Source organism: Suncus etruscus, chromosome 3 (genome assembly GCF_024139225.1).
Source record: "Suncus etruscus isolate mSunEtr1 chromosome 3, mSunEtr1.pri.cur, whole genome shotgun sequence".
In the NCBI taxonomy this organism is placed as follows: domain Eukaryota; kingdom Metazoa; phylum Chordata; class Mammalia; order Eulipotyphla; family Soricidae; genus Suncus; species Suncus etruscus.
In genome coordinates, this window is record NC_064850.1 from 8,236,559 (window position 1) to 8,308,647 (window position 72,089).

General features: G+C 42.2%; 4 non-coding genes across 4 annotated transcripts; 1 reads left to right on the forward strand and 3 right to left on the reverse strand.

Annotated features, from left to right (window-relative positions):
- The first annotated feature begins 13,791 nt into the window (after nt 1-13,791).
- LOC126004675 (U6 spliceosomal RNA) lies at nt 13,792-13,898 on the forward strand. Its single transcript, XR_007493940.1, has one exon. It is a non-coding gene; the product is annotated as a U6 spliceosomal RNA (small nuclear RNA).
- A 7,070-nt stretch (nt 13,899-20,968) lies between these two features.
- LOC126005309 (small nucleolar RNA SNORA40) lies at nt 20,969-21,093 on the reverse strand. The gene has a single exon (XR_007494449.1). It is a non-coding gene; the product is annotated as a small nucleolar RNA SNORA40 (small nucleolar RNA).
- Nucleotides 21,094-24,868: 3,775 nt separating this feature from the next.
- On the reverse strand, nt 24,869-24,975 carry LOC126005751 (U6 spliceosomal RNA). The gene has a single exon (XR_007494787.1). It is a non-coding gene; the product is annotated as a U6 spliceosomal RNA (small nuclear RNA).
- A 19,278-nt stretch (nt 24,976-44,253) lies between these two features.
- Nucleotides 44,254-44,360, reverse strand: LOC126005646 (U6 spliceosomal RNA). Its single transcript, XR_007494689.1, has one exon. It is a non-coding gene; the product is annotated as a U6 spliceosomal RNA (small nuclear RNA).
- Between the last annotated feature and the right edge of the window lie 27,729 nt (nt 44,361-72,089).

Consider the following 72,089-nt stretch of genomic DNA (forward strand, 5'->3'; position numbering starts at 1 on the left):
TTTAGCCATTCGTTTGTTGAAGGGCATCTTGGTTGTTTCCAAATTCTTAGGGGACAAGTGATAAAGGAAAGGGTAAGGGGCCAGAGCAGTGGTACAGGCGGCAGGGCCTTTGCTTTGCACGTGCTAGCCTAGGATGGACCTGGGTGCCAGGGGTGATTTCTGAGTGCATAGCCAGGAGTACCCCTGAGCGTCACCAGGTGTAGCCCAAAAACAAACAAACAAAAAAAAAACCAAAAAACAAAAAACAAATAAAAGGAAAGGGTAAAAAATACAAACATTTATAGGAGGTGGAGAGATAGTAAGAGCTTGCCTTGCATGTAGCCAAGAGAGGTGAAGGTCTCAGCAGTCATGAGTCATGACCCCAACCATCACACAAAGCAAACAAATGGCTGTGAAGACCATTAGGAATACTGTTGTTTGTGAACTCTTGTGAACATTGTGACTAGTCTTCATAGTAGAAAACTATTAAATCTTTTTATTGATTTATTTCAGCATGCAATTTTATTTATTTATTTTGTTTTATTCTTTGGTTTTTGGGCCCCCCCTGGTGATGCTCAGGGGTTACTCCTGGCTATGTACTCAGAAATTGCGCCTGGCTCGGGGGACCATATGGGACTCTGGGGGATTGAATCATGGTCCTTCCTAGGTCAGCTGTGTGCAAGGCAAATTCCCTACTGCTGTGCCACAGCTCTGGCCTCAACATGCAATTTTAAATGTAAACATATAATCATTAAAGTAAATCTGATTTTTGCTGCACCCAGTGGTGTTCAGGGTTTATTCCTGGTTCTATGTTCATGTGGTAGAGTCTACCAGGACCACATGTGATGCTAGGGATCAAACCTTGGTCAACTGTATGCAAGGCAAGGCCTTATCTGCAGGACTATCTTTTGGGCCCTTATATATTTATTTTTAATGATAAGGTGTTGATTAGTGAACTTATAAACATTTTAGATTTTACTGTTTTTTTCTTGTTGTTTTTGTTTTGAGGCTACACCCAATAGTGCGTGGGGGTTACTCCCCATTCTGGGCTCTGGGGCGACCAACTGGTGCCAGAGTTTGGACTGAGGTCAGCAGCATGTGAGGCAGGCACTTTCATCCTTTTACTAACTCTTCAGTTACTGAACATTTTCGTGTAAGTTGCTGAGTATGTGAACAGGCAGGGAGCCAAGAGAGCAATCAGTTGATGAGACGAGGAAATATAATCAAACTTGAAATTATGTCTAGAGGTAATTTTAAGAACCTCATTCTTTTATAATTCTACGGTGATTTCTGTGATATAACCATACCTTAAATATAACTCAAATAGAATTAAGAAGTCACTGTTGATGATAAATGAATAACTCTTGAATTTGAGCTACATAAAAATCCAAGCTTGTTTTAAGTTTGTTTTTTGGTATTCTTCCTTAATTTTTTTTAAGTCTGGGCCCACACACCCAGCAATGCTCAGGGGTTACTCCTGGCTCTGTGCTCAGGAGTCACTCTGGTGGTGGTTGAGGGTCCATATGGGATGCTGGGACTTGAACCCGGTCAGTTATATGCCAGGCAAGCATCTTACCCACTGTAATTGCTCTCCAGCCCTGAAATTTGTTTTAACTTTGAAAATTATTTTGTGATGGGTTGGAAAGGCAGTGCAACACAGGTATTGTTTTTTTGTTTGTTTGTTTTTGTTTTTGGGCCACACCCATTTGACGCTCAGGGGTTACTCCTGGCTATGCGCTCAGAAATCTCTCTTGGCTTGGGGGACCATATGGGACACCGGGGGATCGAATCGTGGTCCGTCCTACACTAGCACTTGCAAGGCAGACACCTTACCTCTAGCGCCACCTTCCCGGCCCAGGTATTGTTTTTGTTTTGCATCTGACTGGCCTAAATTTGTTCCAAAACCCTGCCAAGACTGATCCCTGAGCACAACAGGATATAGTTTCCACAATCACAATGTCAAAAATTACTTTGTGGATCTGGCAAGATAGCACAGGGTCAAACCCCAGTACTCCACAGTACCATAGAGTATGGAGCTGGTGATGCCCGGTAGAAAAGGGGTCAGCAGTGAAACATTTTTTAGACACTAGCATTAGGCACGTAGCTCCAGAAGCCCTCCTGAACACTGCTCAGAAGATCTAAACATAAATGAGTCCACAAAAATAAACTCACTTGGGCCATAGAAATAGCATGGAAGTAGGGCATTTGCCTTGCATGCAGAAGGATGGTGGTTCGAATCCTGGCGTCCCATAGGGTTCCCCGAGCCTGTCAGGAGCAATTTCTGAGCACAAAGCCAGGAGTAACTCCTGAGTGCTGCCGGGTGTGACCCAAAAACCAAAAATAAATAAATAAATAAATAAATAAGTAAATAAATAAATAAATAAACTCACTTGTGTATAAAGACTTTTTAAATCTTCATGGGAAAAGGAAACAGACCTGATGTCAAGGAAAAGGACAGGATGCAGTTTTATTTATCTGTCCCTTGTTGGCTCCTCCCTGAGTACGTTCAGAGGCAGTTGCAAACAAAACAAAACAACTGCATGTATCTTGAGTAGCTTTGTTAAAGCAAAACCATGAAATACCAGCCACAGCCTAAAATTCTGTTAATATGTAATGGTTGAGTCAATTCTTGTTTTTTTCTTTTTTTATAATTATCTTTATTTAAACACCGTGATTACAAATATGATTATAGTTGTATGATAACAGTCATGTAAAGAGCTGAGCATCTACAAATTTAAAACTCAGAGCTGGGCTGAACTGGGCTGAAGGAAGGTCAAGAGTGTTGACAGAAGGAGATAAGAATTCCAGAGGAGCTTCAAGGCCATTATCAGAAATTCTGCAGAGAAGAGGACAGAAAAGGCAGCTGCTAAAGGACCAATGAAGGGAGAAGGAAGTGTGGGGTCATGGAAGGTGGAAAGAAGTGTTTCAGAAAAAGAAAAGGTGTCAATTGTGAGCAATATAGCTTATTGGGAAGGTGATAGGATGTCCTGGGATCTCACAAGTGGGAGTGCTGTTGCCCTTGATAAGAATGATTCAGTGATGGGGGAGGCACAAGATCAGACTGCCTTGGAGAAAGCTGGAAGACAAAACAAGGTTTCACCAAAAGAACCAACAAAGGAAGATGCAGAAAAGGCCCAAACCTAACAGTAACTTCAAAAAATATAAACAAGTCAGTTTTAGTGATGAAGAGAGACTCTGAGGTTGTATTAAAAACACAATCTGAATCAGTGCTTACTTGAGAAGAGACTTTAAATTTTTTTTTTTTTGGTTTTTGGGCCACACCCGGTGACGCTCGGGGGTTACTCCTGGCTATGCGCTCAGAAGTCGCTCCTGGCTTGGGGGACCATATGGGACGCCTGGGGATCGAACCGCCCGTCCGAGGCTAGGGCAGGCAAGGCAGGCACCTTACCTTTAGCGCCACCGCCCGGCCCCGAGACTTTAAATATTTTTACATAAAAATGTTTAGAGAGAAAGGACATTTTCTGTTGATACAAAGAATGATTAAGATTCAGGGGCCGGAGAGATAGCATGGAGGTAAGGCGTTTGCCTCTCATGCAGGAGGTCATCGGTTCGAATCCCGGCGTCCCATATATGGTCCTCCCGTGCCTGCCAGGAGCAATTTCTGAGCCTGGAGCCAGGAATAACCCCTGAGCACTGCCGGGTGTGACCCAAAAACCACAAAAAAAAAAAAAAAAAAAAAATAGATTCAAGGGCCCGGAGAGATAGCACAGCAGCGTTTGCCTTGCAAGCAGCCAATCCAGGACCAAAGGTGGCTGGTTCGAATCCCGGTGTCCCATATGGTCCTTCGTGCCTGCCAGGAGCTATTTCTGAGCAGACAGCCAGGAGTAACCCCTGAGCACCGCCAGGTGTGGCCCAAAAACCAAACCAAAACAAAACAAAACAAAAGATTCAAGATAATACGCCTCTCATACATTTAATAGCTGTACATTGACCCAACTGCATACCTTTTATATATGTAAAGAAAAAGACTAATAAGGTGAAAGAAAAATAAATAATTCCATAATCAGAATGTAAAAATCTAAGAAATATCATTAAAAATAGATATATCAGCTTCTTGAACGATCTCTCCTTCCTGGGAGCCGGGAGTCTAGCAGGAGGAGGTTTGGCAGGCCCCCGCCATGCCGGAGGCCTTCTTAACCAGGCCTAGTGGGGGTGCGGGACTTGGGTAACCCCAGCACCCCTCTACCGCCTTGCTCCAAATCTCCAGGGCTTCCCCGGGCCACATGCCTGGGCAAGCCAGTGAGTTGGGCCCCTTGGTGGAGCTTGAAGGTACCCTAGGCTTTCCCCCATTATCCATTCAGCTCCTTAGGGAGGGTGTGGGTGGGGCTCTGAACTTCTGGCCTCCCAGTTTCTTGAAGTTACTGGTAATCTCTGTCCAATCTATATTTTCAAAATTGGTAGAGGATTGCTTCCAGGTGATGTTATAGACAAACCTCACAATTAAGGGGCAATACAGCAAGCCCTGTCGAGTAAGCAGGTCATTGTTCTTGTTAAGTCTTCTCAGTGTTAAGGGAAGTCTCTTTTGAGTAGATCGATGTCAGAGCAGTGGTAGGGTCTTCCCTGGTAGAGGAAGACCCTACCACTGCTCTGACATCGTCCTACTCAAAAGAGACTTCCCTTAACACTGAGAAGACTTAACAACAACAACCTGCTTACAGGACAGGGCTTCCTGCATTGCCCTTTCATGGTGAGGTGAAACAAGAAGATGCTCCACATCATGACTTCAATGTAGGATAAGCAGATTCCAGAATCTTTAATACAGAAACATGATACCAACAATAGAGACTGTGAAAAGTGTGTTGGCACTACGGACAATGTCTTGGATCGGACGATAACTTGCCTGAAACCTAGAGCTGGTCTTATGCCAGGAAACTTCAGGGGTAGGATCTCTTTGTATTTAGGCCAAGGTTATTCCTTTCCATGCCTCTCATATTTTGGTGGGCCTATGCAAACAACAATTGCCACTCTAACACCATTTTTACTGTGCTCCTTTGACTCTAATCCTTAAAACACACCCACTTAAAATTTGAGGTTAACTTAAGCTAATATGCATGTACATGGAAATGTAAAAAATACTATGCCTCTAATGTTTAAGGAGTTACGTAAATTTTATGGCTTTAGATTGCCTTGTGTGCTGTTAAGAAATATTATAATGTGCTACAATCTGGGGACCTGAGGGACAAAGTAATTGCACATGGATTCTGTTTTATTTATCTTAAAGTTCTTTGGCTGAAAGTTCCAAGTTAAGATATCAGCAAGGGGACTTCTTCTGAGAATTATGTTATGGGTGATTGTCCTTCCACTGTAACTTTACTTTGTCCTCTTTCTTTTCATCTTTTGTTTTCATAATTCAAAATAAAAAAATTTAAAAAAAACTTCAAAAAAATAATCTTTAAAAAAATAGATATATCAACCAGACTCCATAGAGTCAATTTTTTCTCAAAAGGAATATAAGTCAAACCATGAAAAATCATGAGTACACAAGCCATGAAGATCAGCAGAAAGCTGGCAATCTCTGAAGAACTGGGTAGGCCAAGCCCTGCCCTACCAGAGCCATGCCTGCTACGTTATCACCCATAATTGTTTTTTCTATAGCCCTTCTTCACCACTCTTCTATGATTCTCCTTAGAGACACCAATTTGACCAAATTCCAGGTATGTTGTTTTTTGAGCTGATTTTCTAGTCTTACAGTCCAGCACCAGCCAGCCATAAAAGGGGTTCACCCCTTTAAATAAGATTCTACCCAAAAAAGAATTTTAAAAAAGGGGGGGGCGGAGAGTTAGCATGGAGGTAAAGCGTTTGCCTTGCATGCAGAAGGTCGTGGTTCAAATCTCGGCATCCCGTACGGTCCTGAGCCTGCCAGGAGCGATTTCTGAGCATAGAGTCAGGAGAAACCCCTGAGCCCAGGTGTGACCCAGAAACAAAACAACAAAAAAATAAATAAAAAATAAAAAGATTCTAATCGTGCCAACCCTCTGTAGGGTTGGCAGTTGGAAGCGACAGTTGGAGGAGTAGGAAGAGAGTTAGTTGGCAGTTAGAAAAGATTGGAAAAATAAGAGGAGAGTTTGTTGGCAGTTGGAAGAGAGTTGGATAGTCCCAAACCCACCTCTCTTTCCCTCTTCTCTCTCTCCTGGTCTAGGGATTTGTCATAGGCCCCGGGACTTGTCTAATGAATAAGACTGTGATATTTGTTGGATTCTTGTCTGCAAGGCCCCAGGACTTTTTCTTTTTTCTTTTTTTTTGGGGGGGGTCACACCCGCTGACACTCAGGGTCTCTTCCTGGCTCTGCGCTAAGAAATCGCTCCTGGCAGCTTCAGGGGACCATATGGGATGCCAGAATTGAACCGGGATCCATCCGGGGTTGGTTGCGTGCAAGGCAGATGCCCTACTGTGTGTCACTGCTCTGGTCCAATTCTCCACCTTCCTCCTCTATGACTGGGAGGGTTGTCTTTTGTTTGGGGACCACACCTGATGGCACTTGGGTTACTCCTGGCAGGCTCAGGGGGAACCTCTGGGATGCCAAGGATCAAACCCAGATTGGCTGCATGCAAGGCAAATTCCCTTCCCACTGGACTATTGCTCCTGCCTGGGATCTTTTTTTTTTCTTCTGGTTTTTAGTTTTTGGGTCACACCCAGTGGCGCCCAAGAGTTAATCCTGGCTCTGCACTCAGAACTTACTCCTGGTAGGCTCAGGAGACCATATGGAATGCCGGGTATTGAACCCAGGTCCATCCCTAGTCAACCACATGCAAGGCAAACAAACACCCTACCGCTGTGCTCTATAGCTAGGGCCTTATCTGAATCGAGTGCAGGCACCCTCCCTCACCCCACTCCACCTTCTCATACTTCCAGAAGACCTGGCAGTTGAAAACACATCCCACAAAAATTGCAGTATCAATAATAGTGTTTTGAGTTTCTGGACTGTGCAGTGCACTTGTGGCTACACAACAACTTCATTTGTTTAATATTGTCTTCCCCATAGGAACACACCAATTTAGATGTTAATCAATGTATATACCTGGAGACACTTAATGTTCAGAAACAAATGAAATAGCAATGGTCAGCTAGCAACTGGAAGGGCAGGCTCACAAAAAGGCCAAGCCTGGGGCGGGCGGGGGCAGAGATATAGCACAGTGGTAGGGCGTTTACCTTGTAAGCAGCCAACACAGGACTGACAGTAGATCGAATCCCAATATCCCAGAAGGTCCCACAAGCCAGGAGTGATTTTTTTTCTTTCTTTCTTTTTTTTTTTTTTGGTTTTTGGGTCACACCCGGTGGTGCTCAGGGGTTACTCCTGGCTGTCTGCTCAGAAATAGCTTCTGGCAGGCACGGGGGACTATATGGGACATCTGGATTCCAACTAACCACCTTTGGTCCTGGATCGGCTGCTTGCAAGGCAAACGCCGCTGTGCTATCTCTCCGGGCCTAGGAACGATTCTGACTGCAGAGCCAGGAGTAACCCCTGAGCGCTGCCGGGTGTGACCCAAAAAACAAACAACCAAAGAAAAAAAACCAAAAAGGCCAAGCCCGGCATAGGCCTAGCCTATATCCATACATTTTATGTCTCAATTCTCACATTTTTCCAGCAGAACAGGGAAATTGTTGGCTTTGCCATAGAGACAGAATGACTCCACATGACCTTGATCACTGCACGTCCTGTAGGTGGTAAACCTGATAAGAAACATGGGGTACCTTTGTAAGCAAGCTAGTATCTATAGCTGCCCTCCCACATCCGTGTATTCAGGAAGAGCCTTGTCAACTGCGGCCTTGTACCATTTTGAATTATATTGCTTGTGTTATTTGAATGATGTAACTCTTGTTATCTGCTTCCTGGGGCTGAATGTTCAGCCCTGACACATGAACAAACTGATGATGGATAGCTATATAAACTCTGAATCCCCTAGACTCAGGGTTGAACCCCAACCTTTTGCGACAGGAGTGGTTAGACCCCAGCATGCTGGCTCTTTGTGACTTTCATTGCCATGTGGTCTTTTTGTCTTATCACAGGGCTGCTAGCTCAGACCTATCACAAGAACTTTCTAAATCAGAAATTACTCCTGGCAAGCTTGGGGGACCATATGAAATGCCAGAGATTGAACCCAGGTTGGTTACATGCAAGGTAAATGCCCTACTCTCTGTGCTATCACTCTGGCCCCTTACTAAACCTTCTGACAATGACTGTTTTCTAAAAATTAAATTAAATTAAATTTTAAAAATTAAATTAAATTAAAAAACATCTAATCCCATCAAAAAATGGGGAGAAGAAATGAACAGACACTTTGACAAAGAAGAAATACAAATGGCCAAAAGACACATGAAAAAATGCTCCACATCACTAATCATCAGGGAGATGCAAATCAAAACAACGATGAGATACCACCTCACAACACAGAGACTGGCGCACATCACAAAGAATGAGAATAAACAGTGTTGGCAGGGATGTGGAGAGAAAGGAACTCTTATCCACTGCTGGTGGGAATGCCGTCTAATTCAACCTTTATGGAAAGTGATATGGAGAGTCCTCCAAAAACTGGAAATCGAGCTCCCATATGATCCAGCTATACCACTCCTAGGAATATACCCTAGGAACACAAAAATACAATACAAAAACCCCTTCCTTACACCTATATTCATTGCAGCACTATTTACCATAGCAAGACTCTGGAAACAACCAAGATGCCCTTCAACAGATGAGTGGCTAAAGAAACTGTGGTACATATACACAATGGAATATTATGCAGCTTTCAGGAGAGATGAAGTCATGAAATTTTCCTATACATGGATGTACATGGAATCTATTATGCTGAGTAAATAAGTCAGAGAGAGAGAGAAAAACACAGAATGGTCTCACTCATCTATGGGTTTTAAGAAAAATAAAAGACATTCTTGCAATAATAATTTTCAGACACAAAAGAGAAAAGAGCTGGAAGTTCCAGCTCACCTCAGGAAGCTCACCACAAAGAGTGATGAGTTTAGTTAGAGAAATAACTACATTTTGAACTGTCCTAATAATGAGAATGTATGAGGGAAACAGAAAGCCTGTCTAGAGTACAGGCGAGGGTCGGGTGGGGAGGAGGGAGATTTGGGACATTGGTGATGGGAATGTTGCACTGGTGATGGATGGTATTCTTTACATGACTGAAACCCAAACACAATCATGTATGTAATCAAGGTATTTAAATAAAATATTAAAAAATTAATATCTTTATTTAAACACCTTGATTACAAACATGTTTGTAGTTGGGTTTCAGTTATAAAAAAGGACACCCCCTTCGCCAGTACAATATTCCTATCACCAGTGCCCCCCATTTTGTGAAAATTATTGTATCTCCAAAGAGGTCATTAAGTCGTTATCAGACAATGGTAGTGAGTGAGAAAAATAGAATGCTTGTCTTCAATACAGGCAGGGTTTGGGGGAGGAGGGAAATGAGTTTAATTTTAATGAAGATGGGGAAAACCCCACATATGCACATCTTTGTTCATTGTAGTGCTTAGCACAATAATTAGAACACAATTAATTTCAGTGCTCAATGGTAGATGAGTGGATAATGAAGGTGTGGGATATACATGATGGAATACTATGCAGCTGCAAGGGTCAGTGAAATCATGCAATTCATTTGGATGGAATTTGGATGAGACTGGAGGATGGCATACTAAGTGAAGTCAGTCTGAAGAGCAAGTCTTACTCCTCTGTGGTGTATAGAATAACAGGATAAGGGAATGCATGGTATCAAAAAGCTGCCTCTGGTAACTTAGTGGAGGAAGTCTGGAGAATGCCCTCAGATTTCCTGAGAACCGGGCTTTTTATTAGCAAGAACTAGACCACCCCAGTATGGAGAACATATACTAAGTAAGGTGGAACCTAGTAATCCAATACCAGATCACACCCTGGGGGGGTAGGACCCACTTAATCCAACAAAAATCAAATAGCAGGTGCTGCAATGATTTCAAACCAGAACTAATAGTGAGAGAATGAGCTGGTTCGATTGCTTTGGAAAGCAAGTTGATATGGCAGCTAAAGTATGCATAATTTATTTATTTGGTTGGTTTATTTTTGGGAGACACAGCCGGCAGTGCTCAGGAGTTACTCCTGGCTCTGTGTTCAGAAATCGCTCCTGGCATATGGGATGCCAGGATTTGAACCACCATCTGTTCTGGGTCAGCTGCATATAAGGTAAATGCCCTACTGCTGTGACATCTCTCAGGCCCCAATGTGCATAATTTGTAACCCAAATTCTGTCTTGGTTGTAGTTCCATTAGAAACTCTCGTGGGGCCAGATCAATAATAATAATAATAATAATAATAATTAATAATAATGTACAGTGGATAAGGCTCTTACCTTACATACGGTCAACCTGAGTTTAACTCCTGGCATTCTATATGATCCCAGAGCCCATCACAAGTAATCCCTCAGTGAAGAGCCAGTAGTAAGCCCTGACTACCTCTGGGTGTGACCCCAAAATAAAACAAAATATAGAAATTGGTCCAAGGCACTTTTTTTTTTGTTTGTTTTTGGTTTTTGGGTCACACCTGGCGGCACTCAGATTACTCCTGGCTCTGCACTCAGAAATTGCTCCTGGCAGGCTTAGGGGACCATATGGGATGCCGGGATTCGAATCACCATCTGTCCTGGGTCAGCTGCGTGCAAGGCAAACACCCTATTGTTGTGCTATCCCTCTGGCCCCAACATTTTTTTTTCTTTTTTGGTTTTGGGTCACACCCGCCAGCGCTCAGGGGTTACTCCTGGCTCTATGCTCAGAAATCACTCCTGGCAGGTTCAGGGACCATATGGGATGCTGGGATTTGAACCACTATCCTTCAGCATGCAAGGCAAATGCCCTACCTCCATGGTATCTCTCCGGTCATAGCCCCAATATATTTTTTTTTTTTTTGGTTTTTGGGCCACACCTGGCAGTGCTCAGTGGTTACTCCTGGCTGTCTGCTCAGAAATACCTCCTAGCAGGCATGGGGGACCATATGGGACACCGGGATTCGAACCAACCACCTTTAGTCCTGGATCGGCAGCTTGCAAGGCAAACACCACTGTGCTATCTCTCCGGGCCCGCCGCAACATTTTTAACCTTTAAAATGTATTATACTCGGGGCCAGAGAGATAGCATGAAGGTAGGACATTTGCCTTTCATGCAGAAGGTCGGTGGGTTCGAATCCAGGCATCCTATATGGTGCCCTGTGCCTGCCAGGGGCAATTTCTGAGCATTGAACCAGGAGTAGTCCCTGAGCACTGCCAGGTGTGACCCCCCCCCCAAAATAAAAAAACCCAAAAATGTATTATACTCAGTTTTATAACATCATACTATTTAATACTAGAACATTCTCATCTTTCTTTAAGAAACTCCATACCCATGAGCAGTTATTACCTAAACCCTCTTTCTCTGCTTCTCAGGATCTATTGAGATTTACTGATTTTCATTTCCACAGTTGTGTTTATTCCAAACTTCCTATATAAACCACTAGGAATGGTATCTCATGCCTGCTTTCCTTCACTTGGCATAGTTTCAAGGTCCATCTGCTGTGTGGCCTGTATCACACTTAATCCACTTTATAGCAGAATTATATTCAATAATGTCAAGGATCCACACTTCGTGTTTCTATGTACTAATTGTCGTCATTTGGGTCATTTTCACTTCTTGGCAGTTTAAGTAATGTTTCTCCAAGCATGAGTCTACAATGAACATAAGGTTTCAATTTTCTTGGTAAAGACCTAGAAGTGAAAACTATAGGGCTAAATAACTTCACATTTTGAGGAAGTGTCAGTTTATTTTCTAAAGTGACTGCATTTTTTATTCCTTTTTTTTTTTTTTTATTGTTTTGGGTTTTTTTGGGCCACCCCGAAGCAGCTCTCAGGGGTTACTCCTGGCTCGGTGCTCAGAAATCACTCTTGGCAGGCTGGGGGACCATGAGAGATGCCGGGAATTGAACCGGGGTCCATTCTGGGTCGGCCGAATGCCAGGCAAATGCCCTACGGCTGTGCTGTCATTCCAGTCCCTTGCATTTTTTTTATTCATACTAACAAGATATAAGAACTCCAATTTTCCCTCAATTTCATCAACACTTGCTATTTTCCATTTTTTCATTAATAGTCATCCTAGTGTTTAAAGTGCTACCTCATTGTGGTTTTGATGTACAATTCCCTAATAACCAAAGACAGTGAGTATTTTTCATGGAATTATTGGTTAACTGTGTATATATATATGATTGTATATGTAGATATGTATATAATATAGTCACACAAATCCCTTGCATAAAGTTGGTTATTAATTATTTTGAGTTGCAGTGATTTTGAAACACATATTTTTGATATTAGATCTTTATCAGATAGATACAAGTACTGTTCTATCCAGTAAATTCTTTTCCCTGGCCCCTTTTATTTATTTGTTTTTGCTTCATTCAGCTGTGCTAAGGGGTTATTTCTGGATCTGTGCTCAGAAATCACCCCTGGCAGGCTCAGGATCTAACTATGATGCAAAGCATGTGATTCAGCCTGTTGAGCTATTTCTCTGGCCCTCTTCTCTTTTCTGATGGTGTCATTTCAAATACCAAAGATTTTTTTTTAGAACTGGAGAGATAACAACAGGAAGGATGCTGGCCTTTCACATGGCTGACACAGGATCTATCCTTGACTTCCTATATGATCTTCAGAGCAATGCCAGGAGTAATTTCTGAGTGCAGAACCAGAAATAACCCTGAGCATTGCCGGATATGCCCAAAAGAGTCCAAACAAAACAAAATTTTAAAATTTTGACATTTATTTTTATTTGTTTTGTGGTGCTGAAATTCACATATACAAGGCAAGTGCCTTACCACTGAGCTATAGACCCAGTTTATCAAGTATTTTTTATCTATCTATCTATCGATTTATCGATCTATCGATCTATCGATCTATCTATCTATCTATCTATCTATCTATCTATCTATCTATCCATCCATCCATCCATCCTTCTTTTGGTATTTCTATCTAGATGTCACATTATGAGAAATTATTGCGAAGACTCAGGGAGACAGTGGAAAGGGCGAAGTGCATGCTTTGTATGCAGGAGGCCTAGGTTTGATTCCTAGTACCACGTGGTCCCTCGAGCAGTGCCAGGAACTACCCCTGAACACAGAGCAGGGGAGTAATCCCTGAGCACTAATGGATGTAGCCCAAGACAAAAAACAAAAGCAAGGGGCCGGAGTGATAGGATAGGATGTTTGCCTTTCATGCGCCTGACCCGGGACGAACCCAAATTCGATCCCAAGCATTCCAGAATGTCCCCTGAGCCTGCCAGCAGCGATTTCTGAGTGCAGAACCAGGAGTAACTCCTGAGTCCTACAGAGTATGGCTCAAAAACAAGCTGAGTGAAATAAGTCAGAGAGAGAGAGAGAGAGAGAGAGAGAGAGAGAGACGCAGAATGGTCTCACTCATCTATGGGTTTTAAGAAAAATGGAAGACATTCTTGCAATAATAATTTCCAGAGACAAAAGAGAGGAGGGCTGGAAGTTACAGCTTACCTCATGAAGCTCACCACAAAGAGGGATGAGTTTAGTTAGAGAAATAACTACATTATTAAGTATCCTAAATAATGAGAATGTATGAGGGAAACAGAAAGCCTGTCTAGAGTACAGGTGGGGGTTGGGTGGGGAGGAGGGAGATTTGGGACATTGGTGATGGGAAGGTTGCACTGGTGATGGGTGGTGTTCTTTACATGACTGAAACCCAAACAAAATCATGTATATAATCAAGGTGTTTAAATAAAATATAAAAAAAGAAAAGAAAACAGAATTTAATTACCATGATCACTTTGGCAGCACATATACTAAAATTGGCACGATACAGAGAAGATTAGCATGGCCCCTGCGCAAGGATGACATGCAAATTCGTGAAGCGTTCCATATTAAAAAAAATAAGTTAATTACCACATAAAAATTATTCATAATATGGGCTGGAGTAATAACACAACAGGTAAGGCATTTGCCTTGCATAAAGCCAACCCAGGTTCAATACCTAGAATCCCATAATGGCCACCCAATGTTTTGTTTTGGTTTTTGGTTTTTGGGTCACACTAGACAGCGCTCAGGGGTTACTCCTGGTTCTGCGCTCAGAAATCGCTCCTGACAGGCACAGGGACCATATGGGATGTCAGGATTCGAATCACATCAGTCCTGGATCAGTTCCGAGCAAGTCAAACACCCCACCACTGTGCTATCTCTTCAGCCCCAATCCCCATAAAAGTTATACAAAATACTCATGGATACATTCGCATTGTTAAAAAAAGAAAGAGCTAGAGTTCAAGAAAAGCAGAAGGTGCCTTTCTTCTACTGCAATTATATTATCCTTCCAGAAGTAATACCTGTGTCCATCGGGGAGTATGTTTTCTCTCTGTGCATATGCATTTATTTATTTGCATATCTTGGAATACATAATTGTGATTTTAAAAGATTGGAGTGTCTGTTTTAAAAACAGAAACTGCATACACATTGCTCTACAAATCAACCTCCTCCTTTTTTTTTTCAAGTAGGGATATGTTGATGTTCATTTCCTTTCAGGAATAATAATTATATTATTTTTTTTCTTTTTTTTTTGGTTTTTGGGTCACACTTGGCAACACTCAGGGTTTACTCCTGGCTTTCCACTCAGAAATCGCTCCTGGCAGGCTCGAGGGACCATATGGGATGTTGGGATTCAAACCGCCTTCTGCATGCAAGGCAAACGCCTTACCTCCATGCTATCTCTCCGGCTCCACTACCCTACAATATTAAACATGTTCTACTTATATATCATTGTGAACACACACAAATGTGCTTCATCACCATCTTGTTCTCTATTTGAAAAATGTCTTCTGCCTCCTCTTTCCTCCTACTGTATTTTGTTGTTGTTGTTTGTTTGGGGACCTCAACTATCAGTGCTGGGCTTACTTTTGGCTCTGCACTGAGGGATCATTCCTGGAGCATTCTGGAGCACTTCCAGACCAAACCGGAACAGCTTCGTGCAAGCAAACACCCTACCACTGGGCTATCACTCCGGCCCCCAACTTCTGTTTTCTGAGGAAAAATTTTACCACATAAGAAAGCAGTTGACTGAAATTCAAGAACCATCTCGTGCTTTCTTATGAACCTATGAAACACCTAAAAATGCTTTCCTATAATATACACAATTCATTTCAATAATGTTTTACTTCATCAAGTTAGTGATTTTGGTATTCTGCTAATTTGAATTTACTTCACAATTTTCCTTTTACAAAATGCTAATGTAAGTTTTGAAGATTCATGAGGCTTAGAATGAGATTATTTTATATTCTTTTTCGGGGGGCACATCCAGTAGTGCCCAGTTTACTCCTGGTTCTGTGCTCACGGATCACTCCTGGCAGTTCTCACGAGATCTTTTTTTTTCTTTCCTGGTCACATTCAGCAGCTCTCAGGGGTTACTCTTGGCTCTGCACTCAGAAATCATTCCTGGCAGGCTGGGAGACCATCTGAGATGCCAGGGATCTAACCAGGTTGGCTGCATGCAAGGCAAACAAAGGCTCTACCCACTGAGCTATCACTCTGGCCCCAGGGGACCATTTTTTGGTGCCAGAGATCTGACTGGGTTTAGCTACTGTGAGACAAAGTTATCTCTCTGGTTCCTGTTTTACATTCTTGACTGAGGATTCTTTTTTTTGGGGGGGAGGTGTCACACCCGGCAGTGCTCAGGGATTACTCCTGGCTCCAAGCTCAGAAATTGCTCCTGGCAGGCACGGGGGACCATATGGGATGCTGGGATTCCAACCGATGACCTCCTGCATGAAAGGCAAATGCCTTACCTCCAGGCTATCTCTCCAGCCCTTGACTGAGGATTCTTTACTGTCTTATTTCTTTGTTCTGAATGAGATTCCTGAAGAAGAGTTTTCTTTCTCTATAACTATTAAGATTTGTAATAATTTTACGATTACTGATGTCTTTTCTCTTTTCCCTGTCCCTTTTCCCGTTTCTGTGTTTTGGGGTGGGTGACTGTTGTTTAAGGAATCGTAACCAGGACTTCACACAAACTTCCCCATTTAAAAAAAATGTCGAAGGCAATTTCAGTTCAGAACTATTTGGTTAGTAGTTTGCATTAGGTAATTCCTAGGGGGCACTTTAAGCCTTTATGATTCAGGCAAGTTATGGCAGACTTGTTCACCCCTGTGATGACCTCTCAAAGCAATTAGCTCATTGGTCTCTGGAGGAATCTGCTAACAAACTCTTTTCAAGACAAGACATGCCCCCTCAACTATTCCTTCAGTCAAAGTGGCTTACATTTGAGGTGTTGAATTTCAGTATATTTACAACGTAGACATTTCCTTTGTTTTTACATGTGGTCTAACAGTTTATTAGTAAAGTTTAACGTTGAATGAAATCTTATAGAGCAATCTTATTTTATTTTATTTGGCCACACCTAGCAATGTTCAGGGGTGACTTCTGCATTCAGGAATTACTCTGGGCAATACTTAGGGGAGCATATGGGATGCCAGGGATCAAATCCAGGTCAGCTGCATGCAAGGCGAGAGCCTACTATCTCTCCAAAGCCATCTCTTCATTTTATATGTGAAGAAATCATGTCACATAGATGGAACGAGGGTCTAGTAAGATGAAGCAAAATGTCAAAGTAAAAATCCTACACCAGTGAACATACTGGCTTGAGCCTATTTCTTCAACATAACTATTTTGTTATAGTATTCATTGCAGAAAGTGGACACAGGGCACAGGAAAGTCAACACCTGCTTGGCAACAGCACCTTTGTGCAGAATGGAATTCACATGCAAAAATTTTCATAAGAATGAACAAGAGTTCATTTTTTGCTTCTTTGGGAGCCACAGCTAGAGTTAGCCACACACATCTAACCAAGATCTCCTACATGTAAAGCAAGTGCTTCAATCCTTTGAGCTATCTCTCCATCTGCCAAAATAATTAATTATTTGAAGTTTTATGATTCTTAAAAAAATCATCATCATTATTATTTTGGTTTTGGGGTCACACCCAGTGGGGCTCAGGTGTTACTCCTGTCTCTGTATTCAGAAATCCCTCCTGGTAGGCTCAGGGACAATATGGGATGCCGGGGATTGAACTTGGGTTGGCTGCATGCAAAGCAAATGCCTTATCCATTGCACTATCACTCCAGCCCCCTAAAAAATTATTTTTACATTTTAGGCACCTGAGATGTACAGTTTTTGACTATACAGGGTTTCAGTCTCACAATCAAACGTCTACATCCCTCCAGCAATGGCCCCAGCTCAACCTGTCTCCTTGGCAAAGATAACAGAAACAAAAATAAACAAATGGACTGCATGAAATTAAAAGCTTTTTCAAAGGCAAAAGAAATGTGGGCTAAACTTGAAAGCCACTCTATTGAATGGGAGAAAAAAAAATTGGGGTGAGCAACTCATCTGTTCTCAGACTTTACTTCTGGCTCAAGGATCTCTCCTGGTGGTATTCAGGAACCAGGTGGGGGTGCTGGGGATTGAACCTAGGGAGGCTGAAAGCAAGGGGACCACTTTCCCCACTGTACTATCACTCTAGCCTTTCAAAATAACTTTAAGTGATCAGCCGATTATATAACCAGTTCTTTCACTGGTAAAGAAAGGAAACTCACGTTGTTTACTCAATCTTTTAACAAACCCTTTCAGCTTTATATCCTGTAGTAGCAGGAACTTCCGACAAACTAGTCAGTTCACTGATTTGCCAAACATGCTTAGAACAGTCTCAAGTCCACGCTTTGGTTCATCCTAAAATTTATCCTCTGCCCCCCCCCCCATACTGTTCTTAATATATCCCAATTTTATTACCCTTGGAGCTGGTCAACAATATATTATAAAACCTAAGAGAGTATTTAAGAATATTATATATGAATATCTGCTTAATATTACACAAGAGACTTAATGAATTATAAAAGAAGTTGGCATCTGAGCATTATAAAATATAAAATTAACTAAAATATACATTTTATAACTCCATGATTACCCTTATCATGCATTATATAGAAGAACATGTAGGTATTTATTTCTAGAAAATATTAAAATTGGGGCCAGATAGCATGGAGGTAGAGCATTTGCCTTGATGCAGAAGGATGGTGGTTTGAATCCTGGCATCCCATATGGTCCCTCGAGTCTGCCAGGAGCAATTTCTGAGTGTAGAGTCAGGAGTAACCCCTGAGCGCTGCCGGGTGTGACCCAAAAACCAAAACCAAAAATAAAATAAAATAAAAAATGATACAAAATCACAATAAAATTATTTATAAAAATGATATAAAGGTCTTACTTTGGATTAGAATTAATACTATTTATAGCTTAAGTTAACTTTAAAAAGATACACTTGTGTCCATTAATAATTTAAAATGTTTGGAAAATATATTAAAAGAAAATTTTTATTGTAGTATCATGATTTATGGTAATATTAATATTAATGTCAGTCATTGAATGATACCTCTTCATATCTCTCCACATTCGTCCTTCAGGTCTGCTTCCCTCACCCAATTCCTACTTCTTGGCACTCAGTTCTGCAAGCAGAATAAAGCTAAAGATTTGTTTTCATTGGCCTTTGTCTATTTCTTTCCTTTGTTTCTTTATATTCCAGATAGGAGTGAGAGCATCATGTATTTGTCAAACGAAAATGTTTTAAAAATATTTTTTTGTAGAGCTCTTTGCAGTCTGCAGAATGAAAAATGTTTAGGATTTATTACTCACTTTGACATTTTTGTTGATTCAAGATTATCAAAGTAATTCAATAAGGAATTAGCAAAAATAACACTATTCATGAAAATGAGCTTTATGAAACTTATTCCTTACATCAACCCAGTTGGGAGAAATCCCATACTATCAGGAGGTACCCACCTAACCTATTATATGAAAGATTACAGATCAGCTGTATAAAAAAACATTCCCAAGACACATTACATAGATACCTAGAAGTTATATTCCTACTAGGCAAAGTGTTTTTTCTCAGATCTGGTTTTCAAGAAAATGATACCTATTTTTGGGAGGGGGTCATGCCTGGCGGCACTCAGAAGTTGCTCCTGGCAGGCTTAAGGATACCATATGGGATGCCGGGAATCGAACCCATGTTAGTCCTGGATTGGTTGCATGCAAGGCAAATGCCCTTCCATTGTGCTATCCCTCCGGCCCAGAAAATGATACCTTAAAACTAATTTGGATGTAAAGCACATTCTATAGAACAGAATCTTGTAGTACCTGCATGCAATATGAATATAAACATCCTTTAAATATTTCCTTGAAGTGTCAAAATCGTTCTAGAACTCCTACTTCTCTGTAATGACTGAATTCATTTTTGACAGAAAATCCTGGAACAATTCAAGTCAAGCCAGGTTTTGGGCACAAAGAGCTTCTGTATTATCCATATTTTTGTAAATAAACACTGGTGAGACTGACAAACATTGCCACAGACGCCAAGTATTTTTAAAGCCATAGATCATTGATTTAAAAAAAAAAAAGCCAAAAAACAAATGTGCATTTCTTCTTCACTAAGAGGATGTGAACATTAAAATAGTGAGAATTCTAAAATAATGATATTTCTAAGTTCAGGCCCCAGGTTTATTTTTGAACCCAAATCCATAGGCAACCAGGATCAAAACAAAGTTATTTATCGAGCTAAATTCCTCTGCCCAGGATGTTATTTTCTAGTGTCAACAATTCATCTACATGTTAGAGATTAGTGCAACACCAGTTATTTACTTGGATAAACAGTTTTTTCCTTAGGAGTTACTTTGAGGAGTGGCCTTTACCAGTTTAAGAATGTGCCACAGAAAGAAATGATTTTGGGGTAAACAGGAAATTTACAGGGTGTAGTGATTCTTACTTGCTGCAAAGTTGAGTAGCAATTAAGAATTAAGAATTTTCTAGGGGGGCCAGAGAGATAGTATAGAGGTAAGGCGTTCGCCTTGCATGTAGAAGGACGGTGGTTCGAATCCTGGCATCCCATATGGTCTCCTGAGCCGGCCAGGGGCGATTTCTGAGCGTAGAGCCAGGAGGAACCCCTGAGCGCTGCCAGGTATGATACCTCATTCCCCCCAAAAAAGAAACTTCTAGGGCTGAGTGGTAGCACAGCAGTAGGGCATTTGCTCTGCACGTGAATGACACACGGCGATGCAGGTTCGATTCCCTATATCCCATATGGTCCCCCAAGCCAGGGGCGATATCTGAGCCCAGAGCCAGGAGTAACCCAAGTGCCACCAGGTGTGGCCCCAAAACAAACAAATAAAAAACCCACATAAAAATGAATTAAGGGGGCCGGAGAGATAGCATGGAGGTAAGGCATTTGCCTTTCATGCAGGAGGTCATTGGTTCGAATCCCGGCGTCCCATATGGTCCCCCGTGCCTACCAGGAGCAATTTCTGAGCATGGAGCCAGGAATAACCCGTGAGCACTGCCGGGTGTGTGACCCAAAAACCACACACACACACAAAAAAAAAAGAATTAAGAATCTTCTAACACAGAAAACTTCCAAACTATATTTGACCATGCTCCATGCTCTCACCTCAATACAGATACTTTTTTTCTTTTTTAAGTATAAATAAAATTGTATTTAAGTCATCCTGTGTGCTTTTCTCATCTTCCTTCCCTCTGGAATATTTCTGACCACCTGCTTATCCATTATGACCCTCAGTCCAAGGAAGGCTGTTCTATTTCTGGGAGTCTCTGCAGTGGATCCAGAATTCACTGTCATTTACTGTCACCTTAAGGTTCATGTGACCAAGGCTGCTACACTCTCTAAGCAAGCTGAGGTCCAAGTCATTCCCACACTCCATCCAGCAGAGCTTTCTGGAAGGTCCCAGCACCTGATGATTGCATCATTCTCAGATGGGACATTACCCAGGATTCCAAGAATTCATTCAAATCATGGGGCCTCACGTCTGAAGTAGGCCGGAAGAAAGGACAAGATGTTCGTGTCCAAAACAAAGACCTGCTGCCTGCCCGGCACTCGAGGGTTCAAGATGCCATCCATGTTCCTTCTCCTCTGTATCAGGACTCACATCGAACAATGAGTTCTGGGTGGCAAAGGATTTAGTTTTTGCACCTGTCTCAAATCTTTGACCAAGAGTCAAGACAAACACACATACACATACACACATGCTGTCAACATAGATATTCCTGACTGTTGAATATGTTTGTCACACACACACACACACACACACACACACACACACACACACACACACGCTGTCATAGATATTCCTGACTGTTGAATAGATGTTTGCCTAGAAATAATTTTTTGGTATGATCATCGCTAAACAATAAAGCAACAAAATACATACAACTATACATATATTTTAGTGGGGGGAATTGGTTGGGGCCACACCCAGTAGTGCTTAGGGACTAGTCCCAGCTCTTCAGAGGGGTAGAAGGGATTCAATCCCAGGGGATTGAAGTGGGGTCAGCCACACACAAAGCAAATTTGTTAAATCCTGTACTCTAGTTCGTTTTATTTTATTTTTTGGTTTTTGGGCCACAGCTGGTGACGCTCAGGAGTTACTCCTGACTTGGGGAACAAAGCCGGGGGATCAAACCATAGTTCATCCTAGGTAAGTGCGTACAAGGCAAACAACCTACTGCTTGTGCCACCCCTCCAGACTCTCCTGTTCCTGTTTTAGATGGATTGTTCCATAGTTGTTATTTTTGTCACAACAACCTTGTTATACAAATAATTTGTAATAAGCACTCTACCTGCTATACTATCTCTCTAGGCCTACATTAAAAACAATTTTATTTTTGGTTTTGGGTCACACACAGCAATGCTCAGGGGTTACTCCTGGCTCTGTGCTCAGAAATCACTCCTGGCAGGCAAAGGGGACCATATGGATGCCGGGATTCAAGCCACTGTTTGTCCTGGGTCGGTTGTGTGCAAGGCAGATGCCCTACTGCTGTGCTATCTCCTGGCCTTGTTATTTTATTTAAATTCCCCTTGGATTGGGGGCCTCATATGGTAAAATTTAAAGAGTTTCCTCCAGGCTCTACACTCAGGGATCACTTCTGGTAATACTCTGGGAACTTGAACTTGGGTTGACTGTGTGCAAGAGCCGTACCTGCTGTGCTATTTCTCCAGTACTATATTTTTTGGGGGGAGGGGAGCTGTACACTCACTGATGCTCAGAGGTTTCTCCTATGCTCAGGAATCATTTCTAGTGGTGGTACTCAGGAGACCATCTGGGATGCCACGGATAGAAGGATAGAACCTGATCAGCTGTGTGCAAGCCTAGCCCCAAACCCATTGCACCTGGCCTCATATTCTTTTTTTAATTCAAGAAAATATAAAAGTGACAAAATTCTTACCTATGATACAACTTTAAACTTTTTTAAGGATGGAAATAGCAGAAAAAACTAGAGTGCATGCTTTGTATGCAGGAGGCCTAGATCCAATCACTAGAACCTCATAGTCATGTAGGTAATGCAGGCAGAGGAATTCCCAAGCAATCTTGGGAGTGACTCATGAACACTGAGTTGGGAATAGCACTCAAGCATCAATGGGTGTGAGGTTAAAAAACAAACAAACAAACAAAAAACCCACTCAAGAATGAAGCCATACTATAGCTGGAGCGATAGCACAGCAGACAGGGTGTTTGCCGAGCATGAGGCTGCCCCGGTTCAATCCCAGCATCCCCTATGGCACTTCCAAGAGTAATTCCTGAACCAAGTGTAGCCCTGTGCACCGCTGGGTATGGCCCCCAAACCAAGACCAAAACCAAAACAAACAAAAAAGAAGCCACAGGGGTTGGAGAGAGAGTACAATGGGTAAGATGCTTGCTTTCCACACAGTCACACATCTTGGAACCCTGGCACCTTATAGGGTTCTTCAAGCTCACTCGGAGTAAGCCTTGGAATGCCCCAAAAGCCTTGCCCCATTCCTCAAAATAATGGAGGGAGGGAGAGAAGGGAAGGAAAGAAGGAAGGAATAAAGGAAGGAGAAAGGAAAAAAGGAAGAAGGAAGGAAAAAAAGGAGGAATGAAGGAAGGAAGCCAAGATTTCAACCCTCATCTTGACCTCTCTGCTGTCTGAGCCCCTCAGCCCTGCAAGTGTGTCTGGTTTGCATCAACAACTGTGGCTGTGATCCCACTATTTATGCAACCTTGGGGAGTACGTGAGGTGAGTGTGAGCACCAAAACCTGAAGTGTGAGCCCTGGCAAACACAATCAGGGAAGTGAAACCCTCCAGTTCACAGAACTATGGCAGTAGAGGGAAGTGAGGTGGGACAACCATTTTGAAACATTACTCTCTTGGAGAATATCATGCAAGTTGCATATTCCCTCCCCCCCCAATGAAAAATGTACATATGGAAATCAGTCTGGAGATAAGTTTCATTAATTCAGTGTCCCAGGGATCCAGAAGTAAATAGAAATCCATACTACTTTTCCTCATGAAATTTATACTGTAGAGATGAAGAGAAAATTTAAAAGCAACTAAAATTTAAATATTTACAGATAACTATATGTACGAATAGATTTCCACTAACTAAACCTCAGTTAGGCCTAAAGATAAACCTCCAATCTGAAGAGGTAAAAATAAGTGTGATAATTCTGAATGAGAGAGAATCCATTTTTCCCCCTCATAAAGTCTTACATAACAAAGAAAAGTTGAACGTTTTAAAGTAAACAAAAATTGCCAACAGTATAATAGAAAAGTGTATAAATTTTTTTGGGATAGGTATGGCCACACTCAGGTTGACCAAGTGCAAGATAAATGCCTTACCTGCTGTACTATCTCCTCCCGTCCAAAATATAGACTTAAACCCACAAAATCACTTTTAGGGTCTGGACATACTTACAAATGGGAGACCTGGGTTTTCTTCATCAATTGAGCATCATCAGAACTACCACTGGATATGGTACAAAACAAACCCAAAACCCACTATTATAACATTTTAGGTTAAAAATAGACTAATGAAGTGGAACACATGAGGATAGTCAGTACAGGTCATAAGGCAGAATTTGACTTTGAGAAAAAGGAAAAAATACTTCAAGTGGTTATATTTTTGTTTGTTTTTGGACTAGACTCTGCAGAAGTCATGGGGTTATCTGGCTCTTTGTTCAGGAATTACTTCTGGCAGGATCAGAGGTGGAGCTGAGGATTGAACCCGGGCCAGTCTTGTGCAAGGAAAGGGCCCTGCCCACTGTGTGATAGGTCTAGCTTCAAAGCAGTCATCGTTTTGTCACATTCTGTTGTTTGCAATACTAGAGGATGTGGTTTTCAGACATTCACAAAAAACACACTGAAACTGAAGATGTTGAAATAAAAGAAGCCTCTTCAAGTTTTCGAGAGCACTGGAAGAATGTTTCTTTGTAGAGTTTTCATAGAATTTTCGGTGAACAGTCTACAGTTTTCCAAGTACATTTTGTTCTACTAAATACTATTTATTAGAGTTTCTTTCCATATTTAGGGGAGAAAGTGAACAGGGGAAGGACAAATCAGTAAATGCCTGCTAGTTAACAAAATTGGTGTTTATTTCTTTAAAAAATTTTTTTGGGTTTTTGGGATCACACCCAGAGGCACTCAGGGGTTCCTCCTAGCCAGGCAGGAACCTTGGCAGGCTCAAGGGACCAGGAATTGAACTTGGGCCTGTCCTAGGTTGGCCACATGCAAGGCAAAAACGCTGTGCCGCACTCTGGCCCCTTCTTTAAATATGTTTATTGTTATTTGTTTTGGGAATGCCCCTATGGTGCTACTCAATTATTGCTGACTCTGTTCAAGATTTGCCCGTGTTGGTACTCAAGAAACCTTATGTGTTGCAAAATTGAATCCATGACGATTGTACGCAAGGCAAACTTCCAGCTCTAGTTATCTCTCCAGCCCTACTTCGGTAAAATTTTAAGTTTTTAATTCTTTTCTTTCTTTCTTTTCTTTTTTTTTTTTTAATATGGAACGCTTCACGAATTTGCGTGTCATCCTTGCGCAGGGGCCACGCTAATCTTCTCTGTATCGTTCCAATTTTAGTATATGTGCTGCCGAAGCCAGCACTAAGTTTTTAATTCTTACCTGAATTTTTCCTCTGGTGTCTCACAGGACAAGCATGGTTGGTTTTGATTTTTTTTTCTTCTTTTTATTTTTGTTTGTTTTATTTTTATTTATTTATTTATTTATTTATTTATTTATATTTTTGGTCTTGATTTTTGGGCCACACCTGGCTGTGAAACTTATGGATCATTCCTGTGGCCTCTGAGACTATATGAAATCATGGGGATTGATCCCCAAATCTGCCTTTTACAAGGAAAGCATCCTCAGCTGACTGACTCCAAGGCATGGCTGTCTTTGTTGTTGTTGTTTTGGGCCGCTCCTGGTGGTACCTCCATTACTTCTGACTCTGTGCTCAGAAACTACTCCTGGCAGGCTCGGGGGACCATCGGGGACATTGAGGATCAAACCTAGATTGGCTGCATGCAAGGCAAATGCCCTACCCACTGTGTTATTATTCTGGCCCTGGCTGTTTTTAAATTTTTTTTAATTTTGGGTCACACCTGGTGGCGCTCAGGGGTGACTCCTGAGTTCTACACTCAGAAATCACTCCTGGCAGGCATGGGGAACTATATGGGATGCTGGGATTCGAACCACCATCCTTCTGTATGTAAGGCAAATGCCCTACACCTCCATGCTATCTCTCTGGCCCTGCCCCATTCTATCTTTTAAACCAATTATGCTCTCAAAATTGAGTCATCTCCCCAGAAACTGTAGACTTAAGATATCTAGAGAGGTACACTGGAGAGATAGTTTAAGATGTAGAGCATTTGCCTCGTATAAGGTAGACCTGGGTTTGATCCCTGGTAACCCATATGGTTCCCCAAGCACAGCAGGAATAATAACCTCTATGGCCCAACTTCCCTCCAGCTGAAAAAAAAAAAAAAGATCAAAAGAGACAAATGCATAGAAGGCAAGCAAACAAAGCACAACAAAACACCTTTCAACCCTGAATTTGGCTTTTATTTTAAAATATTTAGCATGAAACTATCATATGACAGAAAATAATAAAACACAAACTGGATATTTCCAAATACCTCTAATCTAGCTATAAAATTAATAATATAATATACACCCAATTATGGAAACAAGTCCCTAAAACTCAATTAAATATTTTCAAAGAAAAATTCTTTACACATTTTCCAACGTACCGATATGTTCCTTAAATATCTTTATTTTCTTCCAACTAATAGGTAAATATCCCAAATTTATTTTACTTAAAATGAATGGATTCAGTTCAATCTTGGTAAAAATCACCATTTCCCTGAATTCTCCATCAGAATTATAAAAAGTATGAGCTCAAATAGTTATGCTCCCCAAAATAGAAACATCTTAAGTGATAACTTCTGTATGATCAGACATATATTGCACTTAAGTCAGTAATTCCACATCTGAAGCTCATTTATATGGAAAGTTAATTCTCTTCTTTATGAAAGACTACAAATAAACATCATGTTAACCTAATGACAACTGTACTTCAAAAGAGAAAGGCACAGAATAAAGAATAGTTTAATTACCATATCCAAATTTTCTACTGTGAAACTCAAAAAAATTTTTGAGAAAATAAGAGGATCTAAGTTCTGATACTTTTATAGTTTGTAATTGACCTTAAGTAGTTAACACATTGGTATTAAACGTTAACACTGATAAATACAATTCTTTCCAAATAATTCAGAAAATGGTCCGTTCATGTATGAATATGTGCATTGTCTCACCTATAAATCTCAATAACATTTCCACTCACTGGAAATATCCACTTGCCATATAAACTACTCAAGACAATGTACAAAAAATATATCTTGTTCCTAGGACTTAGATAGAATGCACAGAAAAATATCTACAAAAATGGATCTGTTTTATTTTATCCATTTAGCTTCCCAATAAATTAGTGAGGAAATGTTGCCCATTCCACATTCCTTCCTACATAAAGGCTAAAAAATTAAGAGTAGCTTATTTTCCAGCCCTGTTAGTTTGTTCCTATGCTTTAAAAATACTTGCCTCATCATATGTATTTAAGAGTCTTATTTTTGTATCACAGTATACATGGCATTTCTTAATTCTGCAACAGAAAGGCACACTAGCAAGCAATAAAATGCAGTACCTGAATTGTTAAAATAATGTACAGAACAACTGAAAATACCAAAAAAATACATTCAACACAGTATACAGAACTGAAAATAAAGAGAATCTGCACTTATTTTTCTGAAAATTTGGTCCATTAAAATGCCTCCCATGTTCAACGTCATGGGTAACATGAAAGGTGATGGCAGTGTAAAAAGAGGCAGTCAATCAATAATGTGTGATAGTCCATGACTTCTGATCTAGTAGGCAATTCAATTAGAAAATGGCTCCGGGCCCGGCGTGGTGGTGCTAGAGGTAAGGTGTCTGCCTTGCGAGCGCTAGCCTAGGATGGACCACAGTTCGATCCCCTGGTATCCCATATGGTCCCCCAAGCCAGGAGTGACTTCTGAGCGCATAGCCAGGAGTAACCCCTGAGCGTCACCGGGTGTGGCCCCAAAACCCAAAAGAAAAAAAAAAAAAGAAAAAGAAAAAGAAAATGGCTCCAAGAAGTAAGTACATATTAAATCTATCTGTTAATAACAGCGTACCTGTACTGAGTCCAAAGATACAGGCACAAATGTTTGCATATTGTTAATTTTTACTATCCCGAGTTTTAAAATGTAGCTGTATTAGTTTATATATAAAATATATTCGATACATACTATATTATGTCACCTAATATATATCATATATAACTTGTAGTCCTTAATGCACAAAATGTCTCCAAATATTACATGAACATTCTATGTGGATACTTGTCATTTTTTCAGTGTTGAGACAGCTCAGCTCACTTAAAAAATCTGGATGTGCAATGATAAAATGCACTGACTTACGAATTTACTTAAATAATAATTATTTAAGTTAAATTCCTGCAGAAGCCTCACTCTGATTTGGCTTTTTAACTAGAATATCCTTTTTTATCTGCATTGGATACCCACCTTTCTTGTCAGAAACAGTATTTCTCTATCAGGAGATACCAATAAAAGAAAACATATAAGGAACCAAAAATGAAATAGAGAAACCAACCATTCCATAAGTAATATACCTATAGGGAAGTTCGACTTCCATGTGCTGTCTTGCTTTTCGGATATCATCACTTGGTATATTGAAGATTTTACAGGCTAAAGGAATAGTGACCTTTTTCATGATATATCTGACTATTACTACACATGTCATCCCGAGGAGGACTCGCAATATGGCTTTTCCAAATAAAGTCACGGTAATGGGAGGCCTAGCTAAAGGTAGTTGGTCCAACGGAGGGTCTAATATTAGACCGATACTATTAGAAACGTGAGATCCACATGCAATTCCAGCACCGCTTCCGAGGATTTCAGCTGTGTCTCCTCGAGATGTACTCCAGGTGTCGAGAGTGAAAGAAAAGATCCCCAAGGCTAAATGAAGCCCAACGATGAGAAAAGGGGCGTATTTGTGAGTTTGGTTGAAGTGGTCAATCACGTCCACAAATGGATAGAAGACAGCTAGAATTAAAAGAGTATATAGAAATCCAACAATAATATCCTGGGAAAAGAGAAAAGGAGAGCTGTTTAGAATCGTGTCTTTTTGGCACTAAGCTCCACATTTTAAATGTCAATATGATAGAATCTTAATGTCACATTTTCAAAACAAACTTTACTCACTGACCATAAACCTGGTAATTAAATTATTTTAATCATACTTTGAGTTCTTAGAGAGGGCAAAAAGGATTATGTTGCAATAAATTAACCCTATTTTTAGCCATGTATATATGCTAAAAAGCATATGCAGATACTGAACAATAAACTATGATTGAATTATGTAATTTTGATTTCAGGAAAAGGAGTATGCTTATTTTTTTAAGAAAGTATCTTCATTTTCATGCATTTAAATATATAATGATTTTCATGATTAATGAGGATGTGCTAAACAAATACTGAGTAGCAACGTCTGGCATTATTTCAGGGGTAAAGATACAATGCTTAAATGTTGAGAAGATGGTTAGAAAGACTAGGGATTAAGGTTTTAACCACTGTTCAATGTGGGGTGCCATATATGAATCAGCAAGCATCACCAGATATTGCCTAAGCAACCAGTATGGCTCTCTCCCCCAGACCCCTACACCCCTGTACACACACACACACACACACACACACACACACACACACACACACACACACACACACACACACACACACTGACACCACCCCCAAAAGAAACAGAATAGCTTCTCATGAGAAAGCAAAACTGCTGTCCAACAGCCAGATTCCTCATGACTGAGAGCTTGGAACTATACTAGCTGAGACATGCAGAGCTTCTTCTAGCTTTTATTACATGCTTGTTGGAATACTCAACAAGAAACTCAAAAAGCCAGCTGTCAACCTGAAAACTCCCTAAATCACGTGGATGCTAAACTTTATCACATTCCCTGGAAAACCTGGCCTCTTAATTTCATTTCTTGCTTTGATTCAAGAAACTCAAAATCAGTACTTCAGCTGACACCATACCAAAATTCTCACTCTTGACATTTATTTGTTTTTTTTTTTGTTGTTGTTGTTGGTTTGTTTGGAGGCCATACCTGCTGTAAGCAGAGCTTACTCCTGGCTCTGTGCCCAGGAATCACTCCTGGTGGTGCTCAGAGACCATACGTGGTGCCAGATATCAAAGGGAACACCAAAAGCATGTAAAGCAAGTACCTAAGCTCTTATACTATATATCTGGACCCATCTGCGTTTCTTATTTTAGAAAGCCTTTCTTGTCCCCAAGACCAGAAAGCTATATTCTGCAAAACATTGTTTTCTGGTTTTTGCAGTGACAGTGATTGAACAGAATAACCAACTGAAGTTATTTGAAATCATTATTTTACTAGACACTATATTTCCAAGAGCTTAATAAGCAGAACACTCAAATATTACCTTTATATGAATTTATCTGTTTTAACAAACATCTAATAATTTTCTTTATAAAAGAGTATCTCGGGGCCAGAGCGATAGCACAGCGGTAGGGCATTTTGCCTTGCACATGGCCGACCAAGGATGGACCTAGGTTTGATTCCCAGCACCCCATATGGTCGCCTGAACCTGCAAAGAGCAATTTTTGAGCACAGAGCCAGGAGTAACCCTTGAACGCCACCGGGTGTGGCCCAAAACAACAACAACAACAAAGAAGAGTATCTTTATTGTTTTAACAATTTGTATTTGGCACAGTATTTGCCTTGCATGCGGCGAACCCAGGATGGTCAGCGGTTCGATCCTCTGGCATCCCATCTGGTCCCCTCCAAGCCAGGAGTGATTTCTGAGCACATAGCCAGAAGTAACCCATCAGCATCACCGGATGTGGCCCAAAAACCAAAACCAAAACTAAAAAAACCCAATTTGTATTATAGATATCACTGGACATTATTTCTGTTTTGTTTTGTTTTCGGGTCACACCCGGCAGAGCTCAGGGGTTCCTCCTGGCTCTACGCTCAGAAATCACTTCTGGCAGGCTTGGGGGACCATATGGGGTGCCAGGATTCGAACCACCATCCTTCTGCGTGCAAGGCAAACACCCTACCTTCATGCTATCTCCCCAGCCCTGGACATCATAAATTTCATTTTATATGACATGTTTTGCTGGTATTTTTCTATCCTACACTATGAAGTGAATTATTTAAATTTTTTCTCCCTGACTCCTTTTATAGATAATTAACGAAACTATTGTGTGTGGGGAGTAGGATTTCATACCTGCATAAAAAATGCTCTCCACTGAGCTATACCCACTGCTCTTAAAAAATATAGATGAGGGGGTGGGAAAAATATAGGTGAAACTACAAACATGTTTTGTAATCATGGTGCTTAAATAAACATATTAAATATAAAATAAAAATTATACAGCTAGGAAATGAATGTGTGTACACACACACACACACACACACATACTATAACTATTCTCAGCATTGGAAATTAAACATTGGGAAAGAAGATAATTAAAACTTTGTTTTTTGTTTCTTTGAGTCACACAGAGCAGTGCTCAGGGGTTACTCCTGGCTCTACGCTCAGGAAGTTCTCCTGGCAGGCTCGGGGGACCCTATGGGATGCTGGGATTCGGACCACCGTCCTTCTGCATGCAAGGCAAACGCCCCACCTCCATGCTATTTCTCCGGCCCCACTTTCTGGTTTTTTAATGTAAGATCTTCAATGAAAATTCACTGATACGTAATGATTAATTGCAATCACTCAAAGATTGTACAAGTAGCTCAAACTGTGACTATAGTTTTGGGTATGAGATCTCAAGTTATTTTTTTATTCTTATTTTTATTTCGGGGGCATACCCAGTGGTGTTCAGCAAAAATCACTCTTGTCAGGCTTGGGGACCATATGCGATACCAGAGATCAAACCCGGGTTCGTTCTGGGTCGTCTGCCCTTAAGGCAAATGCCCTACCGCTGTGCTATCACTCCAGCCACAGAGATTTCGAGTTGTTTGATTTGCAGCCCCACATTAGTCATATTTCAAGATTCTCAAACACCAGGGCGTATGGGAGACACACCAGGAAGTGCTCAGCACCTCATGTGGTGCCTGGGCACAGAGCCAGTCGTAAGTTCTGAGTACTGCCAAGTATGGTCCCAAAACAAAAACAATCAAATGGTTTCATGTGTGGGTGTGTTCATCACTGCTATTGATTTGGTGCCACACTGAATATACTCAAGCACTTACTTCTGGCTCTGCACTCAGGGATCCCTTCTAGAAATGTTGGGGACCAAACACTTGCCTATGTACAAGGCAAGTGTCTTTTTTTTTTTTTTTTTTTTGTGGCTTTTGGGTCACACCCGGCAGTGCTCAGGGGTTATTCCTGGTTCCATGCTCAGAAAGTGCTCCTGGCAGGCACGGGGGACCATATGGGATGCCAGGATTCAAACCGATGACCTTCTGCATGAAAGGCAAACGCCTTACCTCCATGCTATCTCTCCGGCCCCAAGGCAAGTGTCTTAATTTATGTTGCCAAAAGAGGGCCTAAAGACCCTGCCAGGAATAGCCCTGAGTACCACTGGGTGTGCTCAAAATAAAAAAGATTTGAAAAAAATGATAGCTCATGACAATTATACTTTTATTAGACTATGTTTGGGACCATAAAAATAAGACAGCAGTGGGGCCGAAGAGATAGTATGAAGGCAGGGCATCTGCCTTGCATGCAGAAGGACAGTGGTTTGAAACCCAGCATCCCAAATGATCTCCCGAACCTGCCAGGAGTGATTTCTGAGTGTAGAACAAGGAGTAACCCCTGAGCGCTGCCGGGTGTGACCCAAAAATCAAATAAAAAATTAAAAAAAAAAATCAAAGGGGGCCAGAGAGATAGCACAGCGGTGTTTGCCTTGCAAGCAGCCAATCCAGGACCCAAGGTGGTTGGTTCGAATCCCGGCGTCCCATATGGTCCCCCGTGCCTGCCAGGAGCTATTTCTGAGCAGACAGCCAGGAGTAACCGCTGAGCACTGCAGGTGTGGGCCCCCCCCCCCCCGCAAAAAAAACAACAACAAAAAAAACAGCCAAAAAGGCACTTCTTTGCATATAGCTCACCAGGGTTTGATCTTAGGCACAGCATATAGTCCTCTGAACCCTGCCAGGGGTGATCCCTGAGCACAGAGCATGGAGTAATCCCTGATTACAGCCAGCTGTGACCCCAAAACAAAAACGGGTGAAAAAAGATGACTTAAATATCCAATATTTGTAGTCCTTTACTCTTTTTGGTATTTATCCATAGTATTAAATTAAATAATTAAATGATTAAATTATTACTTGTTTATGACACAGCTCTTGGTATGAAGGGCATACTGAACATGCAGAGCCAGAAGGAAGGAAAAACTGAATTCAGGACATAACATTATGTAGCTATTACGGTATTAATTTTTTTTTTTTTGGTTTTTGGGCCACACCGGTGGTGTGTGTGTGTGTGTGTATATATATATATATATATATATATAGGCCTATATTCGCTGTATCAGACAGAATATTCCTGTGCTGCAACTGTATGTACCACAGTGAGCCAATCACAACAAGCAAAGGTCCAAAGGTTCTACTGTAATAGACTCCTCTCTGACTCTGGCCACTCTGAGCAGGCTTTTGACAGTGTAGATTCGGGTCCAGAACACTGTCTAATTTGCATGCATCAAAAGCCTGCTTGGATTGGCTGAGTTAGAGAGGCGGTCAGAGCAGCCTTGCAGTGATTGGTCCCTCATAGGCACCTTTTCTGGCAATTCCCTGGTGGTGTCAGTTAATCTCCCCCACTACATGAACCAAACACCCCATCCTCGGACCCTATCAATGAACCACCAACACGGTTAGCTGGGTTTTGCCAGAAGTGGCCCCCAGATCTCCTGAGTACTGTTTGGGAGCCCCCAAGAAAGAGATCTGGAAACTCTGCGGCCTGATTTTTTTGTTGTTTCGTTTAGCAGCATATCGAAACATTTTTCGGGATATACTCGGCATATAAGACGACCCCCAATTTTCGGTTGACTTTTTTGCTTCAAAAGTTGTCTTATACACCAGAAAATACGGTAAGCCCTAGAGGCTGGAGCAATCAGTAGTACAGCCTATAAAGGGGCAGGTGGGCATTTGCTGACCCAGGTTCCCCCTCTCAAATGGTCCCCTAAGCACTGTCAAGAGTAATTTCTGAACTCAAGAGTCAGGAGTAACCTTTGAGCACTGCCAGGGGTGATCCCCCCCCCCAAAGAAAACAAACAAAAAAGAATTAAACCCTAGAGACTGAGATAGTGGCTTAGTATAGAGCACAAACTTTGAAAGTATGAGGTCCTGGGTTTTAATCCTTAGGACTGAAAAAGAGAGGAGGAGACAGAAAGAATAGAGGTAAGAGTGCTAAGTGGAGGCATCATTGAAACACTAAAAAAAAAAAGAAGAAAAAAGACAGCTGGGAAGATAGCTCAAAGGAATGGAGTGTATGCTTCATATTCTGGAGCTCCTGGTATTTTTTTTGTTTTGTTTTTAGTTTGGGGGTCATACTCAATGGTGCTCAAGGCTGACCCTGGCTCTGTGTTTAGGGGTAACTCCTGGTGGGGACTGATAGGGAGAGGGTAAAATTGAATGTTAGAGAATGAATCGGGGTTGACCACAAGCAAGGCAAGTGCCATACCCACTCTATCATCTCTCCAGCCCCAAGGAGCTCCAGATTTTATCCCTGAAACTGCATAGTCCCTTAAGTACCACTTGGAGCATGGAGTTGAGAGTGATCCATACTAATAAAAATGGGCCCAGACCAAACCAAAATATGCTGGGTGGTGAGTTGGAAAGATGGGACAGGTGTTAAGGTGTTTTCCTTGCATGAAACTGACCCTAGTTAAGATTCCTTGGCACTGTGTTTAGTCCCCAAGCACTGCCAGGAGTAAACCTTGGGTACCACCTAATATAACTCCCAACCCACTGCCCTCACCCACCCCAAAATAACCAAATATGCACGTTTGTGACTGTACTACAAATAATGCATTACTGTCTTAGACCCATGTAAAAAAATGTAAAAAAAAATACTTTACATTGCTGGATATGGCAACAAACAATAACTTATTAGAAATGTTTGGATTACTGAGTTAATCTTACTGCTCTTCCCCTTTTTTCTTATCCTTTATCAACAAATAATACATAATATATTCATAATAGGTTAGACAAGGAAAATGTGTCTCAAGTTGTTTATTCTAATAAGAGGCAATGTACAAGGAAAAAGGAAATTGTGGTTTAAGATAAGGTTATCCTTGGGGATAGGGAAATGGCTAGATACATGGGGCGAAGACTCTGCATACAAAAGGGCCCCAGTTTCATTCCCAGCTCTGCAAGACCCTGCCTGAAATGACCAGATGGAGCCAGAAGAGGCCTCTGAGTGCTATAGGGTGTGCCACTCACTGCTGGGTCACCAGCACCACAGTGCAAGCTGTCCTGTTGGTCCCCCACAAGCAAAGGTGCAATTAACACCATGACAGATCCTGAGGACTGAACCACCTGGACAGCTAGTGTTCTACAGAGTGGTTCTCATTTCCTGGGTACTGCTTCAAAGGCATAAAATAAAGACAATCGGGGCCGGAGAGATAGCATGGAGGTAAGGCGTTTGCCTTTCATGCAGGAGGTCATCAGTTTGAATCCCGGCGCCCCATATGGTCCCCTGTGCCTGCCAGGAGCAATTTCTGAGCCTGGAGCCAGGAATAACCCCTGAGCACTGCCAGGTGTGACCCAAAAACCAAAAAAAAAAAATAAATAAATAAAATAAAATAAAATAAAGACAATCGCTCTGGCAGTACAATGCTTTCAAGATTCCCAGACAAGGATCACTTAACAAGTTCTGATAAGGGAATAAAGGAAAGAATGCTTTTAAGAGCTAAGATTAATTTTTGTGGGTCATAAAGAATAGATAATTTGACCAGACAAAAAAAAGGGGAAAAGTCATTTCAAGCAATTATAGTATTTCTCAAGGTTCAAAGATTAAAATTCCTTGGCATTGAAACATGTCATTCTGTATGGCCTCATATTTGTATTTTGCAAAGTATACTTGAGACTGAGAAGTAACTCAGAACCTGTTGCACTACTTAAATGATGATATAAGGCAAGGACTAAAGAAATATCCAGAGCACGGGAGCAGGCAAATCAGGGAAGACTAGAGGGCCTCTGTGCTGCTGCTTTTGAAATTGCGTTCTATAATAAAATATAAGATATGAGCTTTAAACAGGAGGAAAAAAAAAGAAAACTAGAGTTCAAGATATAAATATAAGTGACACCAGTTTACACTCATTTAATGTCTACTCAATCTTCAAGTTCTCTTTGGCTTCTACATTCACATTGCTGGTTCTGTCTTAGCAGTAGAAGACCCACCACCACTAATGAGAAAAACAGACTAGAAAGAGGATAACTAGAACTGTTATCCTGAACATCATGATGGGATGCTGTTTCTACGAAATACATGACCTTGATATTCTTTTTTTTTTTTTTTTGGTTTTTGGGTCACACCCGGTAGCGCTCAGGGGTTACTCCTGGCTCTATGCTCAGAAATTGCTCCTGGCAGGCTCGGGTTGGGACCATATGGGATGCCGGAATTCGAATCACGATCCTTCTGCATCTAAGGCAAAGGCTTACCGCTGTGCTTACCTCTCCGGCCCCATGACCTTTGCCAAGCATCACTATATTTTTCCAAAACAGAGATATATGATAGCAATATTTTTAAGTTTCATGTAAGTTTTCAAAATGATTAAATGGAACAAAATTGTCTGCTAATTTCAGAAAAATACTCAAAGTACTATGACATAATATTTGCCTTACCAGAATGGAGTGCATTCCCAGGTAAATTCTACTTAGGCACACTAGAGAGCACCAGCAAGCAATAAGGATCAGTCCAAAGAGAAGAGGATACTAGAGGGGGGAAAAAAAAAGGAAACTCATTTAAGGACATGTAGTTAAACAGAAATAAACAATAACAACACAAAAAAAAATAACTATAGTACAAAAACTAAAGAAACAGAACTGTGTGTGCTCATTGTATTCTCAATAGCTAATCTAAGAAAGGCACAAAAGACATTCAAGAATCAATTCTGTGCGTGGTGGCACGCCTGTCGGGGAGGCTGAGGCAGGAGGATAGCTTGAGTTCAGGAGTTCTGGGCTGCAGTACGCTATGCCGATCCGGTGTCCGCACTAAGTTCGACATCAATATGGTGACCCCCCGGGAGTGGGGGACCAGCAGGTTGCCTAAGGAGGGGCGAACCGGCCCAGGTCGGAAACGGAGCAGGTCAAAGCTCCCGTGCTGATCAGTAGTGGGATCGCGCCTGTGAATAGCCACTGCACTCCAGCCTGGGCAACATAGCGAGACCCTGTCTCTTAGGGGAAAAAAAAAAAAAAAAGAAGAAAAAAAACAATCAATTCTGCAAGAAAAAAATGAGTAGAGCATAAAATGTTATCTAATTTTTCACTGTAAGAACTGGATCATTTTTGCTTCTACCAACTAGATTCACTCACTAGAAAACATAGATATGATTTTGGGCCATACCCAACAGTGCTCAGGAACTTACTCCTGGCACTGAGCTCAGAGATCACTCCCAGCAGGGCTCAGAGGACAATATGGGGATCTGGGGCCAACCCAAGTTGGCCGCGTGCCCTTCCTACTGTACTATTTCTCTAGCCCTAGGAGACATATTTGTAATGTGATTCTAGAACTGGGTAGTACCTTGTGAAGGTTCCTGGATCATCCAAGTAAGCTTCTTTGCTAGCCTGAAGAGAACCCGGCATTATCTCCCTACTCACTGCCATTAGTGACTGCTTCTTAATTTCTGTTGAAAATTCCCACGTTGTATTCAAAATTAATACTTTCAGTCACCCCACTTTATACCCCCAAGCTTTCAAATGATACCATTATTGAGAAACTTTTTGGTGAGATACTAGGAGCAAAAGTCATGAGTAGTTGGAAAAGTGCAAACAACTCTGGACAATAATGTTAAGATAACTTTTAAAAATCTCATATTAGAGAAAAGGAGGAAAGGATGGATGGGCATGGGGTTAAGTCTATAAAAGAATGAAGGACATATTAGTGGTGCTTAAGCCTGAGAACTTAAAATTCCACAATAAAATTGAAGTTTGGGTGGCTCAATTCAACAGAATTTCAGAGTTTCACAATAATATTTATATTATAGAGCTCTAGTAATCCAGCTGTTCTGATCTACTATCTCTATTTAACTTTACCTATCACTTTTTTCTTCAAAGAAGCATCACAGTCTCTTTTAGAGTTCTTTTCTCTTTCTACAAAAGTGGTATCCTCCCCTTCTTATTCCTTAGATGACATCAATAAGGATTCTACCCTTAGGAGTTACTGACAGTCTCTCTATTTCTTACTTTTAAACTGCTACTTAGCAACCTGGAGACAAATACTACAATTTCCTTAAATTAAGAATTGTGCATATGTCTTTACAGGAAGTAAGTGGGGGCAAAAAAAAAAAAAGGCATACAAACAGCAGGATCCTTTGAGCAAAGAATTGTAAGCGGGGCTGGAGAGATAATACAGCAGGTAGGGTGCTTGCCTTGCATGAGGCCAAACTGGTTTAATAACTGGTATACCACATGGTCATTTGAGCACTGCCAAGAGTGATTCCTGAGTGTAGAGCCAAAAGTTACTGCTGAGCAATGCTAGGTATGGTCCAAAACAGGGGGGGGGGGGGGGGGAAGTAAATAAAGCCGTTTACAAAGGGGGCAAAATTACATTCTTATGGAGGAAGGCACAAAACAGTCAATAGAAACATGCAAAGTACACATAAATGTATAAAGTTGTACATACTTTAAATATATAAACTATGCAGGAAAGTGTGATCAGAACTATGGAGAAATACAAAGAGATGAGGTATTGAAACAATGAAAAAATATTCATCAAATTTCCTGTGTATTCATCTGTATTTTCAGATTTACTGTTCGACTGGGATCGTGTGCAGACAAGTCAGTCTGGATCACTTACAATTTTTAGCAGAGCAGAGCTGTGCACTAGCCCCAGAACTAGCATGAAGCACAAAAGAAACTTGGCACTTTCGTTGCTAGCTGAAATAATGAACAGTCATTGCAATTGCACAACCAACTCAATCATAATTACGACAGTAATAAAAATAGTTAAGACCAGGGAAATAGCTCAAAGATGTTAGTGTGCATGTTTTTTTTTTTTTTTCCACAACAAAATGCACAGATGAATCCCCAAGCATCAAATTCAGGAAAAGCTCTTGAGTATCCTTGTGTGTGGCCCCCCCCCCCCAAATGTTAGGCGATGGGGCCAGGAGATGCAGAGTCTGAAAACAACAGTAAGAAATTGGATTCATTTTTATTTGTTCTGTTTATTTGTTCTGTGTAATATTTGTGGGGATCATGCAGTGTGAAGAATATGCACTTAAGGTCACCGAGGCATCCCCCAGCCTCAGGAAATCTGGCTTTTGCAATTAATCCAAGGGGGTGCTAAGATTAGATAATAAAAGAGCAAGGGGCTAGAGAAAGACAATCAGACTGAAGTTGGGTTTGATCCCCAGCATGTCATGGTCCTCTGGGCACTGGCAGGAGTAATGTTTGAGTACTAAGACGAGTACCTTCTGAGTCTTCCAAGTGTTACTCCAAAACCAAAATATTAAAAAAAATCATAATAATGGGGCAAGGAGATGAGTTGGTAGATTACTGGTATACAACAGGTGAAAGATAAATTGCTTACATCTTTGTAGCAGATGTACAATTCTGTACTAAAAAAACAAAAAAGCAAACAATAATAACAATAAACATTAAGAAATTCTATGCTTTTCTTTTCACTAAGGACCTATAAGGAAGTGAAAAAAATTTACAATTTACTTCTGCAAGATAGCTTTTATTGAAACTTAATTAGAAAGATGTTAGGAGAAAGAGAGAAGCAATTATTCAAGACATACATTTAAGACGGGCTTCTCCAGAGTACAAATAAGCAAGCAAATGAACAGAGATATGTCCAAGGGAGAACATGGGCTTGAAGAACAAGCAAAAAAAGTACAATTATTGATGGGATTTTTTTTTTTTTGCCACAGGGGTTACTACTGGCTCTGAGTTTAGAAATTACTCCTGGCAGGCTTAGGGGGCCATATAGAATGCTGGGGATCGAACCTGGGTTGGCTGCGTGCAAGGCAAGTGCCTTCTTTGCTGTGTTATTGCACGGGTCCCACTCATGGCAATTCTTTATATACAGAAGATGGAAAGTTTCTATTTTCTGAGTCTTAGAAAGAAGGGCTCAAGATAGAGCACCTTTAAACTTCACCCCCCAAAAAAGACATCACTGTGATTTTTTTTTTTTTTTTTTTGCCATTTACCTTAAAAAATATTTCCCTGGGTTTTCTGTTGTTTGTTTTTGAAAGAAACACATCTGGATGAATAGCTGTTCTAGTTATGATTACATGACTTTTACATTTACTCTCCATAGAATTTTAAATTCTGAATTACAAAGTTTCAAAGAAAAAACCCCATAAAATATAAATAAAAGTTGTACAAAACTAGAGTACTGAGACTTGAGAAAAACTCAGTCATTTTAATCCTTTATAACATTTTCATTTTGACTTCTCCCCCAATTATTAAAATGACCTAACCAAATGTTATCAATACCAAGTCCTTTAAAAACAAACATCCCAAATATTACTCTATTTTATTGAGACATAGCAGACTCGGCCCAATCCTGGAAGTACTCTGGGAACTATAAGTGGTGCCAGGCATTGAACAAGGTCTATCACAAGCAAATCAAATGCCTGATTCCTGGACTGTCCCTCTGGCTAGTCAAATATTTCCTTGACATAATAGGTGATCTTTATGCCATAAGAAGCATATACATGACTGTCATATTTTATTTTTAATTTAATTTTATTTTTCTTTAATTTCTTTTCATTTTAGGGCCCACATGGCAGTAACTCCTGGCTCAATGCTCAGGAGTCATTCTGAGAGTGCTCTGAGAACCATGCAGTGCCAGAATATGAAGGGTGTACTCTTGCTTTTTCTTCAGTCCATGTTTTCTTTGTCAGGAAAAGTGTTGTGTTTTTAGATATAGTATCAGGCTATGGTTTGGCACAGCAGATTTGCATTGTTTGATCATAAAATGGAAATCTTTGTAACTATCTTAAGGCACTAGCTGAATGGCCTAGTTTCTTAAATTTTTTTGTTTGTTTGTTTTGGTTTTTGGGTCACACCCAGCAGCACTAAGGGGTTACTACTGGCTCTACACTCAGAAATTGCTCCTGGCAGGCACGGGGGACCATATGGGATGCCGGAATTCGAGCCACCGACCTGCATGCAAGACACACGCCTTACCTCCATGCTGTCTCTCCGGCCCCTAGTTTCTTAAATTTAACAAAAGCTTGTGTTTTGATTTTCAAGGTCCTTAAAACCATAATATCTACTATACAGATAAACTGAGAAAACAGGGCAAATAGGGATCTCTTCAATTCCTTTGTCATTTTGTGATTAGTGGTATTGATAAAAATTGAAATTTTGATTATTATTTTTTTAGTTAAAAGTGTTCAACGGGCTAGAGCAATAGTACAATGGGTAGGAATTTGCTTTGTAGTTGGTCTACCAGACTTGGATCCCTGGCATCCTGTGGTCTGTCATGCACCACCAGGAGTAATTCCTGAGGGCAGAGCCAGAAGTGAGCCCACAGTACTGCTGAGTATGGTCCAAAATAATGTCAAAGAAAGTTACATCGTGTTTCCACAAAGAACTATTTTATCAGTAATCTTCAGGCAAGTAAAGAGATTGCAGATCTTAATCAGTAAGGAAAATGAAATAAACCAAACTATTTCTAAAGTGCAGAGGTTGCTTAAGAGAAGAATTTGACATGACTGTCATATTTTATTTTTCCTATTTATTTATGGTACGTTTATTTCATACTTAGAATATCCAGCTAAGAGTGGAGGCAAGGCATGTGTGGTCCTGGAGGTTCCTGATTCTAAAAAATGTGCGCAGTTTTGAGTCCTTGGAAACGAGCACTGAATGGCTTAGTCTGGTTGCACCCCTTCTCCTTCCCTTGGAACCCAGTTTTGGGAGCTACTGACAAAAGAATATCCAGAGCCACCGGAGTTGCTCAGTGGCAGACTACAAACTTGGCATGGATGAGTCCCCTTTGATTCCTGGAAGAGAGAGAGGAGGGACAGAATATCTAAATTAAATCTACTTTTTAATTTTATGTTTATTTTCTCCAAGGCTAGAACCACTCAAATTTAGGACTACTATCCTCATTTAGATGTGCTGAAAAAAAATCATCAGCATTGAAAACATGCTCTTCCAAACATCCCCTTTTCAACATAATATACCTTCAACTTCCCTTACAGTCTACCTGCTTAACATTTTTCATGTTGAAGCATCTTTTAAAATGAACAAGCCAGTCAATACCGTTGAACATTTCCTTTACTCTGTTTAATATAACTTGGACTTTCCTTGGAGTTGAGTGTCACAACAGTACTTTCTTTGTGATATGCTCTCTATATTCAGCAGAACCCACAGATATGGCCACTTTCACCTCTTTTCCTGTTCCATACCTTCATCATACCACCAACACTACTTTTCAAAATGGCCTTTAGAAAGGGATTAGTGACTTTTATACCCTTATTTCTGAATCAACAGTTCCAGCACTTAGTCAATATGTAAACTTTCAATAAGCTTTCAATGCCTAAGCTTTTTACCATGAAGGGTACTGTTGCCAAAGTGTCATATTCATGAAAAATGTGATGTGATATCATGAGTGTAATACTGTAGGTCAAAGTCCAGATAATATCATTTAGCTCCTCACCTCAGATGTAGGCAGTCTTAACCCTTAGTTCTAATCCTATATCTGGAACCCATCCTATTGCAATCTGAAAAAACTTTTTGAGTAAACAGGAAAGGAAATTTCTAGTGCCTGGTTTATTAAGAATATGATTAGAGAGCCAGGGAGAGAGCAGAGGTTAAGGTGCCTCTCTCGCACATGCTGACCAATCATGGGGCACCTAAGCCCAGTTGGGAAGGACTTTTGAGCAACAGAGCCAGGAATAAGCTCTGAGCATTGTCAGATGTGACCCCAAAACCAAATCAGCCACTAAGACAATCAAGTATGATTAGAGAAGAATTTTGGAGTTCAAGTTTCTAAATCAAATTAGCCCGAGTTGTATACAAATATAAAACCATTTAATACAATAGCATGTTAGTAAACACTAAAAGTAAAATCAAAAAGTTGTCATCATAATTGCATCTTGTCTTTCATGGCACTTGCCACAACTATATGCTAATTTAGAACAACATATAAGCTCAGATAGATAAAACAAAAAGAAACCCACATATATCTATTTCTTAGGGTATACATTAATAAAATGCAAACTAAGGGACCGGAAAGATAGCATGGAGGTAGGGCATTTGCCTTGCATGCAGAAGGATGGTGGTTTGAATCCCAGCATCCCATATGGTTCCCCGAGCTGGCCAGGAGCGATTTCTGAGTGTAGAGCCAGTAGTAGCCCCTGAGCGCTGCCGGGTGTAACCCAAAAACAATCATTAAAAAAAAAAAAAAAAGAGGCAAACTAAACCATTTTTAATTCAATCTACTGTTTTGTTTATTGTGTGTATGTGTTTTTTTGTTTTTGGGTTGCACCCTGCAGCACTCAGGGGCTACTCTTGGCTCTGCACTCAGAAATCACTCCTGGCAGGCTTGGAGGACCACAGGGGACGCCAGGGATCGAACCCAGGTCCGTGCCGGGTTGGCCGCGTGCAAGGCAAACTCTCTACTACTGTTTTAAATAATCATACCTGATGTCATTTTAGTTATTGCTTCCCTTAAAACTATCACTTACCAAATAGCAATGTAGCAATATCATCAACAATTATCATTTTAAAATATACTTTATATTACAGACCACATCAAACAGAGAACCACTTATTACTATACTAATTGAAGAGGCCCTACATTAACTAAAAAGGATCCATTTTCAGTTCCTAATATACAGGAGAATTTTGTAGGGAAAGAAACGTAAGAGTACATATCAAGGATTGCATTATTTTTAAGTTGTAGGAAATCTCTACATCTTTCCAAAATAACTAAAGCCTACTAAGAAATTCTTTTATCTCTAAAATTCAGTCTCATCTCTAAAAAAAAAAAAAAAAAAAACTAGCCTCTAATTGCTATAAGACCCCAGAAAATTTCTCACGTTTAATGTAGATTGTGGGGTGTGTGTGTGTGTGTGTGTGTGTGTGTGTGTGTGAATTCCTTTTCAAAGCTCAGGGACTGGAAGCAAATCTCAGCTCAGCTGCAGGGACAAAAGCTCATCTGGAGCTGCCTCAGCACTTCAGCAGAATGGGGACAATTAGGTACAGTAATTTCCAAAACGCACTGTCATAAAAAACTGAAATTGTCTTCTTCACAGTGCCAAATTTAGCAATTCTAAGTACTCTAATCTTTTCTTTTTTTTCCAGCCAGAACTAGAAAGAACTACCTCATTCTCTGCCAAAGCACATTAACTAACCCTTCTCTCATTTCTAACACACATTTCTACCTGATGTGATCTTCCACTTTACTCTCACTACCTCTATTTGTACCTAATGCAATACTTTATTTCTGACAAATGAACTGCCTGGATTGTTTGGGGTGAAAATTCTAGGCAGTTAGTAGATAAAATGCAGGTAGATTTTTATTTAACATACAATTTATATGGCACCAGATACTATTCCCAGAATTTAACGAATATTAGTTCACTTAATCACTGGAATAAATATTTTTTCTTTTCTTTTTTTTTTTTGAAAATATGGAACACTTCACAAATTTGCGTGTCATCCTTGCGCAGGGGCCATGCTAATCTTCTCTGTATCGTTCCAATTCTAGTACACGTGCTGTCGAAGCAAGCACAAATATTTTAATTTAAATGAAACAGGGTATAGAGAGGTCAAACAGTATTCAAAAATTGGAAGTCTTAATTCTGAATCAGGGCTCTTAACTACTATATTAGGCAAGGCTGCCCTTCTTGTTTATGTATGATATTTAGTTCCTTATAGCCCTAAGATCACGCAGATATTTTTTTTACTTAAAATTTTCTTAGAACAGGGGCCGGAGAGATAGCATGGAAGTAAGGCGTTTGCCTTTTATGCAGAAGGACGGTGGTTCGAATCCTGGCATCCCATATGGTCCTCTGTGTCTGCCAGGGGCGATTTCTGAGCATAGAGCCAGGAGTAACCCTTAGAGCCAGGTGTGACCCCCCCTCCCAATTTTATTTTTTCTTAGAACAGAAGTTAGGTACAAGTCACTCAATGAAGACTGAAGGAAGAATTGTTAAAGATAAACATCTATTTTATATTCTCTCTTTCAGAGATAATTTGAAGCATGAACAATGTATATACAAACAAAGGATATTAGGATAACACTGGAGTACTAAATAACATTAATGTATCTGCCCAATTCTCATACATTCACAAAATGAAAACAAATTTTTCTGTGAAGATATTTATACATATATGTATATTTATAAATGACTTGGTGATTTCTCTCCTAGAATTCTATGGTAGGTATAAAGAATAGGTGCCAGAGCAATAGTACAGCAGGTAGGGAGTTTGCTTTGCACACGGCAGTTCTGGATTTGATCCTCAGCATCATTTGGTCCCCTGAACCTGACAGAAATAATTTCTGAGTGCAGAGCCAGGAGTAAGCCCCAAACCAAACAGCAACAGCAGCAGCAACAATAAGATAGAATGGTGGACAAAGATTCATTTATAAGAATGTTGACCACAGAACAAGAGAAACAGTCAGGAGGTAAGAAATTTATCTTGGATCTTGCTAGCCCCAGTTAAATCCCCAGCAACACAGGGCCACTCCTGAGAGGAACCGGAAAGTCCCTGACAGCACAACTGGAAGTGAGAAAAAAGTTTATCACAAAACTATATGGACCATGTATGTCATAAATCAATATTTATTTATGGATTTGTTATTCTGTTTTTTTGTTTTGGAGTCACACCCGGCAGCATTCAGGGGTTGCTCCAGGCAGGCTTGGGGAACCATATGGGAATGTCAGGAATCGAACCACCGTCAATTCTGAGTTGGCTGCATGCAAGGCAAACACTCTACCACTGTGCTATCTCTCCGGCCCCCTTATTCTGTTTGTTTTTAAAGTATGGGTTTTTGATATAGAGCTGGCCTTTAGCTCAATGTATAGGAACTGCTAAAATATATGTAAGAGAAATCAGTTTATATCCTCTTGAGAAAAAGACGAGCTGTTATATAAGAATACAGAGTATGTCAGAAGAGTAAGACAGAAAGAGGCTATACTTTCATAAAAAAATAAATACATAAAAATAAAAAAGCTGGAACTATAACCTAACTAGCCACAAGGTCAGTTCCTCTGTCTTAGACACTACATTGTAATTTTTATTCTATGGACAAGCCTCTTTCATCTTCAGTCCACATGACTCAGAAATGCTTAAGAATTTATTTCTTCTTTACTCAGGAAACTCATTACCTAGTTTCAATTTCCAATGGAGATCAGGGAAAAAAAAATAAAAACAGGTTTATTGGGAAGATCTAAACTTGGCTAACTTCCTAAAAGATGTCTACTTGTTCAGGAGTGGGAGCCAAAGGGAAATTTTCTAATCTCTTTGCATCAGAGCCTTCTCTTCTATAAATGGAAATATTTGCAGTAAGGAGAGTCCTACAACAAAGGTCAGCCTGGCAGTAGCATGCTGCTAAAGCTGGCAATACTGGGGCCACTTCAGCCACACCCAAAGGTGCTGAGGAAACCCATGCTGGCCAAGCAAACAAAGCAAGAGCTCCTCCCTCCTCTTTTGGTGTAGCACCCTTATCTCCCGATTTTCCTTTTAAAGAGATAACAAGCACAAAATGAGAGATTCAAGTGAAGTTTACCAAACCATAATACTGAGCTTAAGGGCAGTTTCAGTCTCTCCCAAAAGGAGGACTTAAGTTAAGCCAACAGGTATGAAATTTCTTGGTCATACTAGAAAGGTAATCTGCATGATAGGACCCCAGCCCCCCACATACCTCCATAGCCTACTCTTAAAGGGAAGGTGGTTTTGCAGGGGGTAGAGATGCTGGGACATACCCAACAGTGCTCAGGGCTTATTCCTGGCTTTGTGCTCAGGAATCACTCCTGGTAGGACTCAGGGGACCATATATGGTGCCAGAGATTGAACTCAGGTCAGCAGGAGCCAGAAATGATCTTTATTAGCTCACTCTCGTCTGACTGTATTTTGTACGATATCTAGTACTTAGTTTTTAGGATATACTCGGTGTAGCTCAGGACTTACTCCTGGCTCAGTGCTTAGGGATCACTCCTAGTAAGGTTCAGAGGACCCCCTGGGATTCCAGGGATCAAAAGCAGGTCATCCTCATGCAAAGCAAGTGCCCTACTATTACCTTTTCTATTTGCTAGGTAGAATATAACCAATTCCAACTCATTTATTAAAATCACTTACATCATTTATCTGGATTCCTTTGTGATTTTTAAAACATAAAAACAATTTTATATGAATAGGAGGATATTCCACTGATTTTAACCAAGCAATAATTAATAATGTTTTCTGCCCGGGAGTTTATGTTACAGGTGATTTATGTGAGTAGGGGGAAGAAAGGAAGTAGCCTGGAGAAGGGTGTCTTCCACTTTCCTTTACCATCTCAGTTACCCAGGGCAGTCCCTGGAGAGAGTTAAGGCTGGTAAAGTCTCTACATGAATGGACAGTCATGTCCCACTGGACCCACAAAGCAGCTGTCAAACTGAACCTAAAGTCTACTAATTCTACATGGTGCAACAACTGGTTCCACCACCAGAGTTCTCAAGAAGCTTAGATTCAGGCTGCAGCAAGAAATGACTGATGAAAAAAAGAAATTTGAGTCTTAAATCCACCCCAGGTGTGAGAATAATCAGTTGACAAACTCCCCCTTTTCAGAAGAAGGGACTAGCACAGGATGTTCTCACCAATATGGCTGGAGATGACAAACATAATTAAACAATAAAAGGTTAAGGTAGTGATGTAGGTTAAAAAAAAAGGAGGGGGGTCGGAAAGATAGCTTGGAGGTAAGGCGTTTGCCTTGCATGCAGAAGGTCGGTGGTTCAATTCCCTGCATCCCAGCCTGCCTGGGTCCCCCGAGCCTGCCAGGAGCGATTTCTGAGCACAGAGCCAGGAGTAACCCCTGAGCAATGTTGGGTGTGATCCAAAAACAAAAACAAAAAAACAACAACACTACAAAGGGTGCTTAGAATAGATTCCAGTTGGATGCTTGAAATGTTAGGTGAATGTTAAGAATGTATCCCTGTAACCCTAGACACAGTGCATGAATATTTGATTCCGGGTCCCTGTCAAAGAAAGGTCCACTGCATTGGACAGGCATGGACCCCAGCTAGCTGAAAATTAAATTTCCCATTTGCTATTACATTATCAAGATTGGTTTCTGAGTTCTGCACCAAGGGGGAGGGGGGTTTGGAGCTTGATTCTGGTCTTAACACAGGGTTTCCAGTGATGTGGCCTTCCCTCAGAGAAAAAAATTTTAGAAGACGACAAAAAAAAATGTCCAAAAGTTGGAGTGGATGGTGAATTAATTAGTTAAGTTAGTCCGTTTAAATCATGCCTATTGGGGCAGAAGAGAGAGCACAACGATAGGGCATTTGCCTTGCACAAAGTCAATTCAGGATCCAGGACAGGTGGTGGTTCAAATTCCTGTATCCCATATAGTCAGTCTCCTGTGCCTGCCAGGAGCGATTTCAGAACATAGAGTCAGGAGTAACCCCAGAGCGCTGCCAGAAGTGGCCCAAAAACCAAATAAATAAATAAATAAATCATGCCTATTGATAAAGGAATGGCTGCGGGTAGAAGATGGCTGCAGATGGAAGAAAGTCCCCAGTCAGTCTCTCTTCTGCCCTTCTTTCGTCTTTTCTTGACCTCCCTTCGGCTCCCTCCCTCCCTCCCACTCCCAGGCTGACTACAGACTAAGATAAGCTGGGCTTATTTTATACCAAGGGTGATAAGGGACTGGGTACAGGAATCTCACCCATGTACACACATGGGTATGGCCCTGGCTGGAGACTAAGGAAAATGAGATGGCCAGGAATCATGGGGGTGAAATATAAAAGAGGTCCAGAAACAAGATTAAAGCCTGGGAAAATGTACTGGATAGAGAACAGTGTGCACACAAGTCCAGGTCATTTACACTAGAGAAGGGATGGGGAGGGTCAGAATTTGGAATGTTGTACATGAGACGAGGCAGCCCGGGACAGGACATGTAATGTGTACATGGGTAAAAGAAGAGGCCTGGACACTAGTCTGGGAGATGCCTAGGCCTACCTATTTGTTTTTGTTTTTTGTTTTTGGGCCACACCTGGCAGCGCTCATGGGTTACTCCTGGCTCTGTGCTCAGAAATCGTTCCTGGTTCCCGGCAGGCTATGGACATATAGGATGCCAGGCATCAAACTCGAGTCCATCCCAGTTGGGCTGCATGCAAGGTAAATGCCTTGCTATATGTGCTATCTCTCCCTAGACCCACCTATTTGAAGGGTACAATACACTGACTTCTTAACCTTCTTTCATACAGTTGTCCAGAACCACGAGCACAAGGAAATCCACTTTCTAGGTAAAATAGCAAAGGAAAATAAGAGTGATATGAGGAGAAAGATAGAACCCCTAAATAGATTTGGGTTCTATAAGGACTTCTTTCCCACTGCCTTGGCCAAGATTCTCTGTATTTTCATCTGGGCGTTGACACAGGGCCAGCTTTGTACTCACCTAAACTTTTTCTATTCTTTTGTCAGTTTGTTTGTTTGTTTGTTTTGGGGAGGGGCTTACTCCAGGTGAGGTTCTGTAACCACTGGAGATAGAAGGAACTGAATCTAGGAAAGCTGTGTTTATAGGCTGGACTATCTCTAGTCCAATCTTTCCTTTTTTGGGGGGAGGGGGTTTGGGCCATACCTGGCCATGCTCAGGAGTTACTCCTGGCTCTGTTCTCAAAAATTACTCCTGCAAGGCAAACAGCATACCCACAGTGACAGAGCAGTACTACCCCTCAGGCCCCTCTTTTCAGATCACAACTTTCAGAAACTTCTTTTCCTGAGGGCTGTCCAAACTTTTTCTAGGTGGGGCTTCATTTTCTCCATTTCTTAAGAGCTCAGTATTTGCATCTCAAAGGATGCAGGCTCCATATCCTAAGGCTACTTCAGGAATACTGAGCAATTCCTTTTTTTTTTTTTGTTTTGGTTTTTGGGTCACAACTGGCAGTGCTCAGGGGTTACTCCAGGCTCCACGCTCTGAAATCAATCCTGGCAGGCTCGGGGGACCATATGGGATGCAGGATTTCGAACCAAAGACCTTCTGCATGAAAGGCAAACGCTTTAACTCCATGCTATCTCTCCAGCCCCTAGTGAGCAATTCCTTCTTAGTTTAATTATTTCCTGGAAAAATTCATTACCAGTAGCCTCCCTTGCCCCACCCCCTGCTGTTCCCCACCCCAATCTATCTTTCTGTCAACAATCAGAACATAGGCTTTTGCATGCCCTTCCCTAAACAGTTTTTTGAGTGTGACTCAAAAAATAAAGATTTTCCTACTGATATATATAAGAAGTCAAAGTTCTTCAAAGATTCATGGTGTGTATGTGTTGGGTGAAATGAGGGGGGGAGGAAGAGAGAGAGAAGAAGAGAGGTGGAAAAAGAGAGAGAGGGAAGAGGAGAGAGGGAAAGAGGGGGTAGAGAGAGAATGAAATTAAGAATTGACTTTATTATTTGTTTTAAGGACTATGGAAGGGGCCAGAAAGATAGCGCAGGGGTAGAGCATTTGCCTCGCACACTGCTGACCCAGGACAGACCGGTTCGATCCCAGGTGTCCCCTATGGTTCCCCCAGGCATGCCAGGAGCGATTTCTGAGCGCAGAGCCAGGAGAAACCTCTGAGTGCCACCAGATGCACCAGATACCACCCTCCCCCCCCAAAAAAAACCGAAACAAACAAAAAAAGGCTGGAAGTTCAAAACCTACAGGGTAAGTCAGGAGACAGGAGACCACAGGAAGTAGCTCAAGTCCTTCAAACCACTTTACACAAAGTCACTGATATTTATTGATTTAAAAGTCAATATATTAGAAATATCTGGAAAAGAGAATATTACAGGAGTTAAGGCGCTTGCCTGCATGCCTCTAAGGCACTTTCCTTACATCAGATAAAACGTGCTTCAATCCCTAATACCACACACGGATCCCCAAGCAGTCCCAGGAAGTGATCTCTGAACTCTGTGTAAGGAGTAAGAACTCTGTGTAAGGAGTAAGTCCTTAGCACCACCAGGTATGGCCCCCAAAAGGTTATTTTTTAAAGTGAGAAAAAAAGAAAAAGAGGAACCACACTACAATGTTGAATTAAAGATAATAAATTGAGCTGAAGAGATTAGTACAGCAGGGAGGGTGCTAGCTTACCTTGCATGCAGCTGACTTGAGTTAGAACCCCGGGTATCCCAAATGGTCCCCTAGTAGAGAGCCAGGAGTAACCCCTTGGTAATGGGTGTGGCCCCAAACCAAATCAAAACAAAAAGAAAATTCTATATACAATATGGCCACAATTATTTTCAAACTCTAAGGACATTTAAAAAACATTATTTTTTTCCTATTATTTTTATTTTCCAAGACTTCCATAATTTTCCATGACATTTATAAGTCCCAGTACTTATCTTGTTCATTCATATTTTTAAACCTAACCTAGAAATGCCCTCTTTTTAAATTTCACTTCATTTCCTGTTATAATTTTTTAATGCTATTGTCCAACTGATACCCTTTTCTTGGGTAAACATCTCCTACACCCCCCTAGCCTTCTCCTTGACTTCAATGAGATACTGTCTGATGCAGGACCCATGGCAATTAATCTTTTTTTTTTTGAACTTTATTTAAAATTTATTTATTTGCAAGGCAAACGCCCATCACTGTGCTATCTCTCCTGTCTCAACAGTGGATTTCTGTGTTGGTCCACTGGCTAGGCTCTTCAAATTTTCAAGAATACCTAAAGAGGAGGGGGGCGGAGAGAGTGAGACAGTACAATGGGTGGATATCCGCTTGCCTTGCATGTGGCTAACCTGGATTTGATCCCCAGCATACCATATGGTTCCTTTAGCCCACCAGCAGTGATTCCTGTGCACAGAACTAGGAATAAATCCTGAGCACTCACTGCTAGGTGTGGCTCGACCCCCCCCCCCTCCGCCCAGTCCCAACCCCACCAAATTTTCATGAATGAAAAACTGAGTAATGGGGCCGGTCGGTGGCGCTAGAGGTAAGGTGCCTGCCTTGCCTGCGCTAGCCTAGGACAGACCTTGGTTCGATCCCCCAAGCCAGGATCGACTTCTGAGCGCATAGCCAGGAGTAACCCCTGAGCGTCACTGGGTGTGGCCCCAAAAACCAAAAAAAAAAAAAAAAAACAAAAAAACTGAGTAATAAAGATGCTCAAACTCAGTTTTTTCCCCCAGAGTTATTTTTTTTTTAGGGCAGAAACTATGACCTTAGGAAGTCATTAAATTCAGTCTCAGAAAGAGCCCAGGAATCTGCAGAAATATTTAAAATGCAGAACAGGGGGCCCGGAGAGATAGCACAGCAGTGTTTGCCTTGCAAGCAGCCGATCCAGGACCAAAGGTGGTTGGTTCGAATCCCGGTGTCCCATATGGTCCCCCGTGCCTGCCAGGAGCTATTTCTGAGCAGACAGCCAGGAGTAACCCCTGAGCACCGGCAGGTGTAGCCCTCCCCCCCAAAAAAAATGCAGAACAGGAGGGACCAGTGAGATAGTACAGTGAGTAAGGCATTTGGCCTGCATGTGGTTGATCCATGTTCAATCTCTGGTACCCCATAAGACACCCTGAGTGTAACCATGAGCAACCCTGATGTGGTCTCCAAACCAAAATTAAATAAATATAAATAAATAAATAAATGAAATGTGGAAAAGAGACAGCTGAAATGGAAAGCAAGGTTTTCTCTTTCGATAGATTCTGTTAGTTTGGGGGTCACACCCAATGAGAGCAGGGGTTACTCCTGGCTCTGTACTCAGGAATCAATCCAAGGCCTTTTCAATGAATGTACTATTCCTTCGGCACCTAGGATTTTTTTTTAACTTTTCACATATAGCTATTTGTCTTACATTCATTTAACTTTTTTCTTTATTTCAATATTGATATATTTTCATTATTACTTTTAACACTGAGAACGTTTTCATTTTATTTATTTATGCTGTGCCAGAAGAGTCCCAGGGCTCCACATATACAAGTCTACTACTGCTGCGTTACTGCTGAGTCACATCCACAGGCAATACTGATGTCTTTCAATGTTTGCTTTCCTATACTCTCTGTCCTTACTCGGTGTATTCTCTTAAGGCAAAAGCCTCCAAATCATCGCTTTATTCTGCATCAATGTGCTAATCACACAAACTCATCTCTTTCAAGTACAGAAATGGCTAACAGATAAGATGTAGAGAACTGTTTTACAAACACCTCAACTCGCATATAAAACTGAATTATTCCCATCCATAATTCTGCTCTTTTCCCAAATCTGATCTGCTCTCAAAATGTTCTATATTTGTTTAAACAAACTAAGGAGACTACCTTTCCAGACAGGAAAACAGGAAATTGGGGGAAAATGCCTTACTCCCTTTTCCCTACCATATACAACTGGCATGTCTTATCAATCCTACCTCTTAATATCCTTCACCTTCATCCATTTTTTCTGTTTTTCCTCAGACATAGTATAGTAAAGGTCAAGGGTCAGAAAAGTCTTTTTTATAAAGACAGTGGACTCAGTGGATTATCACAATTCCTCAGCTCTGCTGTTGTAACATAAACGTGTCCCCTACAGAGGGGCCCAGGAACTATTACATAGCAGTGAGTAGAGAGTTTGCCTTGCACACGCTGCTGAGCCTAGTTCAATCCCCGATATCCCATAATGTCTCCCAGCACTGCCAGGAATGAGCCCTGAATGCAGAACCAAAAGTAACCCCTGAGCACCACTGGATGTGACCCCCAAACCAAACCAAACCACGTCAAAAACAACAATTGTCACCCACAATACTGAAATAAACAAGGTTGACTCAATAAAGCTTTATGGATAGCCACTAAAATTTTAGATTTCACGTAACCAACACATGATACAAACTATGCCTTTTAATCTTTTCACCTTTGTAAGAATGTAAACTGAAAATGTAAAATCTATTTATAGCTCAGTCAGATAAAAATCAGGCAGCATTCCTTTATTTGCAGTCTTTTCATCTACGTCTACTACCACCAAGGTCTAAGGAAAGAAAAATTAGAAGGCCTGCTGGGCCCTCTAGCATGGATGACTGAGACTAGACCTCAAAGAGAGGTCTTTCTTGAAGAACTCTTGAAGAGGGTAGTATTTCTCAAGCTTATCCAGTAGTAGTTGCAAACATTTATTTGACCTAAAAAGAATCTCCCCTCTGCTGTGCTAAGTATGTATATACTTGAGCATTTACCTCCAGATGACAGAATATTAGTGCAGGTAAATATGGCCTTGATCAAGTACCTGGGAAAATCAGCATCAAGAGAAACATAAAAATAACTTTGTAATCCTCAAAGTGAAGTTAGTCTTCTCAAAGATGTTCTGCATCTTGAAGCAGTCTGCTCACTCAGATGAAAGGAACCCTTCATAGGAACACCAGGCAAATTTGCTAATCTTTTAATTTATATCCGAATTGACACCCAGGGTACAGCCTGGGTGTAAAAAAAAAAAAAACCTTTGAGATGTTAAAATTTGCCCTTTTGATTCCCAAAGAAGCCTCTGGCTCTAAATTGGAGCTTATCATCCAGAAGTTTTGTCACCCACACTAAAAGCCTTTCAATTGTCTACTGTGAAGAAATTTACAGGCCAAACAGTATGTACTCATAAAGCTTCTTGCTAACAAGAAAGTACTATTTTGTTTTGTTTTGTTTCGTTTTGGTTTTTGGGCCACACCCGGTGGTGCTCAGGGGTGACTCCTGGCTGTCTGCTCAGAAATAGCTCCTGGCAGGCACGGGGGACCATATGGGACACAGGGATTCGAACCAATCACCTTAGATCCTGGATCGGCTGCTTGCAAGGCAAACGCTGCTGTGCTGCTGTGTTATCTCTCCGGCCGAAAGTACTATTTTTTTTTTTGGTTTTTGGGCCACACCCAGTAACGCTCAGGGGTTACTCCTGGCTATGTGCTCAGAAGTTGCTCCTGGCTTGGGGGACCATATGGGACACCGGGGGATCGAACCGCGGTCCGTCCAAGGTTAGCGCAGGCAAGGCAGGCACCTTACCTTTAGCGCCACCGCCCGGCCCCGAAAGTACTAATTTTTTTAACCTTGCAGGAAAGCAGATGGAGTCAGTCTCTCATTTGTAAAAATCATGTTTAAATACATTACTGTAGTATTCAATAAACAACACAATTCAGATTCACCCCACAACTGAGTGTGATTCTGTCATTCACCGAATCCTGCAACCACTTTTCTAAGGGACTCCCAAGAATTCCCTGAAGTGTCCGAACCAAAAGGGCCGTGACATACATCTCTATCATTTCTCCCTCAAACTGGTAAAGCAATCTATCTCTTACTTGGTCTTGCTTTTCTGTAGTTTGTTTTCTACTGTGTGAAAATGAGTCTTCCTAAAACACCAATCTAATCTCCTATAATCGTCTCTAAATGGTTTTATTTGCCCTGGTATCTGTGGGGCTTATGTTATTGCCTAGGACTTGTTAGAACAGAAGAGATTATGTTGATAGAATTGAAATCACTGCCTTGACTAAAGTTTTTTCTCCAAAAAGACTAGAAAAATATAAAATTGCAATAGAAACAATACATTAATTTTTTAATTTGACATGCTTTTCTCTAAGAACAAATGAGAATATACATAAAAATCATTTAACAAATAAAGCCCTAGTCTAGGGTGTGAGCTACGACCTGCATAACAACTATGATCCCTAGTTCCAGAGGTCTGTCTGAGACTACTGCAACGAAGGGGACCTCTGGAAACATAACGGAAGACGCTATCCCAGGCCCCTTCCTAGGATCAGCGCAAAGACCAGGACCGCCAACCACAGAAGACGGATTAAAATGACACTGAGGGAACAGAACTTCTAGACCCACAAAGAAAGACATAATCATAAGTTCAACTCCTTGACTCGTGCAGATACCGAGACCTCTAGATACAGAGGTCTGATTTTATCACCCAGGATGGAGCAGAAGTCTTCCATACACCACAAAAGCACCAAGGGGCGAGTAAATGAACCTGAAAGGAGTCTTTAGTTAATCCCATGACAATATACTTCAAGGGTGGAGAAACCCTGTATCTCTTAGGCAAAGGAAATTCCTTTTCAAATGACCCCAATATTTACTGTACATCTGCAGGAGGGAAAAAAAAAAGCACAAAACATTTTTTTTTATTATTTACTTATCTATTTTTTGTTGATTTCATTGTTGTGGTTTGGCTATTGAAGTGGATGTCTCCATTTATATTTATTTATTTATTTTCTTCTTTTCTTATGTGCTCTGCCACATTTTTTTTATCTCAATACCATGGCTTTTATATGGTGCTTACCCTTTTGTTTTGTTTTATTTGTTTTTTCTGGAATGCTCACTGGATATTTTATTTGACAGCTCTTTATGTACTGTTGTGGTGTTTCACCTTCTTTTTCCTCTTTGTCTCTCAAACCAAGGATGAAAGCCTCTAGAAGGACTCTGCCCATTTCCGGAGTATCTGATTCTTTTTTTCTTTTTTTTCTCCAGGTTATTACTTTTCTCTTCTTCAAACAAAACCGCATAACTTGAACTATCTAGTCCCGCCTCCCAATGGGGGGTGGGAATAAGGGAGGTACCAAGACCAAATAGGTGTAAGACCACTAAGTAGTAAGCTAGGCACAGAGGGGACCACTTATTCTAGCAGCCCCGGGGGTAAGGGAAGAGGATATGGGAAGAAGGACGGGAACGGAGGTGGAGGGAGGACAATTCGGTGATGGGAATTCCCCTGATTTTATGTTAATATGTACCTAAATATTATTGTCAATGATATGTAAGCCACTATGACTAAAATAAAAATTATATTTAATATAAAAATTATTTAACAGTTAAAATTGCTGTATATGTATAAAAATCAAGCGCATTTCTTATTTTGCTTGTTTTTGGACCATATCCAGCGACGCTCCGGGCTCTGCAATCAGGAATTACTCCTGGCAGTGCGTGGGGGTGCTGGAGCTTGAACCTGGTCAGCCTACCATCTGTATTATCATTCTGGCCCCAAATCAAGCGTTTTTCTAGATTTGAGTCACAAAAAGCAATACTATTTAAGACTGAAAATTATCTGTAATTATTTTATAATCGATCAACATTTTTATTTGTAACAGTAATTAAAATTATAACATTAATAAGAATAATTCTAACAAAAGACAAAGCTTGGCCACATGGAAAGCATAAGGTCACTAAAATATATTTTAAAAACCTTAAACTTACTTATTAATAGGTTAAGTTATTCAGTTATACTGAATATTTATATTTTAAATTTATACTGGGTTGAGATGCTAACTCAAAAAACTAGAGCACAGGTCTAGCAGGCAATCCTTGGCACTGCATGACTCCATTGCATAGCTGGATATATTTTTGATATCCCCCAAACCCTGCTGTTTTAACCCCTAAAACAGCTCTATACAGCTGGGCAAAGCAGAGAAACAGCTGGTTCACAGAGCCCTGCCATGTATGTGTGTGAGTAGCCTCTGAAACATCTGAGCATTGCTTTGGAGAATTCCTCACCTCCAAATAAAAACAGTAGATACGGGGGCCAAAGAGATAGCATGAAGGTAGGGTGTTTGCCTTGCATGCAGAAGGACAATGGTTAGAATCCTGGCATCCTATATGATCCACCGAGCCTGAGCCTGCCAGGAGCGATTTCTGAGCGTAGAGCCAGGAGTAACCCCTGAGCGCTGCTGGGTGTGATCCCAAAATAAAAAACAAACAAAAAAACATTAGATACTGCAAAGCTACTCATTCTTTACAGATTAATTTATAAATGTATTGTAATTTTAATAAAAGTCCACATAATTTTTAATGAAATTAAAGATTATGGTAGAGAATTGTTTTATTAAAAAAGACAAGGAGGGGTGGGATCGAACAGGGATTCAGGTACTCGTCTTGCATGATGCCAACCAGGGTTCAGGGCCAGGCACCACATGGTCCCTAGCAAAGCTAGAAGCAGCCTCCAAGCATAGAGCATAGAGCTGGGAGTAGCCCCCCAGTATCCCAACATATGACTTAACTGCCTCCCCCTCAAAAAAAAAAAAACCCACAAAAAAATCAAGACATACTAAAAAGCAATTAAAACAATTATATTGAAAGACATATGCAAATAGACACGTGAAAAAGAATAGAGATCCAGAATCAGACTTAAAATCAGATCTATAAATATATAGAAACTTGAGATGTAACAGATGAAGCATTACAGATAAAAGGTGAAAGGATAAACTAAAAACGACATGAGGTCAATAAGTAAATGAAAAATTACAACAGATCCATATCTCTATATAAGCAAGATGAATTGAAAGTAGTTTAAATAATTAAATGTAAAAATGTAGCTGCTATCCTGCTTAAGGAGATTGCTTCCATAATCTGGAAGCTTCTCTGTCTTCTTTTTCCTTCTCTTCCCTTCCCTTCTAAATAAAGTTTTTTTTGAATTCATGGTGCCGAAGAGTTCAGTGGGTAAGACAGTTGCCTTGCATGCAGCTGATCTGGGTTCAATCCCTAACATCCCATATAGTCTCCCAAGCACCACCAGGAGTGAGTCCGAAGTACAAAACCAGGAGTAACCCACAGAATACCAAAGGGTGTGGGCCCTAAATAAAACAAAAGTGGGTAGGGTGTCTGCCTTGCACGCAGCAGACCTGGAATCAATCCCAAAGCACAATCTAGAGTGATTTCTGAGCCAGAAATAATCCCTGAGCATTGCTGGGGTGTGGCCCCCAAATAAAAAACAACAACAACAAAACACTAAAAAAGCAAAATTTCATAGTAATATTGTTTAGCCAGGAGTTAAGGTGCTCACCTGGGAAGTAGCTGGTTCTAGTTTGATTCCCCACAGCACATAATATTTCATGAGCACTGCCAGGAGTTACTCATTTTTTTTTAAGTAATAATTTCTTTAAGCACCAGGGAGACAAACATGGTCATAGTTGGGTTTCTGCTATGAAATACATACCCCTTCACCAGTGCAATTTTCCCGCCACCAGTGTCCCCTGTTTCCCTCCTCCCTACCCTCCGTATTACTCTATCACTGTCATGGTAATTGTTAGTGTAGTTACTTCTCTAACTGCACTTACCACTCTTTGTGGTAAGCTTCATACCATGGGCTGGTCCTTCCCATCCTCATCTCTATTGTGTCTGGTATTATTACTATACTGTCTTTTATTTTTCTTAAATACCACAGTTGAGCGAGTCTATTTTCTATCTTTTCCCTCTGATTAATTTCACTCAGCATAACAGTCTCCATATCCATCCATTTAAAGGCAAATTTTATGACTTCATTTTTTCATAACAGCTGTATGGTATTCAATTGTGTAAATGTACCACAGTTTCTTTAGCCATTCATCTGTTGTTGGGATTCTGGGTTGTTTCCAGATTTTGGTGACTGTAAATAGTGCTGCTATGAGCACAAGAGTACAGAGGGCATTATTGTATTGTGTTTTTGTGGTGGGGGTCATCATGGAATACAGAAACAGAACTAGCCCCTGAGTATTACCAGGTATGGGCCCCAAACAAAAATCAATAAATAAAAATAACAGGAAAGAAATAAATCCAATGCCCATCAAGAAATGAAAGACTAAATAAAACGTGATATATCCATCCACTGGACTATTACTCATCAATAAAATGAAACTGACATGTACTCCAATATTGACGATTTAAGACTTTATGCTGTTAGGTTTTCCCAAGTTATTTAAGTGGCCTACCACCTCATTTTGAAGGAAAAAAATTACTTGGCACCATCCTGAAAAATCTATCTTTTAAAGGAAGAGATAAGTTGGCAGTATCACCCACTTGGATATTTATAATGCAGTTTTTAATGAAAACGCTGCATTAAGGGAAAGATACTGTCATAACAGATTAGGTAACTACAGTTCAAATTATGTGAAAAATCTAGAGTAGGCAAATCTATATAGGCAAAAATAAAAAAGATTGAGGGATAAAAGCATGTTAATGATGATTAATATGGGATTTCTTTTGGGGTTGATCCATCTAAAATTAATTTTAGGTGATGACTGTATACAGTATTAGATATACTAAAAAGGTACTGTATTGTATATTCTCAGTGGGTGAATTGTATGTATGTTAAGTACTCCTCAAAAGGCTATTGTATATTAAACCAAAAAAGCAGGCTTTAGTAGTCTAATTTATACAACAGCAAAGGAGAGGATGGCTAGGAAAAAAGAAAATAAATTCTAGAAAATCATATTGGAATGCTATACAAAATGTAGTGTTTACTTGGGCACACAAGATAGTACAGCAGGATAGTACAGCTTGCCTAGTTCCCTTCTGATCTGGATTCGATCCTCAGTACCCCCGTATTGTCGCCTGAGCCTCACCAGGAGGAATCCTGAGCCAGGAGTAAGCCTTGTTACTGGCCTGAAACCAAACCAAAAATATATTATCAAGATTGGAGCTAACAGGGCATTTGCCTTGCACAAAGCTGACAGGAGTTGGCCTTGGTTACCACATATGATCATCTGATGCTGTCAGGAGTGATCGATCCCTGAGCACTGCTGGGTGTGGCACCCCAAAATGAAACAAAACCTAGTACCATCTCATTAAATAAATTTTGCTGTATATTGTACGGTGTTATTAAATATAACCTACCCTATTAAACCATATACACCTGTACAAATATTAGCTGGAAAGACAATATATATATTTTTTTAATTTTGTTTCAAGGAGAGAGAGGAGAGAATAGAGGAGAGAGAAGGGGAGAGAGAAGGGGAGAGGAGAGAGGGAGAGAGAAGGGGAGAGAGGAGAAGAGAAGAAGAGAGAAGGGGAGAGAGAAGTGAGAGAGAGGGAGAAGGGGAGAGAGGAGAGAGAGGAGAGGAGAGAAGAGATAAGTGAAAGGGGAGATGGGAGAGATGAAAGGAGAGGGACAGAGAGAAGGGAGAGGAGAGGAGAGGAGAGGAGAGGAGAGGAGAGGAGAGGAGAGGAGAGGAGAGGAGAGGAGAGGAGAGGAGAGGAGAGGAGAGGAGAGGAGAGGAGAGGAGAGGAGAGGAGAGGAGAGGAGAGGAGAGGAGAGGAGAGGAGAGGAGAGGAGAGGAGAGGAGAGAAGAGGAGAGGAGAGGAGAAAGATAGAGGAGAGAGGGAGAGAGGAGAGATAGAAGGAGAGAAGAGAGGGGAGAGGAGAGAAAGAGAGGGAGAAAGAGAAGGGGGAGATAAGAGAGGGGAGGAGAGAGGGAGAGAGAAGGGGAGAGTAGTGAGAGAGAGGGAGAGAGAGAAAAGGGAGAGAGAAGGCGAGAGATAGAAGGGGGAGAGAGGAGAGGAGGAAGAGGAAAGAGAAGAGAGAAAAGAGAAAAGAGGAAGCAGAGAGGGGAGAGAGAGGAGCCGAGCCTAGACAATATATTAATGAGTCCAATGTCATATTGAGGCAAATAGCCTAGGTTTTAATCTATGATCTATAAGTACTTGGCTAGGACACATCATGAGGCACTTCACTCAGTCTCAGATTTTCCTGTAAACCTCATGGGATTTCAAGGGGATTAAGAGGTAAGTCATGATGCTGGAGATAGTACTGATGGTAAGGTGCTTGCCTTGCATGTGACTGACCTAGGGTTCAATTCCCAGAACTACATATAGCCTGTGTGCATCTCCAAGAGTAATCCCTGTGTGCAGAGCCAGAAGTAGGCCCTGAAGAACTAAACACCTCAAAACTCCAAGATAATCCAAGGGGGGCTCAGGTGAAAAATCCTGGGCCTGCAGGCAGGAGGCCACATAGGGGAGAGACGAAGGGACCAACCAGTGGAAGGAGAAAGTGGAGGAGCCCATAAAGAGAAAGCAAAGTCCGAAGAAAGCAATGGTCTGAAAAAAAAGTCGAGAGACATTGACCCAAGGCTCTTCAAAAAGCTGCAATCACAATAATATTCTCTGCCCCTGATCCACTCTGTGTTTTAGGAACACACGAGAAATAAGAGAGAAAGGGTTCATTAAAGACAGTGTCGCAGGGAGCTGGAGCCGTGGCGCAGGTGATAGGGCGTTTGCCTTGCTCGTGCTAACCTAGGACAGACCTCATCCCACACGGTTCCCCAAGCCAGGGGTGATTTCTGAGCACATAGCCAGGAGTAACCCCTGAGTGTCACAGGGTGTGGCCCAGAAACCAAAAAGAAAAACAACAACAACAATTGTGGAGGTGAATTCCGAGAGGATTTTCAGTAGCAACTATTTTAGTAGGAGGAAAGGATGAAGTGGATATTCCAAACCAAAGGGATGGCAAGTGAGATAGATAACCTAGTAACTGAAGATTTCAGCATCCTAGGCATACAGATGCCAACAACAGTGTTTGCGTGAGTAGACAGTGGGGCACAGATGGACGGAGCTGTGCCTAAAAGTTCTTAATAGTTACAAAACTCTTAGTAATCAGAAAAACACCAGTTTTTAATGGTAATTTTCTTTTTCCTTTTTTTTTTTTCCTCCCCTTCTAAAGGGGGCCTCCCTAGCAGGGGACCTGGAGGCCACTCCCTGTGACAATCAGCCTTGCTGGCTAGGCCTGCCAGATGTTTCAGTGGTAGGGCCCCACAATATGGTGCTGCTGGCACTCTTGGCTAGGGACCAACGGCACTGCACCCCGTGGTGGTTAAGGGTTCACTGCAGTGCCAGGTTCGAAATCAGGGTTTAGTCCTTAGTTCTAGCTAGAGGATTGCAAGGCACTGCTCCAACTCTCTAAGGTGCTTCCCTGTACCCCTCCTTTGTGGTGATTCTTATTCCAGTTTGAAATAGTTTTTGTTTCATTAACCACTTTGCAAATAAAAGCCTCAAAGATAGCACTCCATGGTGACAGACAAGAAGCAAAAGGACTTAAGTGAAAGAAGTACTTTCATTTTCCATTCATAATGAAGATTTTTTTTTAAAAGACAAAAAGCAAACAAGTCATTTTGTTTCTGTAATGGATTCGTGTAAATGTTTGTAAGCTTAAGACTTTCATACAAAAGGAGTCCTTCCTTTCAAAACAGTTACATAAAACAGAATTATTCAAACTTAGAGGTTATTCAAAGGGAAATGAAAATAAGGAATTAGAACTTACAATATTAACTTTAATCTTATTGGTCAGTATGTACATATGTAAACTTTGAGAGTATGTATTTCTTAAGTCCTGTCTACTTAAAATTCCAAGATAGTATACCACTCAACTTCCTTAAACTTTGAGCTACGTGTATTTATGGAGTTATTAGAAATTAAAACCTAAGTTTGTTCTAAATTGTTTAAAAAATTGATATACCTGATATTTTGGGAGTCAATAAATATTAGTAATATTGCTATTTGGCATTCCATAACCATTTCAACAACAAGGTTATTCATAATTCCTATTAATATATGCTATGAATAATTAGTAAAAAGTACCTTTTTTTTCACTGTCATTTGCTAATATTAATAGTATGGAATATAGCCACTCCCTGCAGAGTTACAAAAGGCCTCATCAAGAACGCCCGAGTTTCATGAAACATCATTAGATAACTAGTAAAAATCAGGCCAAACAAAACTCATACTGTCCAATTCTGAAATACTTAGATCAAATTTGAGATAATGAACTACTATGCAACTCAGGCAGCAGTAATTATAATCTAATTATGATTGTGTGTCCGACTCCTTTTGTTAAAATAAAAAACCAACTGTCCCCCGTTCTTCTCTTCTACATACCTTCTTAAAATAGACACTGCCTACCTCTCCACTCTCCCTCCAGTTACTGAAAGTATCTTTCCTGGGACCAGAGACATGAATCAATGGTAGAGCACGTAGCCTGGAGGGCCCAGCGTACAATATATATTCCACACCTAACACTCACCTACACATAAATCTTTCTTAACATTAAATCTGGTATGAGTAAGCTTATCATAATGGAATTCTAACTCGAAATGCGTATTTCTCAATGTAAGGTGATGTCATGCTCTAACAGAAAAAAACAAAAGCAATAAGATAAACCGAGATTAAGACTGATTCCTTAGCTTCTTTGTAATTATTAACTTTATTCTGAAGTCAAGGGCTCATTCTGCAAGAGTTAAAATTTAAAGGAGATAAAATAAAATGGCAGGCTAAAGATAAATTTTGTTTCCAAACGAGAAGAAATTCTCTCTAAGCCTTAATAACGTCTAGACATCTAGAGACCATGGAAAAGTGCAGGTGAAAGTAAGTCAAAATGTACAAAGTTTACATTAAAAACTCCTGTTTGGGGGCTGGTGAGACAGCACAGTGATAGGGCATTTGCTTTGCATGCAGCTGACCTGGGTTGATTCCTGGCATTCCATATGGTTCCCCCAGCCTGCCAGGGGCAATTTCTGAATGCAGAGGCAGGAGTAACCCCTAAGCGCCTCTGGGTGTGAACCAGAAGCCAATCAATCAATAAAGTTAAAAAACAACAACAACAACAACAACTCCTGATTGTCAGGCAGACCTTCCAATAAACACTTTTGCTTCTACAAACCCATTATCGTAAGAAACATAGCTCTGAAAAAAAGTAGCTTCCAAACCATGCATTTTAAACAGCCAAGCTAACAACAAGGATACATGTGACCCAGAAGATAATTAAATTTCGTCTCTCGGCAAAGTAGTTGAGAGAACTAACTGGCTCGCCGTGCTCCAGCAGCTTCCAGAAAAGCTGGCTTCAAAAGGTAGTCAAGTCAGGATTTCATTCCCTGGACGACAATGTTTGTTTTGGAACGGCACTGAGGCTTATTAAAAAAAAAAAAAAAAGTACCTTACTAATCAAGCTAAATAAAGGCTTTATCTATGCAGTAAAGAAAAGGTGTGGGTGCTACAGGTAAGAAACCCTGGGTAGCCAAGGGAGAAGTCGGAAGAAAGTTGATCCCCAAGAGCAGCTGGCGCATCCCAAGAATGAAAACCATTCAGAAAGCCCAAGTTGAAGGACAAGGCGTTGAGGCACGACTCTGAGTGAGTGAGTGAGTTTAGGGTTTACTGAAAGGCATTCAAGCAATAGGAGTTTGCAGGTGGTGATGCTGTTTCCCCACTTCCAGGGTGTCACAAGCGTATGAACAAGCACATGAACACGCAAGGCAAGTGTCTGTATCTGTGCGTGTGCATGCTTAGGATTCCCCGAAGGGCATTCAAGCAGTAGGAGGTTGCAGGCAGGTGGTGCTCCGTTTCCCTGTTTCCAGGGTTTCACACGCACAAGTATGGGCAAAAGAAGTGCTCAATGGCTACTTGGGCCGTACAGGGTCGCACAAGCACATGATCATGCTAGGCAAGTGCTCGATGACTGCTTGGAACCTCCGGGGTCGCATGCACTGATCAGGCAAGGCAAGTGGTTCAATGACTGGTTGGCCTGTCCAGGGTATCACATTCATATGTAATGCAAGAGTGTGTGTGTGTGTGTGTGTGTCTGTGTGTCTGTGTGTGTGTGTGTGTGTGCGTGCGCACGCTTTTCAAGCAGTAGAAATTTGCAGGCAGGTGGTGCTCCATTTCCCAGTTTCCAGGGTCTCCCATGCCCATGAACAGGGCATATGCATAGGCCAGGCAAGGGCTCGAGAAGCGCTTGGTCCTTCTAGGGTCTCCCATCTATACGTACATGAATATGGCACAGGCCAGTGGCTCAATGACTACTTGTCCCTCCCAGGATCTCAGGCTGGTGGCGCTCCCTTTCCCTGTTTCCAGGGTCTCCCGTGCTCATGCACAGGGCAGGCTGGAGTGTCCAGTCTAGTGAGTGTTTGGACCATCCCATCCAGGGGTCGCGACACAGGCAAGGCCAGTGCTCAGCCACAGCTTGGCCCCGTCCGGGTCGCAGAGGCCCAAGGAAAAAATGCACATGGACAGGCAAGGCAAAAATGCTCAGCGACTGCTTGGAGCAGCCAGGGTCTCGCATGCACATGGACCAAAAAGACATGCATAGGCCAGGCAAGGGCTCGAGGAGCGCTTGGCCCTTCTAAGGGTCTCCCATCTATACGCAAGTGAATGTGACACAGAGAAGTGCTCAAGGACAGCTGGGACCCTGCAGGGTCTCAGATGCACAGGAACAGGTAGGTGCTCGACGACTGCTTGTGCAAGTGTGTGTGTGTGTGTGTGTGTGTGTGTATGCGTGTGCATGCTTTTCCAGCAGCAGCAGCAGCAGCAGCAGGAGTTTGCAGGGTCTCCATGCACACGAACAGGCAGGTGCTCGACGACTGCTTGTGCAAGCGTGTGTGTGTGTCTGTGTGTGTCTGTGCGTGTGCGTGCTTTTGCAGCGGCCGGAGCGGGCAGGCCGCCCGGCGCGTCCTCCTCACCTGGTAGCGGCCGTAGGTGAGCAGCACCATGGCGACGGGGATGGCGGTGCCGGACATGGCGTGCGTGGAGGGCATGCCGTACTCGCAGTCGTAGCAGGCCTCGAGCTTGACGACGGGCGGCGAGGCGGGGCGCGGCCAGCGCAGCACGTCCTTGGTGCTCTGGCCCAGGTACATGACGAGCACCCAGATGCCCACGAGCCGCCGCCCGACCAGCGCGTCCAGGTTCCACAGCCAGCACGGGAAGAAGAGCGTGTAGAAGGGCTCGTTGCCCAGCGCCGCGCCCAGGCGGAACAGGTAGAAGAGCGCCCGGTTGCTCACGCGCGCCGCGCCCGGGGCCGGGGCCGGCGCTGCGACCGGGACGCCGTTGGCCTGGCGCTCCCCCGAGCCCTCGCCCTCGCCCGGCTTCTCCGCCCCCGCCGCCTGCACGCCGCACAGCCGCTGGAAGCGCGCCACGCGCTGCGGCTCCTGCAGCCGCCCGGCCAGCTCGGCCAGCCGCCGGCCCAGCGACATCCTAACGGGCCGCACCGGCTCTCCACGCGCTGTCGCTCCGCGTCCGCTCCGCGCTCGCCTCTGCGCCGCCGGCCGACGGCGCCGCGGGCCTCCCTCGCGGGGCGCCGCCGCGCGCGCGGACTGGACACGCCCCGGACACGCCCCCGAGCGTCTCGGGCCACGCCCACGAACCGGCTTGCGCGTGCCCGGCACGGACAGGCCGGCCGCCGCGTCTAGGCCACGCCCGCACCCACCCCGGAAGCCGCGGGCGAGCCTCGACACCGCCTGCACTCTCCAGGCCACGCCCCCGCGCTGCTCAGGCCACGCCCACAAGCCGGCTTGCGCGTGCCCGGCACGGACAGGCCGCCGCGTCTACGCCGCGCCCACACCCGCCCCGGAAGCCGCACTCCCCAGGCCACGCCCACAAGCCGCCGCACGCCGCTTAAGCCAGGCTCTTAAGCCACGCCCCCGCGCCGCGCGCGCCTCTCGGGCCACGCCCACAAGCCGGCTTGCGCGTGCCCGGCACGGACAGGCCGCCGCGTCTAGGCCACGCCCACACCCACCCCGGAAGCCGTACTCTCCAGGCCACGCCCACAAGCCGCCACACGCCGCGTAAACCACGCCTCCCGCTGCTCGCGCGCAAAGCGCCGCCTCTCAGCCACGCCCACACTTCGCGCGCGTCCCGCAGCCAGCCACTCCTAAGCCACGCCCGCACACCAGACGCCTCTGAAGCCACGCCCCTAAGCCGCTCCGCGCGAGCTTCGACAGTGTCCGCGCAGTCTCCAGGCCACGCCCCCACACCGCACGCCCCTGAAGCCACGCCCCTGCGCCGCTTTTGGGGGTGGGTGGGCCGACGGGGTGGCGCGCGCCCCCCCACCCCCCGACACCGTCCGCAGCCTCCAACACACGCCCACAACCCGCGCGCGACTAAGGCCGCTGCTTCCAGGCCACGCCCACACGCCTCACATCCCTTAAGCCACGCCCCGCGCCTCTCAGGCACCGCTGCAGCCTCCAAGCCACGCCCAGACGCCTAAGCCCCGCCCCAAGCCAGCACCGGCAGCTTCTAGACCACGCCCACCCGCCGCACGCCCCTTAAGCCACGCCCCCACACGCCCCCACGCCGCCGCACCGGGTCTAGGCCGAGAAGGTGGAGCATCAACCCCGATACCGCCCTCAGCCCCCAGGCCACGCCCTTCAACGGGCCAGCCACGCCCCAGGGCACGCCTACAACGCGGACCGCAGCTTCCATGCCACGCCCACACGCCACATATCCCTTAAGCCACGCCTCGCGCCTCTCAGGGCGGGGGGGGGGGCCGCTGCAGCCTCCAAGCCACGCCCACAAGCAGCGCGCCGGCATCTTGTAGACCACGCCTACCCACCGCACGCTCCTTAAGCCACGCCCCCACGCCGCCTCCAGCGTCCAGACCACGCCCTTCACCGGACTAGCCACGCCTCAAGCCACGCCCCCATTCGTCCCGGGCGGCTTGTTGCAGGCTCTTCGCCCAACTCCCCAGCCTGGAGTCGCTCGCCCCGGAGCCGGACTTTAGGGGCGACCTGGGGACTCGAGCTTTCGCTCCTCGCCGGGGCTTCCCCGCTGCATGAACGCGCTTGACGGCAAGGGCCAAGTCTCACACACACGAGGCCGCACCCGAGCACCCCGACATCCTGTTGGCTCAGGCCCAAACGGGAGCGAGCTGCGGTGCATGAAGAGTCATTCATTACAAGTCATTACCGAGGTTTTCACCCTGCAGGCCAGGTGCCAACCGGCCAAGCAAGGGCAAGAGGTGTTTCAGATCCCCGGGCAAGCTTGCATTGGGATCAATACTGGATTGGATCGATGGCAATATTGGATTGGATCAATGCAATGTTGCATTGACTGGATTTGACAGTTGGCTTTGGTCTTAGCTAGGATAAAAAAAAATCACAATTATTTTTGGTTCATAGAGAGAATTTCTATTCACTGCATCCTCATCCAACCAGGTTTGAGTTTTCTGCACAGAAGCAATGTGATTATTAGTTACTGAATGGATGTCCACATTTGGGGATTTGGTGAGACTGATTTAGAGACTTAAATTCCTTCTAACAAACTTGACATTGAGAGAGAGTAGTTTTCATTAGAAGGTCACTGAACTCCGGTTTTAGGGAGTTATTTCAAGTAAGGTGGATACCTATAATTAAAGGACTTGAACTTTTTCCAAGAAAGCAAGTGTCTCGTGTCATTGGTAATAACATTTAAATACTCAGGACAGTTTTTCTCCACTTCCTGCCTGCCCGGCAAGGGTGGGAGCAGAAGAGAAATAAGGTGTCGCCTCTATTCTCAAGCTGCCTGGCCTACAGGTACAAATGGGAGGAGATTGGTTCACAGCCAGCAAGCAGAGCAGAGCTTGTGCATAAGAGAGACAAACCAGCTACCTTGCAAAAGAAAAACTAGTTCACCAAACAGTAAGCAAAGTGTGGCTTTGGTGATCTTATTTACTGGGCCCTAATTAAAGAGCAAAAAGTTTAGAGGTGGGGAAATAACATTTTTGGGGAGGAGAAAATGAATGCAGACCAGAAGGGGATGTGCAAAGCATTGTATAAACATTAGCTGTCCGTCTGCAACTTAGGCAGGGTAAGTAAATGGAACTGGGCTAGAAGGAAGAGGCAAGACCAGAATGGAAAGGAAGGGGCCTTTTTGTTTTGTTTTGTTTTGTTTTGTTTTGTTTTGTTTGTGAGGTAGTGGGAAGCACTGGAAGACTTTCCGGTTCCTCAGAGCTATGTTGCAGAGAGATAAGTAGGAAGGAAATCCCAGACAAATTGTCTGAGGTCAGAGACCAAAAGGCAGATAAATAATGAGACGATAACTGGAATTAAGTCAAAGAGAAAATGGACCTGAGGGTGATGACGCTAGGAACGGTCAGAAAGAGGACTTAAAATTATAAAGGCACCATGATTTACAGTAGCGTTAGGACTAAAGTTTTAGGAATACACTGTTGGAAGGGTGTTTGAAAAGGATTTTGACAGGAAGAAACTTGAAGGTGTTTCATTACATCTGTCAGAGGTGTACATGTTGCATCTACTTGTAAAGGAGACAAAAACATGAGAACACACACACGTCTATTGAAAAATATCAAACTCAACATGCTAAACAACTTTAGGAAGTGAGATACAAGCCATCACCCCATGGAATAAGCTGAGAGGAGACATTGGATTATTTATCTAAGCATGGTTCTGTGAAACAGATGAACCTTGCTTAGCAGAAAGATGAAAACAGTTTCAATGAAAGAAAGCATGCATCTCTGTCAAAATAAGTTGTTTACAGTTTACAGTATTTTAGATCCTTCAAGACTTTCCTGTGAACTTACAATAGCAAAGAAAGAGGAAAGAGGAAGGTACATAAAGCAAAGCAGAAACTAACTTTGACTTAGTACGAGCATATTTTTATGAGACTGCAGTATTATCTTTAAAGGCAGTGAAGATAAAACATTTGATTTATAATTGCAGGACAAAGTACAAGTTAACAAAGCTTGAAGAACTTGGCCCAGTACTGCTGATACAATAAGCGTATTAATGAGGACAGGCCTTAGCTGGCAACCAAAGCACTGTGGTGGAAAGAATAATACTTCTAGAGGTTTCTATTTACAACCATTCTCATCTTTTCCTATTAAGAATAGGGATACTGGGACTGGAGTGATAGCTGGTAGGGTAGGCATAAGCCTTGCATGTGGCCAACGTGGGTTTGATCCCCAGCATCCCCTGGCATCCTATATGGCCCCCTGACACTGCCAGGAACACTTTCTGAGCACAGAGCCAGGAGTAACTCCTGAGTGCCACCGGGTGTGGCCCAACCCCCCAAAAAAGAATAGGGATATCTTAAATATTACTTAAAAAATAGAAAGATCTGGGGCCGGTGAGGTGGGCCTAGCTAGAGGGAAGGTGTCTGCCTTGCAAGCGCTAGCCAAGGAAGGACCGCAGTTCAATCCCCTGGCATCCCATATGGTCCCCCAAGCCAGGGGCAATTTCTGAGTGCTTAGCCAGGAGTAACCCCTGAGCATCAAACGGGTGTGCCCCAGCCCCCAAAAAAGAAAAAAATAAAGAATAAAAAAATAGAAAGATGTTTATTTCAGAAATTTGGGGCCAGATAGAGATAATACAAAAACTGAAGTATTTGCTTTGCCTCTTGAGGCAACCAGCACAATCAGAAGTGATCTCTGAGCATAGAGTTGTACAGAGCACCACCGAATGTGTACTGCCCCCCAATCATTACCCCCCAAAGAAACAAAGCTTAGATTTAAAATCTCCAGTTATATATGCTAATTTAATATTCTAGACCTTTTAGTTGAGTTGCTTTGCACCTAATCATTGGGTCTGGGGGTGGGGGTGCCAGGAATTAAAAGCCCTAGCAAGGCTATTGAACTCCATCCCTGACATGATACTACCCAAGTATTTGATGTTTGTAATATAGAGACAATTTTCAACTAATCAGGTTCATTCAGTTTTCTTGCTAGGGTGACAAGCAAAAAGTAATGCCCTTTGCAATAACTTAGAATGAGAGTGAAATAAGTCAAATACAGAAGGTCAAATATAGAATGATGTCCCTCATCTGTGGTATATAAAGAAACAAATCTAGGATATAAATAATATCAACCTATAAAAAAAACTTGGATATAGGAGTACAGATTTTTTTTTTGGAGGAGGGAAATGAAATAGGTTGACACAAATAACACAAGAAGAAAGACAAAAGGCCTTTGGCACATGGATAAGGAAGGTAACAGTATGTACCAAAACCATAACTATCACAACAGATAATGTGGAGAGGGATGAGAGGGAAGGAATGTTAGACTGAAGGTGACATAGAAATAGGGGGAACTTCATGGGGACTTTGGTGGTGATAGTGTGAAGTAACTTTATATATCAATACCATAAACTTTGACATGATTTAGTAGTCCTAATACCTGAACTATAATAAAACTTTAAAAAAATTTCTTGCTGGGACTTGAACCCAGGACTTTGCTCATTAAGGCAGTGTTTCATCAGCAACTACCTTCTGTTTTTATAAACTCTCTTTCCCTTCACAAAACTATTTATAAAATTACTCATCTTTTCAAAAGTGTATTCTTCAATACACAAAACTCTGTTTCGTGATGGTCAAAAATAACATTTACCATCTCAATCTTTTAGAAAAACAGTCTTGGGAATGGAGAAATAAAATGGCAGGTAAGGTGTTTGTCTTGCAAGCAACCTGTCTGAATTCTATCCCCAGCATCCTATATGGTCCCCAAGCATTGCCAGGAGTAAATCACTGAAGACAGCTGAGTGTGGCCTACAAAAAAACAAACAAATAAAAACCACTACACCCTAATCTTTTTATTATTTTACTTTTTTGGTTTTTTAGTCACAACCAGTGGTGCTCAGGGGTTACTTCTAGCTCTGTGCTCAGAAACCGCTCCTGGCAGACTTAGGTGACCATATGGGATGCCAGAGATCAAACCCAGGTTAGTCGTGTCCAAGGCAAAATGCCCCACCCATTGTGCTATTGCACAGGCCCTTGGTCTTTTTGTTTTTGGATGTTCGAAGACCTGAAGATTTTGAAGGTCAGGATTTAAAATGAACTCAGAAACAAAGGCAAACCACAAACTAGTGATGTTTTAATGAAGTTTTGGAATCACTAAGACTTGGTTGAAAGACA